We start from the raw sequence: 72,089 nt of genomic DNA on the forward strand, positions 1-72,089 counted from the left end.
TATTCTATATCATCTTTTTCTCTTATCCTGTTCATCACTGCTGCCAATTCAGCGTATTCAAGCATTTTAAACTGCCACTCTTCCTTGGTGAGTACCATACTCATTCTCCACTTTTGTGCCAATAAGATTCATATAATTCGAACAGACTTTCCTCTAGATAGATAGATGATAGATAGTTGATTGATTTCTTTTCATTTGGAGCATATATTCCCACAATTATCCAACTATCCCTTTCCACTTTAACCTCCACCACTATTATTCTACCTTCTTCATCTTTGTACCACTGTTTAGGCCCTAACTTTGGATCAACATGTAATACCACTCCCCCTCCCCTTTTTGTCTTATCTGAAGTAATAAATTCTTGTCCTAGTTCTTCCTTAATCAGCTATCTTTCTGTTCTCTCTTTATTTGCGTCTCCTGTAGGCATATTCTGTTGTAATAATATGGGGTTACTTTATTCCTTTTTGTTCTTTTATTTAACCCAGGGGTTAGCATACTTTTTTGGGAGGGGGTAGGTACACCGCCCCCCAGACCTTGTGGTGGGCCGGAGCATGCGTGCGCACAGACGTGTGGCAGAGGGGGCTTCTCTCTCTTCCCCAGCCCCTCCAGTCCCCCTGCCTACCTATACTGCTGCCATCCATGCTGCGCTCTCCCAACTGTGGCTCCTGTGCCTGCCCTTGCAAGGGCTGCTTTCAGGCCACTGGTCCCACCGCCGCCACTGCCACCAGCCTGCCGCTCGCAAGGGCAGGCACGGAGCTGTGGTTGGAAGAGGTGCTGCGCTGTGCTCTGCCAACCATGGCTCCTGCACCTGCCCTTGCGAGTGGCAGAGGCTGTTGGCAACAGTGGAGGGACGAGCGGCCCGAAAGGGCTGGCTGGCTCTGGAGATCCACTGCCCAAAATGGTGCTCAGGCAGCTCAGCCCAGCCCCCTTCCTCCTCTACACATGGTGGGGAGAAGGGCGGGGAGAAGCCAGGAGGAGGGAGGAAGGAGGCGCCGCAGTCTGAGAGAGGGGGGAAATGGCGCTGGAAAAAATGGCGGCGCTGGAAAAAATATTAACAAAAAAATAACAATCAGAATCGCCGATCCACAGAACATTCATGGGCCAGATCCTGAGGGCAATTGGATCTGGATCCGGCCCACGAGTCATAGTTTGCCGACCCCTGATTTAACCCATTCACATTCCATGAAGCCATTTTTAGCTCCATCTTTGGTAAAATGTTTTGTTTGCTTGTTTGTTTGTTCTTCCTTTTCTTCTCCTTCTCCGTTCTCCTCTTCACTGTTCTGTTCTACTTCTTCTGGTTCCCCAAAGTCTTTTTTTATATTTGCTCATAAAGGATTTGGCCTTCATCGGTTCAGTGCAACGTTGTTTTTCCCCCTTGTATGCAAATGAAATCCCTTCTGGAAATTCCCACCAAAATTCAATGCCTTTCAGTTTTCTTTCTCTCTCAATCTGCTTGACCCCAGTCTGGTTGGGGTTTTCTAGACCTTTCCCACAGTGGAATTATGCCTTCATTTGTTAGGGAAAGATGGTTGTTTGTATGAGGGCATTGGGCAAGGTCAACATAGTATAGGGCATGCCCCATAAGTGGCCTGAGGGAAGAATTAGCAACAGCCACCTGCAAGCTCAGTGTTAGGTATCAGCCTGGTAGGAATCTGCACCATAGTTGCCCAGTGAGGCCTTGTTTGTTTGGCTTTCATCCCAGCAAAGTTAAACACATGGAACAGGTTTGGGTGGTCCAAACCCAGCAGACCCATTCCATCAATATGGGGCTCGTGGAATGATGAACTGATACTGGGACCCAAGGCCTTTCCAACTCTTACCCTGTTTGCTGCTGCCAATAAAAATTCAGCTTGATTTTATCCCATCATCATTGTATAGTCTTGCTATTTTACTGAACTCAAAACAACAAAAACCAGAGAAAACAACAAAAACCATATAGTTTATACATTCTGTAATATACCAGGGTCTCTTCCACAAAGATTCTTCTAATTTCCTCTCAATTCTAGCTGCAATATGTACAGACTTGGTCACTCAATTGCACATTTAAGGCGCCAATCCTATACATGCATAATTTAAAGCATGTACTATTGAACTCAATAGTCATGCTTTGGATTGCATGGTTAATTTATCTTTATCTATTAGAATAAAATATATTGCTGTTGGGTGGACTGGAGTATGGTGTTTTGTCAATATATTTAGCAAAATAAAGAGTCATCATACCACGTTTAAGTTATTTGGATTGCGTCCACTGGTCAGGAAAATAAGTTGAATACAAATCTCATCTATTACGGGATAACTGCACAGCTTGGCATTCAGTCTTTTCTGTTTGTTACTAATACCAACAAATTCTTTCTTCCCCCATATCAGCTGTAAAATAAACACAGAGATCTTGGTGAGTCTCTTTAGGATTAATTCCTAAAGCAATACCAGGTATTCAAGCATGACCCAAGGCAACTTAAAGGTTTTATTGAGGCTTCAGCAACAGACTGGGGAAAACATAGAAATGGGTCTGATTTATATACAATTCACACACACACCCCGCAATAGCCACCTAGTGCATGATTGGCTGCTTTGTGCCAGGCAGCGAATCACAATGCAGACCTCAAAAGTCTGGCCTGCATGGTGATGCAGACTCAAGGTCTGAGAAGGAGACACCAAGGAACATGCATAACATCTTCCATGACCCAAAGCTTGAGGAATGAAGTGCCCATATCACTGAACTGATTATACACACAATAAAAACCTATGAGAAATACCTACTCTGATAAATCCATCAGGAAGATTGAAAAATAGCGCCGCAGGTCCCTTGGTGTTCACAAATGTGTAGGTAGGAGCCAAAGCCACGAAGAGCTTGACTTTCTGAGCAACCTGTGGCCTGAGTGAAAAGGCAATTAAACCTGCCAAAGAGAAAGAATTCCAGAATTCAGCAGCTATTCCAGATATACCAGAGCCAATATGCAAACTGAATCTTTGGGTCTCTCATACTAGGGGATTGTCTTATCATAGCAAAAGAGTACATTCATATGATCAGGGCCTCAGTACAGGAGACTGAAGTTAGGGCTGAGAAAGACTACTGTCGTACTCAGGAAAGCTGTTGCCAGTCAGTGTTGACAATGCTGAACTACATGAACCAATGGTCTGACTTGGTACTACAGATCTCTGTAGTCCTATATACTTATCTGAAACCAGCTGGCAAAAAGTCTCAAAGCCAATTTTTTAAAAAATGCTCTTAAATCCCTTGCTTGTTGTTGCTTCAATCTGAATTATTAGATTTAAACTATACCTGTATTTTGAATTTTTGATAGGGCCTGTTGCGGGCGGGGGATGATTCCCGCGTCATGCAGAGGGCATTATGCCCCCTGCCCCATTCACTTAGCTGGCGCGCCATGCCCCCGGTTGAGCACCCAACCGGGCGGCTTGGTGGGGGCGTGGTTTGCTGCTCAAGAGGCAGCCGCACCAGCCATTCAGCCCCATTTGCTCACCTTTTCACCGCAAGTCACCCACCCACCACTCCCTTAGGTTTTAGGGCTTAGCTTTTCTCTTGACCTTGCTATGGACCTATGGTTGGTCACCCAGGTTGCCCAGGGGGCCTGGTAGGAATTTTTTCCAACTGGCAAATTGGCACCATCCTTTTGGTTTTTTTCGCCTACCTCGTAGCAATCGTCACAATTTACCTGGTATTTGGTGGTTAGGCATTGGAATGTGTTGTTGGTGTTTTGGAAGGGCAAGGTGTGGCCATCACCTACCCCTTCAAATTTGAGTATTACATTAAAGGAATCCGGCGGTCATGGATCCTGTCCGATGCCTGTGTGGTGGGGGCCATGGCATGACCCTCGGTGACATCAGGGGAGAGCTTATAGTTGTATTAGCATCAACAGGCTCCCCCGACTGGTGGTTAACCCCTCTTCAGACTCACCCCTCTCCTAGTGGGTGGAGTCAATTCTTCTGTTGGTCCAATGCCTAAGCCAATACCTTCTCATCTGCTGTAATCAATAAAGTTGTGGCCTTTTTTGCCCATTAACCTTACACACTGTGTCCACATGTCTTTATTCCTCCAAGCGGGGATCGGGTCCTCGAACCACAATAAGAAGGTTTTTAAAAAGGGACATGGGCAGTAAATAAATTCCATTCATTTCACATTACTTACCAAGCGTCCCACCCTGAGACTGACCGAAAAAATACAACCCTTCTTGCTTTGTTTTCTGCAGGATAAATGTTATTGTTGCTGGAATATCATATATCGCAATTTCATGGAAGCTGCAAGACATTACACGAACAAAATGCAGGTGATATTTTTTCCACTTACTCTCATGTTGCATTAATAGATCACACTATTAGAAATGTGCATGGACTCATGCCCCAAATAATGAGGTGAACTGGGGTGATTTGAGCTGTGATCTCCCATTCCTAAATGGGATTATGCCTTTGAAAACATGTTAACAGAGCTCGAACTGCACCACTTAGTGATTATTGTAATCAAAGTATAGGTAAATTGTAAAAATAAGTAAGTGATTCCCAGTGTCTCTGTTTCCTATTGCTCAATATCCCAAAAACCAAAGCACTGCACCAGCAAGCACAAAACAACCCCTCTGCAGTGCCACAAATCCAACTTAATGGTGTAAAATTGGAAAATGTCAATCACTTTTCCTACCTGGGCAGTTGTCTTTCACAAGTGCTGACACTGATGCTGAAATCTAACATCGCGTAAGCTCTGTGAGTGCAGCTATCTCTCGACTGAAGCACAGAGTGTTTGATGACAAGGGCATTCACAGGGAAACCAAAATGCTTTTTATAAAGCTATCATACTACCAATTTTACTGTACATTTGTGAAACATGGACTGCTTATAAACGCCATGTCCAACTTTTTGAAAGATTCCATCAACAATGTCTCCAAAAAATATTCCACATCAGTTGGGAAAACAGGCAAACTAATGTCAGTGTACTGGAAGGAGCAAAGATCACCAGTGTTAAAGCAATGATTCTTCAACATCAGCTTCATTGGACTGGTCATCTTGTTCAGATGCCCGATTATGATCTTCCAAAGCAACTACTCTCTTCCAAACTTGAGAATGGAAAGTGAAACACCGGTGGACAACAAAAGAGGTTTAAAAATGATCGCAAGGCAAATCTAAAAAAAAGGAGTATAACCACCGATAACTGGGAAACTCTGGCCTGTGAGTGCTCCAATTGCAGAAAAGCTTTTACGAAAGGTATCATGGACTTCAAAGAAGCATGAACTCATGGCAAAAAGGAGAAACCAGCTAAGAGGGAGGCACATTCGGCAAACCCTCACTGTGATCAACTCCCATCCGAAAACCTATGTCTCCAATGTGGAAGGTCATGTGGATCCAGTCACTTCCGAACTTACTGTTAAGACTATCTTCATGGAACACAATCTTACTTGGCTACGAGTAATCGCCAAAGAGGAAGAAGAAAGGTTATGTTCAAACCATCTTGTCCTAGTGAGCAACCTGGCTGCCAAATTCTGCAGCAGGTAAAGCTTCCAAGCTATATTCAGAGGCAGCACTACGTATTATACACTAAAAGAAGATCAAACCTATCCATTCTGAAGAAAATCAGCCCTGAGTGCTCACTGGAAGGACAGATCCTGAAGCTGAGGCTCCAATTATTTGGCCACCTCATGAGAAGAGAAGACTCCCTGGAAAAGACCCTGATGTAGGGAAAGATGGAGGGCACAAGGAGAAGGGGACGACAGAGGACGAGATGGTTGGACAGTGTTCTCAAAGCTACCAACATGAGTTTGACCAAACTGCGGGAGACAGCGGAAGACAAGAGTGCCTGGTGTGCTCTGGCCCATGGGGTCACAAAGAGTCGGACATAACTAAATGACTAAACAACAAGAAATCCAAACTAGAGGTTCGCAGAGAATAGACAACAGAAACTAGGCTTTGCCTGTCCAGATAGAGGCACAGCTGGGCCACCTGGTGAAAGGCACTTGTAGCACCATGGCCACCTGACCCTCAAGCAACTGCAAAGGATTCAGAAGTACCCCCATGCTATGTGCCCACTTCTTCAGAATGGGTATAACCCCATTAAGAGCTGTCTCGGAAACCACCCACTCCCAGTGCCTCCTTGGTTTAATTAAACACATTGTTGTCCACCCACCCAGCTCCCCTTTGACATCTTTGTATTGTTTCAGGTGGGCCCAGCCCCAGGTAATCAAGGGCTTTATCTACATATTCCCAGAAAATTCCAGATTGGCTTGATTCAGTTCAGGACCTAAGATTTGTCCAGAGCGAATGCACAGTCCTAGTTATGATCTCAGAGCCCCACAAATTCAGTCTGCATGAATATAGAGAAAGTCATGCATTTTGACATGTTGATGTTGGCTCTAAAAATAATAAGAAAAGGGATCACAATCCACCATGTCCCATCTTTGGGAAGTCTTTCCAGAAATGAAGCACTTCTGACACAACACTGGAAAAAAAGATATATTGGTAGCAGTTGTACTTCAGAGACAGTAATCATTGCAATTGTCTCAACTACCCAAGCTTCAATTTGTCCCTTTATACCTGAAATTCCAAAATTCTTCTTGGTCAATTGACAGAGTCTTGTGTCTTCTAGACCAGCTGGTCCCTCTAGTACTTATTATCCAAACATCATAGCCAGCATCTGCTAGAGCAAATCCCAGGCTATTGTTGGGAGGATTTACAATCCAGGTCCTACCTTCACTCAAAATACCATGTACCAGTAAAACAACTGGCCTAGGACCTGGGGGGAAACAAGAAAAAGGGCATTAGAAAATATTGTAGTCAATCTAACTTTGAGGTAATTTCTGTTCACTTCATCAACATAGTGCAATTAAATCACCATTTATTCACACACAATAGTTCAGTTCATGTTTGGTTAAGAGTTCAATTCACATTATCCTTGGCATTTTTTCTTAGCTTTCAGAAGGTTACAAGCTGGTGTGCTGATATAAAAAAAAATATAGTTAAGAGGACTAAGATCACATCAAAACACACACAGCGGGATGTGATTTATTGTCTTCAACCATTCTGCACTCAGAAACTATGTTAATTCTGGGCATTTATATGCATACATTTGTTTTCTCTGGGCTGTATGGAATCCTGCCAGTACTTTTCCTTAAAAAAAACAAAACCCTATAAAGACCAGTTACATTCCAAAATTACTTGTCTTCCCAGAACTGCGCATTCCATAAGGAATTCTGTTTGCTTGCAAGTAGTAGCCATCCTCTGTCAGGATTTGATGCTCTTCACTGGGGTATCCCCAATATTGGATTATTTCATTCTGCAAGAACAAAGAAATTCTCAGCAAATTGAGACCTTTATTCTAAATCTAGATGTGCTACATGGGATTTTAGTAACAATGGTGCTGAGGAGAAGAGAAAAAAGTTCTGGATCCTGCTTTCCTCCCCTGCTGGCTGTAATGAACAAAAGCAACCAGGAGGAGCTAGCCATACACCATGTATTAAGCATTAAACAGAACATGTCATTTGGCCTTGGGGTCAGCTAAATCTATCCATTATAATCCATCAAACCCTCTTTGGGGTATCTCAGGCAGGCCTGGAAATCCTTCTGTGAAAAGCAAATGCTTTGGAATATCACTTAAAAGAAATATGTACAAATCATAATAAACTGTCATTTTCAAATGCATCTGAACAAGCAACTCACAATAGTCATAAATTCTTGGGGATTCAAGTGCCGTTTCCTGAGGAATTCTTCTGACTCTGTTGTCTGTTGTTGGTTTAAGCACACCACTGCCCAAAATAGCCACATCGCTGACCTGTGTAAAACAATATCTGTTGTTTCAAACTCCTTAGCAAAGATGGGAAGTCTGTTTTAGAATGATTCTAGATGTGCTGAGGGCAGGGAGTGCAAGTTTAGTTCTAATGGTGGTGTGCAGGGAAGAAATAATGTATCTCTCTTCTGAAAATATTAGTCACTGAGATGGATGTTTTGTGGGGAAGAAAGATCTGCCTCATGAGGAAAAGTCATGGCTATCTCTGAAATTGTAGCACCCTGCTTGTGGTTAACGCTTAGCTGGAATGAAATATTCAACGCAGCAATAGAGAAATTAAAATAATAATTTATTTGTCAGACAAATAAAGAGACACAGTGGTATATGGTTACCAAAGCTCTGCCCACTCCAGCCCTGATGGCCAGCACTTATATTCCCTCAGCCCAGCCCCCTTGCTCCTCCTTTGGCTGCCTCTGTCCAATCAGCCTGGTTGAAATTCCTATTGGCTGTTTGCTAGAACCAATCATAAAAGATACACCCATTTCCTATTGCCTTTTATGGGAGACAAAGAGCTATATTTCCTTCTATCCATAAATGGCAAATAAGTAGTCATATATTTTACATTTGCCTCGACCAGGCACCTTAATTACCAGATAACCTTTGGCCCCTGTTGCCCTATTCACTGCAAAACAGATGGCTAAAGCAGATGGTGCATGGTTTCTCTAATTTCATTTTAAAGAGATCTTGGGTTCACCTTCTCACACACCATCTATGAAAGATCTCCTTCTTTGGAGGTCTTTAAGCAGAGGCTTGACAACCATATGTCAGGAGTGCTCTGATTGTGTTTCCTGCTTGACAGGGGCTTGGACTTGATGGCCCTTGTGGTCTCTTCCAACTCTATGATTCTATGAAATAAGAATCTAACATAAGAATATAACATTTCTTACTTTCTAAATCCTTTGCATAATTACACTTAAGCCAATATATTTCATACAACACATACATAGATTTTTATAAGCAAAGACGTTTTTCAAAGTAAGAAAAAACTTAAAAACACTTTCTTCAGAGAGAAGCCCCCCTTTCCCTATTTCCATTAGCTCTTGCCCTTTTAACCTTAGGGAAATGTGGCTCAAGTCTCTAATGGGAGGCACAATAATTCTTACTATTTACCATCTCTTAATTGCAGCTTGATTGTATTCTGTAATTTGTATGGTCAGTGTGACCTTTTGTTCCCAGCCTGTAATTTTCCTTTTACAACCCTGAGGCACTCGTCTCCTGCTAATGCTAATACAAATTAGAGGGGCCCTATTTAGGAAAACATCTGCCAAAGCACCCAATTGGTTTCTGCCTGGCATGAGAGATACAAACATTTGCATTTTTTTTTTTTTAAAGCTCATTTTAAAATGCAGATCTTGATCAGATGCCTCAAAATAAGGGTAAGCATGCTGGATTCTGAGGGAGGCAGCTTCCTGGTCACTGAAAAAATAATATCCATTTTTGCTAGACATGGCATTCTTGAGGTGATTTGGACAGATAATGGCCTAAGTTTGCACCTCATGCATAAGAACTTTCCCATAGTATGTGAGTTTCTTCACATCACTTCAAGGCCCAAATAGCTTCAATTAAGTGGCTTCATGTAAGATGCAGCACAAAAAAAGTGCAAGATTAAGGTAGTGGCTGTGGTAAATTATAGGGCATCTCCCATTGAACATGAAGAATCTCTTGCTGAGCTATTGTTTGGTGCAAGGATTACTTGAACAAGGTTGCCCAACTTACTGGACGCTGAAGGAACAATCACACTTCCAGAAAGACTCCATGAAGTATAAATAAAATTTGAAAGAATCCTGTGTAAAATTTTAATAATTGCAAGAATATTGTTTTTGTGTATGAACTTGTAAAATAGAGAGAGAGAGAGAGAGAGAGAGAGAGAGCTGGGCTGCAAGGAACAAGGACTGAAAAGTTGTGGCCAGAGCAGAATGAGAAACTGTAGAAGCTTGATCATGTTGATGGTATTTTTAAAAGCAAAATTAAACATTTGTTATTAGCTTGCAACTGTTTCCAGCTTTCTTCAATAATACGAGGAACAGCACTTATGCAACCCACCGCACAGCGAACCCCCCTCCACAAACCTGAGCTCACTCAGAGCCCCCATCATGAACAAACTGTCCAACATTGAAACATACACACATACCTCTCAACAACGAGCTCCTTTCCCACACCCGCTGCCCCACAATGAAACCAAGCTAGAATTTCAAAACATAAGACATTCTTGTTGGTTATACCTGTTTTTAAATTAGTTAAAAAGAATTCTTTAGATGTTTTTAACAGTTTTAAATTTTTTAAACATTTTTTAAAATCATATTTTCCTTATGGAGGAAGGGCAGGCTACAAATGCCATTCAGAAAGTAATGTATAAATAGTTCTGTACACATTTATGCAGTTTGTGATTCCCCCACAGCTGAATCAGTTCTGTGCCAGCAGCCTTAATTTCTACTGGGCTGTAGGCTGTACTTTATGATAGCAATGTCTAACTTTGTTAGATGCAAGCTATTAAAATGTAAGACCAAGGTATGTCACCAGAAAATAAATGAAAAAGATATGGGGAAGAAAAGATTTTTGCTTACCTGCTCCTGTTCATCAATAGCAACCACATCTCTAATGCACACTGAAGAAGACTTAGGTTGTAATAAACTGAAGAGAATAAGATCACTTTCATCAGCTACTGTATAATGATGCAAAACGTGTCTTTCTGGGTGCATTGTTAATTATGGAACAGATGCAGAGCAAGCAAAATGGTTATGATAAAATTATCATGACATACCCATCATATGCCTAGTGGCAAGGCAAGTCTGTAAAAAACATTTAAATGTAGATTACACTTCCTTGCATTTTTTTTTTTAAAAATATAACCTTCCTGGAGATTTAAATCCACCTGGTATATAAATTGTATTTCTACATTTTTATTTTATTTTTTCGTCCTGTGTGCATCATCATCATTATTTTGTATCCATGTAAGTTGTACACAGATTAACCCTTGGAATGAACAGGGCTAAGTTATTCATGTCTACTCTGAGTAGAACTAACATGGATTCAGTCTATAAATAATAACTTCTTGTTGTTATTGTTGTTGTTGCTATTTTTTGTGCTCCAAGAGCGATTGAGTGACATGCCGGCACCAAATGAGCTACTTTTCATTCCAGCTCAGACCTCCAATGTGTGTGTTTGTGTGTGTGCAACTGCAGTTCAATTATTATTTTATTGACTGGATTTACTTGGGAAGTGGGGGGTGGGGGTCGGGGAGGACGGTCAGAGCAGAGAGGAGGACAGCGGCAAGCTGGAACACCTGCTATCTCACTCCTAATCTTCATCAGCCATTATTTCCCAACTCCTTTTTTCTTCTGGTGTGTGTTCAGTTTCAAATCACCATGGTCCTGGTTCCTTACTCTCTTCCTATTCTCCCTCTCTGTAAACCACTTGGAGTGGCTCATCTAGTTCAGACGGATGTAAAAATTGTGATATTTGATTGAATATTAGACATAGATTTTGATTTTTTTCTAACTGTCCCAATGTGCTGGTCCTTTTGGGAAGTAAGATTAGATTGTCAATAGCCCCTACTGAATGTTGGTTCCCAAGGTAACCAGAGTTACAGTGTGATAGTTCGAATGTCTTTACATACTATGACCTGTAACCTTTCTTGTATGTAGAAGGATGTATTCAAGTTTTATGACTTTTGTGTGCTGTGTTTGAAACTGCTATATAAGTTTTGTTCTAATGTGCCTTGTGGCAGTCTTTCCTAACCAGCACTTCTGCTGAACAACTATTTAGCAAAGGTGTCCTATTGCAATAGCTTTAATAAACTGGGTTCCTGCTGGATCTGTTGGGTTTGCTGTTATTCTTTTGTTCCATGTTTTTATTTAAAAACATAACAAACCTGGGTAACAAACAAATGGTGTAGAAGTCAATCTTTAACACAGGATGAATAATGACCTTGCTTACACAGTCATTCACAATATGATTTTGCCCTTTTAACCAAGCAGTATTTACTGGTGTTTTATTGATATTGCTAATTCTCCTTTAGGCATGATTATACTGATTTAATTATGTTTTGTATATTGTATGCCACCTTGATGTACTTTTATGAATACTTTTATAACTATTTCAACAATTAAATGATATTGCCCAGCAATGAACCAGCTAGTTACATGAAGTCACCTTCTTATTTAGTTTGTTAATTCCTTGCATCATTTTGATTATGGTATATGAAAACATTGTGGGCGATTTTAAACAACAAGACTGGGTGATAATAATCATTTCCAGTTGTTCAAGAGGTTTGGGTTTGATTTTTTTAGATAAATGCAGCATGGAGGAAGTAAGAGTTCTGCAGCTGCTGCTGCTCCTGAAATATCCTAAGGACTATATTCTTTATACTTTTTAATGTTATAATATAGACAGTCTTATTCCTTGGTTTCTGAATCTCGGTCAGAGAAGGTCTGCAACTTGTGCTAATTGTTGCTGGACTACATTTCCTGTGATCCCTGACCATTGGCCATGCTGATTGGGGCTGATGTCCAACAGTCAGAGTTGGGCCACAGGCTGCTCACCCCTGGAATATAACCTGTGGCCCACTTGGAAGTATCCTGGGCTCTGAATGATAACACCAAAGTTGCAGGTTCGATGACACAGCTGCATATTCCAGCACTGTAGAAAGTTGGACTAGATGATCCTCAGGGTCCCTTCCTTCCAACTGTACAATTCTATAAATCCCACCTTTCTTCAAGGAAATCTAAGGCAGCATGGATTGGCAGCAGGGTAGGGCGGTCAAATCAGTCTCAAATGCAGTGATTAATCAAGCTTGCTTGGCAGCCTTTTATTTTAAGTGAATTTTTAGTGGGGGTTAACTGAAGTTCTTGTGATAGAGAGATGATATAGCACAATGACAAAGAGACTGATCTGGTTCCTGGTTAAAATATTGCCTCTGCCGCTGGGGCCTTAGGCAAACTACTCTCTCAAAGCCTCAGTCCCTGTATTTGCAATATGCCAAAAATAATCCTGACTTACCTTACAAGGGTGTTGTAAAAATAAAAATGCATGATGCATGTTTCATATCTGTTCGCGATAGTGTAAAATAAAATAAAATAATGTAGAGTGCTTTGCACACATATAAATGCTAAATATAAGTTCACCATCAGTAGGAGATCTTTTATATTTACACTACATTTTCGTATCTATCAATATCTTTCAGAAGTGAGGAACACGAAATCTTCCCATCTTTTCCACAAATGGACTAAACAGTTTGTAGTAAAGAATTCTATGGTCTGGATAACTACTAAAAAGCATTTGACACACATATAGAATCATTCCTCAAGTCTATTCAATGCATAATAAGGTAGGCAAGGGTGAGCACGCTTTGAACTACAAAATAACATAAAATGTCAAATTCCAGTCACTGAACTGCAAAATATTGAGTGTTCACGGAAGGAGGCATGCTACACATTCTAGCCATCTGGCTCTCTTCCTGCTCACAACCGCAGATAGAGCATTTGGGCTGGATTCAACTAGCCCAGCGTGCTTGTGTAAGCCAGCTCAAGGCATCCAATTAGCATAATGGGGTTTTCCCCACACAAACACTCTGTGCCTCCTGAAAATCAGCTGTGGAAAACCTCAAGAACAGCATGCGGGGGAACAGCACATGGGGAGGGAGGCAGGAAAAATTGCTCTGCCTAGCAATCAGAAATGCTTGTGCTGTTGGAAAGATCAGAAGAGTACATTCCTCCTCACATTTTCTTTCCCAGGCCAGACTTCATGTTAGTGGTTATTAATGTACGCACAATGAAAGAAGCCACAACAAAGTCCACCATTCCTGGCTGGGTGTCAGAGGAAAAGCAACTGGTAGTGACAACCATGTGAATTATGAACATCTAACAAAGTTATAGCTGATAGAACACACATCTCTTAAAATATTTAATAAACTTATCCACTGTTCATGTCATTTGAAAGAGCTGCAAGGCATTATACAATTGCAGTCTTTATGAAAGACTAATGAAACAGTAATTAGTAATCCTACCCAGAATCAGTCATCCAATTATCTGACAGTTGTGTATTACTGTTCTTAGCTTAGATGCATTTTCGACATTTTATTAGAGAACCTCCCTGTTTTGTGGAGTTTGCAAATGTGTTTTTCTTTGTATATTATGAACCTCTTGGTGGCTGCAGGAGGGCAAGGAGTCACCACTAGCTTTGCTTTTGTTCTTTTCCTGTGAATTGGAGCAAACGGCACTCCACAGAAAACCTGACTTGCCATTTGTTCCAGTTCAGCATTAAAGAGTGTTTTTTTTTTTCAAGAGGAAAGCAGGACACAGACCTGGAAGTGCAGGCTTGTGGCTAGAATGCTCAGGACAAAAGTAAGTGTGAATGAGCCATCAGATGAAACCACTGATTTTCTGGGGGTACCCATGGGCGTACGCAGCACTGGCACCCTTTTTACTAGAAGAGAAGCACTGGTTAAAAGTGTGGCACTTACTGTAACAACTTCATGGTGAGAAGAAGAAAAGCACTGGATGAAACACACTTATAAGTCCTCTCATCAGAGATTCCCACAGTGCATAGGAGCCAACTCCTAGGGGTCACGGGGGCTTTGATTCCCACAATAAAATGATGTGTGTGCCCTGCATCATGTGATCAGTTGTGTGAGGCGGGGCTTCCTTGGGCCCCCACAATATTTTATTCAAGTTGGCACCTATGCCACAGCGAGTGGAACAATGTCACAATGCTGCATAGCTAATCAGATGAAGTTAGTTCATGTCATTCAGAGCAAGGGTGTTCCTTTGTAATTACAGCGTAAGATTGCAAAATATATTACTCCTACAGTTAGAACTGGATATGGAACAACTGATTGGTTCAAAATTGGGAAAGGAGTACAACAAGGTTGTATATTGTCTCCCTGCTTATTCAACCTATATGCAGAATTCATCATGCGAAAGGCTGGGCTGGATGAATCCCAAGACGGAATTCAAATTGCCGGAAGAAATCTCAACAACCTCAGATATACAGATGACACAACCTTGATGGCAGAAAGTGAGGAGGAATTAAAGAACCTTTTAATGAGGGTGAAAGAGGAGAGCGAAAAATATGGTCTGAAGCTCAACATCAAAAAAAAATGAAGATCATGGCCACTGGGCCCATCACCTCCTGGCAAATAGAAGGGGAAGAAATGGAGGCAGTGAGAGATTTTACTTTCTTGGGCTCCATGATCACTGCAGATGGTGACAGCAGCCACGAAATTAAAAGACACCTGCTTCTTGGGAGAAAAGCAATGACAAACCTAGACAGCATCTTAAAAAGCAGAGACATCACCTTGCCAGCAAAGGTCCATATAGTTAAAGCTATGGTTTTCCCAGTAGTGATGTATGGAAGTGATAGCTGGACCATAAAGAAGGCTGATCGCTGAAGAATTGATGCTTTTGAATTATGGTGCTGGCGGAGACTCTTGAGTGTCCCATGGACTGCAAGAAGATCAAACCTATACATTCTTGAGGAAATCAGCCCTGAGTGCTCACTGGAAGGACAGATCATGAAGCTGAGGTTCCAATACTTTGGCCACCTCATGAGAAGAGAAGACTCCCTGGAAAAGACCCTGATGTTGGGAAAGATGGAGCGCACAAGGAGAAGGGGACGACAGAGGACGAGATGGTTGGACAGTGTTCTCGAAGCTACCAGCATGAGTTTGACCAAACTGCGGGAGGCAGTTTGCCAGGAGTGCCTGGCGTGCTCTGGTCCATGGGGTCACAAAGAGTCGGACATGACTAAACAACTAAACAACAACAAATGAGTAATGCATAACAAATAATGTCACCATTTCAGTAGATCTGTTTGATTCCATTTGTGGGATGTTATTGTTTTTATTTGTTCCAAATCATTTTAGTGATCTGTGGGCTACATGTAGTAACTGAATTTAAAAATCACACAAGTAGGAGTACAATAACATAAAATGAAAGCAGATAAACACATAGGTAAAGCAGACTGCTAAAACTGCAGAACCATTACTTCCTACTACCTGCTGACAGCTAGCAACCTACTGAGCAAATAAACATGTTTTCAGTAGCTGTGAAGACACAAAAGAGAAGGTGCCATCTGTGACAGAAAAGTTTCTTTTTGTTGGGCAGGTTGGGTCCCCAAGTGTCTTATTTTTCCTTTTTCCCTGCCAGCAAACAGTTAATGAATGGCAGCTTCTGATTGCCCGGGTTCCAGGAGAGGGAGTTGAAAAGGATAGGATTTGGAAAGACAGTGAGTTAGGTTTTAGGGGTAGGTTGGGATTGAGGTTGGGAGAACAGGTTTGGAGATAGGTAGGGAGATAGGCAGTGAGATGACAGAGAGTTGGTTCTGGGTAGAAACATCACTTTGAGGAATATACCACAAGCTAGAGAAAGAAGTCTCTGAGCTTATAGTGTGAAGGACAGTGTGTGGTGTCCTGTAAGAGTAATTAGGCCAGGAATTAACTGGGAGGCTGAGGGTGAGCGAGGAGAAGTAGAAGCTGTGAGAGTACAGTCTCGTTCTAAAGGGAGATGGGAAAGGTTTCTCTCAATTAAAGGGAGATGGGAAAGGTTTCTCTCAATATTTTCTGTGCCTTGTACTTTGTACCTAAGAAGAGTTGTTCACCATATTATCTGCACCTAAGTAAATTCCTAAGTAAATCTCTGAGTTAATCTTACTTCTGCAAATTTCGGCCAGACAGTTAGCAAAGACAGCAGTTGCTTGCTATTTCTAATCAGACAGGTCAGGAGGTCGTTTCCTGCCTAGTCAGCTAGCAAGAAACCGCTGCTGTTAGCAGTAACTAACCAGACCTACTAAATTTGGCTGGCAGGTCAAAAGTCCATTTCCTACCCTGTTAGCTTGCAAAAACATTATAGCTGATGTCTGCAAATTTAACCAGGCCTGCTAAAGAGGCCCTTTTCCTGCCTTATGCTTACTAATGCAAAGATGAGAAAAGACACGTGTACGAAGGAGAGGGGAGGGAATGTTTAGCAAGCAATAAAATGTGTTTAGCAAGCAATATAGATGTGCTATGTAAGGGAATAATTTGAGAAGGTATGGGAGGGGGGAGAGTGTTCAGAAGAGTATAAGAAAGTCTGTAGATGCGTATTTCTTTACAGCCAGTGTATTTTCAGGAGCTATCCAACTGGTTGTCTCTGTGTACAGAATGTTTCTGTGGACAGATTTCAATAAACTCTTTTTCTCCAAAGAAGATTTTGCTTTCCTGGTACTTTTGTTCCCTCCAAGGTCCGGGGATGGCGTGGCTGATGGATCCCTAGGTAAATAAGGCTTCATTTCTTTGGGGGCTCGTGCCGGGATAAGCCCCCTCCCCAATACGGACCGGAGGGCCAGGCTCAACCAAGGTGAACAGCTCAGCAGCGTTTGCAGGCTCCCGTGCGCACCCCGCCTGTTTCGTGGGGGGAGCCAGCCACACTGTCCTGCAGTGGAGACATCTTGTTGAGGGAGAAAAACAAAGAGGACGGCGCCGAGGGGACAGGTCCGCAGCGGAAAACGGTAAGCCCAAGGGAAAGGGCGTGGGCGTGGGCCCAAGGGAAAAAAAAAAGGCGAGGCCTGAACAGCCTCACCTGGTCATGCAGTAGAGTGCAGCCAGGAAGGGAAAAAAGGGCGTGGCAGTGTTATGCCACCAGTAAGGTTTGGTAAAAAGGGGATTGGCTGCGCAGTAGTGTGCCAGCCACCAGGAATAAAGGGGACTGGTTGTGCAGGAGAGTGCCACCAGCAAAAATTTGGAACAGAAGAGGGAGGGATATATATATATTGTGATTTTTTTGGTGTGTTTTGAGTATTGCATGCTGAAGTTATTTTGGTGTGTTTTGTGTATTGCATGCTGAAGTTATTTTGGTGTGTTTAGTGTGTTACATGTTGAAATTATATTGATGTGATTTGTATGTTGTATGTTGCATGTCAAGATACTCCAGTGGCTGAATTGTTAAGTGTGGGCCAGGGCTTAGCGTTCCCCTTGGGTGATTGCAGGGTTGTGCATTTTCTGGCAGGTCTGTTGTGTGAGAGAATTTTTACTGTGAATAGTAGCGAAGGATCTGGAAGAAATGGGTTCTGGCCAAAGTAAAAGTACCCCTTTGAAATGCTTTTGGAGATTCAAGCTGATGAGAGGGGAGGATGAGGACATTGTGTAAATTAGATTGGCCCACCCCAAAATAACAAATTGGCCGTCCATTAGGACCCTTGATTTGCAACTCATTAATCCATTATATCAGAACATTTTGAATGTCCGTTCTGATTAAATCCCCTACATTTCCACATGGAAGACCAATGTGGAAAAGAACCCCCCCCCCCCTCCTGGCTGAAGTCATGCTGCCAAAAAATCTCAAGCAGCAGTATCTGCTCAGTCAGGAAAACAGGAGGACAACCCCCCAGTCCTCCAGGATTCAGAGATGGAAGAAGATAAAGTTTTGATGCCCCACCGCCTTATGCCCCGGCAACAGCCCTGGCACCACCCCCGCCACAGGGAGCAGATGGCCCAGCCCCAATCCCGTGGACAATGCATTGTTAAGACCTGGGCGAAGATGGAGAAAGGGAGGAACGAGAAGAGGATGATGAGGATGAGGCATTTGTAGGAAGATTGATTAAGTTGACAAGTGATGGAAAGATATGAACAGAGGAACAGGCAGAATGTTTGAAAAAGTATGTGGAACTTTATGAGAAGTGGACGTCAGTCCCCATATGTTAAAAACAGCGGGATGTATAGGGGAACAGAGAAGAAAGTGGCAGAAGGAGTGGGGAAGGCAGTGAAAAGAGTGACCCTCCATAGGGCACATAAAGCACAGGAGAAGGGCGCGGCCAGAGTGATGCCTCTCCATAGAGTGTATGACCCTCCGACCCCCGCGGGACCTAATGGGGTGGTGCCCAATAGAACTCATACAGTTCAACATGTCCCCTTCTCTAGTGCAGATGTTTGTAATTGGAAGAACCAAAACCCTTCATTTGAAGAAAACCCTGCCAAAATAATTAAGCTGTTTGAGGGAATTTTTTTAAAACATACAACCCCACTTTTTATGATGTGCAATATTTGATGGATGCCCTGCTAACTACAGAAGAGGCTAGGCGAATTCATGCTGAAGCCCGAGCACACATGAGAGCGCAGGGGGCAGGAGATCAAGCTGTTGCAACAGGATATCCTGAAACTACACTGAAATGGGATTATCAGATCACTGAAGGGCAAAATACCCTCACCACTTATCGCCAAAATGTCTTAAATGGCATGAGGAGGGCAGCCAGAAAACCCACCAACTTTGTGAAGGCCAGAGAAATAGTACAAGGGACAGAGGAGGCCCCTGGAGCCTACTTAAAGAGGCTGAAGGAAGCCTACCGCCAGTATATCCCTGTGGACCCAGATGAGGCTGCCAATGCCCCTATCATAAAAACTGCCTTTGTAGCCCAAGCGGCGCCCGATATCCACCAAGAAAAATGAAGGTTTTTATGGGCCACACCCTTGAATGGATGTTGGAATTAGCCCAGACCATTTATAATCAGAGGGAAAAAGAGACCCAGAAGAAAAAAGGAGAAGTACCAGGCAGAGAAGTTGATGGCCCTGAAGACGGGAAGTCCACCGTTAGGAGAAGAAGAGGAGGGCGAGGCCGCTTAGGAAAGAGCAACAGCATGCCTTCAAGGATTTGAAAAAGGCATTGCAGCAAGCACCAGCGCTGGGCATCCCAAATCCTGAGAAGCCTTTCTCCCTGTTTGTGGATGAAGACCAGGGAACAGCAAAGGGAGTGCTATGCCAAAAAAATTGGGAAGCTGGCAGCAGCCCGTGGCATACCTATCTGAGCGCCTGACGCCTACAGAACAAGGTTTACCGCCATGCATGAGAGCAGTTGTGGCAGTAGCCACCCTACTGAACAAAGCAGACAAATTTACTTTTGGCCAAGACACTGTTTGTGTGACCCCGCATGCAGTCCCAGCTCTGCTTGACATGAAGGGTACCTATTTCCTCTCCCAAGCAACGATGAGAAAGTGCCAGATGCTATTGTTGCACCCGCGTTTGAAGTTCCAGGTTACCACAGCCCTCAACCCAGCTGCCCTATTACCAGTAGGAGAAGGTGAGGAGCAGACGCATGACTGCATTGAAGTAATGGATGAGGTGTACTCTAGCAGACCTGACCTTAAAGATGAAGCAGACCCCTAGTGGCCATCATGGTTTATGGATGGAAGCAGCTTCATTGAGGTAGGACACCGGAAAGCAGGCTATGCAGTGGTAGCCCTGGAAGACCAGGTGGTCGAAGCAAAGTCACTCCCGCCTGGAACATCGGCCCAGCTGGCAGAGCTAACTGCGCTTACCAGAGCCCTGAGCCTGGCAAAGGGACAGAAGATAAACATTTATACAGACTCTAAGTATGCATTCCTGACTTTACATGCCCATGGAGCCTTATGGAAAGAAAGAGGTTTGCTTACCTCCAGAGGAAGCCAGGTGGCCCACCCACAAGCCTTGTTGAACCTTCTGGATGCTGTATGGGAGCCCGAGGCAGTGGCAGTTATCCATTGTTATGGACACAAGACTGGACCAGGAGAAGTGGCCAGAGGAAACCGATTGGCAGACAGAGTGGCCAAGGAAGCAGCCCAAGAACCGGCCCCCGCCTCGGTTATTGGAGCACTGGTCCCAGAAGAGATTTTAAGCACCGCTGACAAGCCAGCTTACACGAAGCAGGAAAGGGACACTGCAGATGCTCAGGAGCTGACATCGTCCAAAGAAGGATGGTACCTTACCCCTGATGACAGGATATGGATTCCAGAGTCCCTTTCTCGGCAGGTTACTCAGAGATACCATGATTCAACCCACATAGGACCAGATGCTACAACCAAGCAGCTGGAGAAGTGCTTCTACATGGCCCACCTCTACCAACTGGCAGCCCAGATTTCCAGGAAATGCCTGCTGTGTCAAAAGAATAATCCCAGAGCCGGACCACTGGCTCCCCCAGGGATTCAGCATAGTGGAACTGCACCTATGGAAGATCTTGTCGTGGACTTTACTGAATTACCCCGTTGTGGACTGCACCGCTACCTGCTGGTGGCAGTGTGCACCTACACCGGAGGGCCGAAGCATGGCCAACAAAGACTGAAAAGGCATTTGAAGTAACCAGGTGCCTGCTTAGGGAAATCATCCCTCGCTATGGATTGCCAAGGTCCATAGGATCTGACAATGGACCAGCATTTGTTCATGCGGTCCTACAGGGACTGGCAAAAGCGCTCCAGATCAACTGGAAGCTGCATACTGCTTATAGACCCCAGAGTTCTGGAAAAGTAGAGAGAATGAACAGAACTCTAAAGAATCAGTGATCCAAGCTGACACAGGAGACCAGGTCTAACTGGGTGACCATGTTGCCCTTGGCATTACTCAGGGTCCGCAGTCTCCCGTCAAAAAGGACCCATTTGTCACCCTTTGAAGTTATGTTTGGGAGACCAGTTCCATATGTTAGAATGTTAACTCCATATGCTAGCCAGGATATGCAATTGAATAATTAAATCCAGATATTCTTCCAAGTTTTCTTTTGTCTCGACAGGTGGACCCAGGCTCGCAACCCCTGTGTGTTGGCTGCATCAGTTCGAGCCAGGTGATGAAGTGTGGGTAAACGATTGGGCACGGACGCAGCTACAACCGTGCTGGAACCTTATATCGTCCTGCTCTCCACACCCACCGCCGTGAAATTCGCCGGCATCACCCCTTGGGTCCACCACACCAGAGTGACCACTACAGATTGGACTGTGCAGTTAAATCCTGATTAACCCCTTCGGCTGACCATCTCCAGACCCTCCGCTGACGACCGCTCTGCTGATATCACACCGGAAGCTGATATCTCTACGCACAGCTGGAGAATTGGATGGGAGGGGCACCCGCGGGCAGCGCTCCCAACGTACCTGTTCTACGAACTCACCCACCTGAGAATATCCTACCACAATATAGGGACAGAGCGAGACTTACAATAATTTGGGAAGGGGACCACCCCATTGGGCATTTGACTCCTCACCAGGCTAGAGTTTTAGCAGCAGTCTATTCTTGTGGGTGTGTTGCTTTTTATTTCTCACCAAACCCCCCTCCAGGAGGTGCTTCTCTTTCTCCCACTCATCGAAGTACCATACACCCAGTGGGCCTTAGAGGTAGTTACACACATACCCTTGAGTGACTGACACGATACCCACCATGACTGAATATTGGTGGGAGGAACCATGGAGATATTGGGGATGGTGGGTAGGAGTGATATGTACCGGCCTGCTTGTTTGGATGCTCCTGTATTTTTGTTGGCATGAACGGTACCGTATTTGTGGGAGGAAACGTAATCCATCTATACCTTTGATGATTCTCCTTTTCTTTTTAGTTGGAGAACCCACATGCGTATTGGCACAGCCAGGAAAAAGTCCCCCGACCTCCCTTGCCGACATTTCCCGTTTGATGACTGAGTGGGGTGCCCATAACCCCTACAATAGGTGGTTACAAATGGCTGAAATGGAGCATGTTGCTTCAACATTTCAGACCATGGCAAGGCTATCCGTGATCTGGCAGCAAGCATTGAAAAGGTAGCATATGTCCCTGTACAAACCTGGGAGGGCTGGGATATGTCTTGGTTGGACGGCATCTTCCCAGGTGGATGGATGGGGAGGATATTTACTATGGTGATAGGCCCAATAATGCTTCTATTGCTTTTCTGCTTTTGTATTCCCTGCTTGATGCAATGTATGCAAAATATGATGGAGAAGATGATGTCCCGCATGATGGGACCTCGCGTGATTGCTATGATGAGAGAATATAGACCCCTACCCCAGAACGAATCTAAGTAATAGATTGTTCAAAAGAAGAGGAGGGAGTAAAGGGAGATGGGAAAGGTTTCTCTCCATTAAAGGGAGATGGGAAAGGTTTCTCTCAATATTTTCTGTGCCTTGTACTTTGTACCTAAGAAGAGTTGTTCACCATATTATCTGCACCTAAGTAAATTCCTAAGTAAATCTCTGAGTTAATCTTACTTCTGCAAATTTCGGCCAGACAGTTAGCAAAGACAGCAGTTGCTTGCTATTTCTAATCAGACAGGTCAGGAGGTCGTTTCCTGCCTAGTCAGCTAGCAAGAAACCGCTGCTGTTAGCAGTAACTAACCAGACCTACTAAATTTGGCTGGCAGGTCAAAAGTCCATTTCCTACCCTGTTAGCTTGCAAAAACATTATAGCTGATGTCTGCAAATTTAATCAAGCCTGCTAAAGAGGCCCTTTTCCTGCCTTATGCTTACTAATGCAAAGATGAGAAAAGACACGTGTACGAAGGAGAGGGGAGGGAATGTTTAGCAAGCAATAAAATGTGTTTAGCAAGCAATATAGATGTGCTATGTAAGGGAATAATTTGAGAAGGTATGGGAGGGGGGAGAGTGTTCAGAAGAGTATAAGAAAGTCTGTAGATGCGTATTTCTTTACAGCCAGTGTATTTTCAGGAGCTATCCAACTGGTTGTCTCTGTGTACAGAATGTTTCTGTGGACAGATTTCAATAAACTCTTTTTCTCCAAAGAAGATTTTGCTTTCCTGGTACTTTTGTTCCCTCCAAGGTCCGGGGATGGCGTGGCTGATGGATCCCTAGGTAAATAAGGCTTCAGTTCCAGTCAGGAGGGGAGAGATTCTTCTATGAAAAGAGAAGAGTCCCAAACCAGTTAAGAGAGGTGAGGTATTCCTTGGGTCTGTTACCTGCAGTACCTCAGGAGTAGGGTTGTCTAAGGGGTGTGGAACTGACAGGAAGTACCACCTTGTTTAAGAACCAAAGTATTAAGCGGCAACAGCTGTGCAACAATTGAGAAAGCACTGAAGTGAAATAACATTACAGTGGTACCTTGGGTTACAGACGCTTCAGGTTACAGACTCTGCTAACCCAGAAATAGTACCTCAGGTTAAGAACTTTGCTTCAGGATGAGAGCAGAAATCGTGTGGTGGCAGCAGCAGGGGGCTCCATTAGCTAAAGTGGTACCTCAGGTTAAGAACAGTTTCAGGTTAAGAACGGACCTCCAGAACAAATTAAGTTCTTAACCCGAGGTACCACTGTATAATCTAAAGTATCCTATGTTTTACCCACTTCTGTCATAAACTTCATTTGTTAAATAAAATCTCTATTGTTTATTTGATCAAATCATGTCTGAGACTCCAAATTATTAAGTTTTCCCTCACACAAGTCCCCCACAAGATAATCTGGGGGTAGTTTGTGGGAATTCATGGAATTGGGGTTCTGTGAGGTGGGTGCACTGTATTTAAGTGAGGGCGGGCCCAATGGCGCCAGGGGGAAAAGGGCCGTCGCACCGTCACATATTAATTGGTGGCAGCACCATGATACGAAGTTAAAACCCACACAGAAACATGCCCACAGATACAGAACATCCAGTTTAATACAGTATTGAGGTTATTTTATTAAAAGAGGGAAAAATTTCTGCCAGAAAATGGCCAGCAAGAGCCAAGCAAAAGAGACTCGGGAGGACCCAGTGCAGGGAGCTGCTGCATCTGAGGAGAATCCTAATACTGAATTAGAAATGATGAGGCTAAGATTTGAATTGGCCAAAATTGAAGCAGGGAAAGAAAAACAAAGTTGAAGCCGAAAGAGAAAAGGCAAAATTAGCAGCTGAACAAGTCAGAATCAAGTTGACATTCAGTTAGCACAGAGACAGGCTGAGAGAGCTATGGCAGAGAGAGAGAGAGCAAAGTAGCTCATGGGGGGGGAGAGAAAGGGAGGCCAAGATGGCCCATGAAAAAGACATGTTTCTTTTAAAAATGGAGGAAATTAAACTGAGAGCAGAACTGCCGCAACTATTGTTGGGGGGGGGGAGATTTTACCTCAGCTAATATAAAGAGATTTTCAAAGTATGTCAAAGGTGATGATGTACAGGCATTCCTGTTTAGTTTTGAATGGGCCTGTAAAGACTTAAACATTCCCGAGGAAAACTGGATGCTGTAGTTATGCCCACAGATATGTGGAATTTTGAGTGAGATATACTAGATTTAAGAGAAGATGAAACCTCTGATTACCTCATATTTAAAGAGTGGAAGTGCACTTTGGTCTGACTGCAGAGCAAAGCCGAAAAGCCTTTCATGACATTAAAAGAAAACCAGGAGAGTCCCTGTCAGGGAAAAAGGTGGGATATAAATAAACATATAACAAATGCCTAGTCACAGTATAGCTGATTCAAAGGCAAGGGTTTTGAATGTTATCCATTTTGTTACTGAAGCTAACAGGATGGTGATGATGATGATTAATTCAATGTTTATACCACCCTTAATCCAAGAATCACAGGGTGGTTTATAATATGAAAATACATATTGTGGTAACATACAAAAGGAATACCCCACCACACACAAAGAATTTAGAAGTCCATAGATTGTTTAATTAGCCAAAGGCCTGAGAGAAGAGCATTGTTTTTGTCTGGTACCTAAAGAGATTTAATGAAGGCACCAGGCAAGCCTCCCTGGAGAGAGCATTCCACAAAGAGGAGCCACCACAGGAAAGGCCTGTTTTCGTGCTGCTGCCCTCTGGATCTCTCACAGCGGAAGCACACAAAGAAAGGTGCCAAGTGATGTGATTCAGGTCAGTTCATATGGGAAGAGGCGGCCCTTGAGGTAAATGAAGGTGTTTGACCACCAAGAAAGGGTTAACCCAGAGCCGTCTTTCCCATAGGGCTTAAGGGTATGTTGCGCCAGGGCCCCGGCCTCTTAGGGGCACCCCCAGCAAGTGGGGGAGCTGTGCGGCTTTGCCAGTGGCATTCCCTTTCCCTGCACACCCACCAGCTGCACCCCGCCAACCATAAGGATGGCAGGCGTGCAGCTTCCCTCCCAAGCCTCTGTGGGGATTGCTCTCCTCCCACAGAGGCTTGAAAGGGGCGCAACTTCCCTCCCATACCTCTGCAGAGATCGCTCTCCTGCAGCAGCATGAGGGAGAGTTGCGCCCCCCCTTCCCATGGCTGGCAGTGCACCAGCCAACACTATCCATGGTAATTTGGGGGTGCTGGGCGGATATTTGCACCCCGGCGCCGCATCTGCTAAACACGGCCCAGGGTTAACCACACAACTATTTGAGGCCCAAGGTTGGGACAAATTGTTTATACATTAATTGGCTGTGGAGACACAGGTTTCAGGGTGGCATAGGCTTCCCAAACCTTTTACCGTATTTTTTGCACCATAACACTCACTTTTTTCCTCCTAGAAAGTAAGGGGAAATGTCTGTGCGTGTTATGGAGCGAATGCCTACGGATGGCAGGGCGATCTGCTGCAGTCGTGAGCAGAGGATCCATGGTTCCCCTTCCTTCCCTCCTCCGTGGCTCGCTTTGAAACAGCAAAGCAGGAGAAGAGCCGCTGAGTGGGGAGGAGAGAGGGACAGAGAGCCTGCTTGCTTTAAAGGAGCAAAGCGGGAGAGGAGAGGAGCCGCTTACACGAGTCCGGAGCTGTTTTATTCAGCGAGCCGGGGAGGAGGAATAGAAGCAGAGCCTTTAAAGGAGCAAAGCGGGAGAGGAGAGGAGCCTTCTCCTCTTATACCCCTCTTCTGCATTATTAACAGCATCCTTCTCCACCCACCCCACGAGTGTTCCTTGTCCCTTGAGTGCTTTTCCTCCCCTCCCCACTTAAAACATGGTTACAAAGCACGGATCCACATGGATCCTCAGGATTTTTGCATTGGGCTACCCCAAACTCACCGTCAGATCACATGTCTGTGGCCACAGCATGAACCACAAAAATCATACATCCACTGTTTCGTTTAAAATATTTTTTTTCTTGTTTTCCTCCTCTAAAAACTATGTGCGTGTTATGGTCGGGTGCGTGTTATAGAGCGAAAAATACGGTAAATACTTTGAAGCATCTTAGCTCAATCAATTAGCAAAAGTGATTTCTAGAAATGAAATTGTTGCTCATTGTTTTTATCAACTGTACTCCAAGTTTTGTTTTGTTTGTATTTGTGTTTACTATTCTACTGTGAAAAACCAATAAAAACATTTTAAAAATACTGGTATGATTTATGTCTAATTTCTGGACTCAAACCTCATCTAGACGTTTGCTGCACAATCAATTTAGATACAGTGGTACCTTCGGTTACATACGCTTCAGGTTACATATGCTTCTGGTTACAGACTCCGCTAACCCAGAAATAGTATCTTGGGTTAAGAACTTTGCTTCAGGATGAGAACAGAAATCGTGCAGCAGCAGCGCAGCGGCAGCAGGAGGCCCCATTAGCTAAAGTGGTGCTTCAGGTTAAGAACAGTTTCAGGTTAAGAACAGACCTCCAGAACTAATTAAGTACTTAACCCGAGGTACCACTGTAATTAGGATTCTGTTCAATATGACAACACTGAACAATATAAATGCAGAGTACATTTTACTTTGCAACTAATTGTTCTATTACATTTTAAAGGGGGTGGAGAAATCTCGGGTAAGGAATTTCATGATTCATTGCAGAACAGAAGCAAGTTTATTCTATAATGCATGGTTACACAATATAATATAAATATGCATATTGTTATAATAAGTACGTAGTACTAGAGGCTGTGCACCAGCTTGTTGTTACTTTTTTACCATCAATTTTGTTATGTGTTTTTCTTCCTTAGATCCTTTTGTTATTTCTAGCCACCTTTAATATTATTTGCGACAGAAAGGAAGAACATAAGTACAGAAAACAATCAATCTAAGACTTTATTAAAAGGCATTAATATCATATATATGTTCTGCCCCTCATATTAAGACTTTATTTGAACTTTTGCATCAGACAAAGTACATCCTTAAACAACTGGTCTGGTGCATCAAGACCCCAGGTAAAATCAAAATGTTGCCATTCAGGAATATTCTTATAGAAAACTAAATGAGGGATTCGAGGGAGCAGCCGTTCAATAGCCTTTTTGGTTACAACAATGTCATTCCCACCACTCCACACAGCTGTTGGTACAATAACATCTTCTATCTTATAAAATGGGGGCGTACTCTGTTGATAAAAAGAACAGAAATATGAAAATTAGGTTCACTTTTACATTTTTTCTCTTTTTAAAGACATCTTTTGGATCTTCAAATGCATTGAATGTCTAACATCTGTCCCTTGAAAATCATTCTTTAACTATCTATTCAGTATCCAACTCCTTACTCTGGACCAATAAGAATAGCAAAAGGAATGAGAGCCCTTATGGCTCATGAGGAGGATGTGCTCTTCAGGACAGAGGAAGCATCTGGTTTGTGTGTAGAAGGTCATAGGTCCCTCAGGTTCTCTAGTAGGGCTTGGAATCAGAGCTGCTGCAAATCAGTATAGAGAGATAGATGGGGGGCAATAGTCTGACTTGGCATAAGGCAGTTTTCTGTGTTCTTACTCATTAAATGCATGCACTTTCATAGACAAACACATAATTACAACCAGTTCTGCATCTTTCCCAAAGGAATGATATAAGAACTCAGAAATCACAACACGGTTCTCATTTAATGTTTAACCTGCCGCCAAAATCTCTCATTAGAATCCAAAACACTTACCATGTTGTAGACAGCTTTGTTCTTTGATCCATAATCGAAACACTTAAATTGGTTGGTTTTAGCAACCTAAAAAGATGGAAAACACTTATACACAATTTGAAATTTGGTGCATGTTCAAAATACAAAAGCCTCTTGAAAGATGGAAAACACAATAAAACAATCAAACTCTTGGGATCTTGGTTATCAGAATTCCCACCCATCCACCCTAGCCAATGATAGGACCAAAAGCTCTGCTTAAAACAGTGGAAAGTAGAAAGTCAGGTAGAAGGTTATTAACATATCTATCATCCTCATTTGTGAGAAAATATTAAAAAACTGAGCCCGGCCCCTCAAGATTGAGGGAGTTCAGCCCCATCCCCGCATATGTTGGGAGAGAGGAGCTATCCTCACCCCATAGAATTGGTGCCTATGCCCACAATAATGACCTCTTCTTTTGCCCAGCCTTCACTAATCTTCAGCTGCCAAGACCACTGCAATATGTTTCACCTTCTGTGTAATGTGAGGATTCCCAGCAACAGTGGATGTTAGTGCACTCAGGTGCATGGGGCAGTACCCCACCAACCTCCATCTTCCCTCCTCCACCCACCCCCTGCCTGTCTGTCAGCTTCCTACTTAGTCTCAGTGTTGCCCTTGTAGAACACAGCAGCAAGGAGAATGGGCTCTGCCTTTAACTGCCTGCAGTTCCTCTAACTGTTTTCCTGTCTTCACCCCCATCAGTAGATAATACTGAACTCAAAGGAGCAGTGGGCAGATTCAGTAAAGGGCAGCTTCCTGTGTTCTTCCCATGAAATCCAAAGAGTTGTTACAGTTCATGTTTCAATATTGAAGTACAGTGGTACCTCGGGTTACAGATGCTTCAGGTTACAGACGCTTCAGGTTACAGGCTCTGCTAACCCAGAAATAGTACCTTGGGTTAAGGATGAGAACAGAAATCACACGGCGATGGCGCAGCAGCAGCAGGAGGCCCCATTAGCTAAAGTGGTACCGCAGGTTAAGAACAGTTTCAAGTTAAGAACGGATCTCTGGAACGAATTAAGTTCTTAACCCGAGGTACCACTGTAGCTAGAATACAACTTTTGAGTGGTCCAGTAATCTTGAAAACTACACTTTTATAAAATGAAATGGAAACCTTAGTACCAAAACACAAACATAAGAAACTAAACAGGCAAGTCGAAACATCAGACTTTTGACTCCCATGTTTTCAAATGCTGAGAAGGTATTTGTTAGAACATACCTGACTCCAGTGTATGATAGTTTTTACAGAAGTAAAATCAGGGTAAATTCCAAGATACACATCTGCTTGACTCTGGAAGAATGATAGGAAAGAAAATGCTTTTTTATATTCCCATTCTTGAAGAGGTTTCAAGGAACACCCACATTCACAAGGTCGTGGCATTCAAGGCAGTACAGCATACAGACACTTTCATGCTGCACAAGGAAGCAGGTTTCTGATGAAGAGGTGTCTGGGTACCTAGACGTGTATCCCCCACCCATAGTGAATCCAGCTGATAAAGAGCCATAAGAAGGAAGAACAGGGGCCTTGAAGTTGCCTCTCAGCAGTGAGCACCTGGACAGCACCTGGAGCAGGTACAGAGGTCACCTGGTCACAGTCCGCCCCACTATAGGAATTCTTTCTGTCTTTGCATCTAGAGTTTAGCATAAGAAATTAAAATAAGCCACTTTGAGACTTCTTTGATATTTGGAGTGTGGTGCAGTTCCTCCTCTATGGTGACGAGTAAGTGACCAACTACCTACTAGACGTGAAGTTAATTTTGAAATTAAAATTTAAAACAAAGATTATCATTTATTGGAATAGGCTGCTATTTCACCATGGAAGAGAAGTGTAAAGGAACTCAAAATTACGCCAAATACTATATTTTGTTTGATTGATTTTCTTTTGTTGTTTTGTATATGTACACAGCAAGTTCTTTCAAAAAGAAATAAATGACAGGGAATAAAACTACCTACCACATTTAGGTTTTCCCCATTGCGTCCATAAAGTAAGAAAATGCCTTCAAGACAAAGTCTGTCAATCCCTGGATAACTGCAGATCTTGGCAATGATGGCTTTTAGTTCGTTATTGAAAAGGCAGTATTCTTTATTGCCCCATATAAGCTGTATAAAATAAAATAAAAAATCTGATGCATTACTAAATAACCATCCTTTCTTGGAAGTAAACATTAAGGTTCCTGTTGGGAATATATCTCCTTTATGTTACAGTTATATACCACTTTTCTTCAAGCACGCTCAAGAAGAAATGCCTGGGCTTTCTAGGCAATTTTGCCTCCAGGTCCTGATGTAGGCCTGGCTCTGGATAGCTGAGGAGAGATTTCTAAGGGGGTGCCACTCCAACCACCTCCTTCCCACACAACCTCTCAGGTGTTAAGATTGGCAGATGGGGCCTTCTTGATAATTCATAAAAAAGTTTGGGAGTGGGGTCCTGGAAAAGGGCATTCTCAATAGTGGACAGTAAGATGAATAACAGAGTATTTGGCAGAAGCTGAACAGCAGCAGAATTCAAATGGTACTGGTTGTGTCGCATGCAGGTTGGAATGTCAATCATTCCTTTCTAGCATCCCTGACTGTGACAGAGTCTTTATCCTGTCTAGGAGCAGCCACCAAGAAGGAGGAGGAGGAGGAGGAGGAGAGGAGGAGAAGGAGGAGTTTGGATTTGATATCCTGCTTTATCACTACCCTAAGGAGTCTCAAAGCGGCTAACAATCTCCTTTCCCTTCCTCCCCCACAACAAACACTCTGTGAGGTGAGTGGGGCTGAGAGACTTCAAAGAAGTGTGACTAGCCCAAGGTCACCCAGCAGCTGCATGTGGAGGAGTGGGGACGCGAACCCAGTTCACCAGATTACGAGTCTACCGCTGTTAACCACTACCCCACACTGGCACTTTTTTCTTTCCCTTTTAAAAAATAGATTTTATTGGAATTTATAAAGTGTATGCAAAAAAAAATATCAAAAAAAGAAAAAGGGGAATAGAGAAAAGAGGAGAAAGATACAGAAAAGGAGAAAGAAGAAGAAAATATATAGAAATAAAGGGAGAAGAAAGAAAAAAAAGATAGGACAATAAAGAACATCTGATACCTTCTTTATCAGGTATTTGTGAAGCTTATTCAACTCATCCACTGAGAACGCAATGTGTATTTTAACCCTTAATCCAAATACGTCCCCATTGTTTCATCATACATTCCTTAACTTGTTATTCTTGCATTTCAAATTTCAACAGCAATTTGTACATTGAAGACCCACTCACAGTGACCATGACATGTTAATCATCCATACACAACTGAATTTCAAAGTATGTCACTTTTTTTCTATACTGAAAGTCTTTTTAATATAAGTTAAATCCCTCTGTAAGTTTACAGTCTTCCTGATTCCACTATAAAAATTCTTGGTGGCAATAAGACTGTGGACAACAAAAGGGGTTTAAAGACATTCTCAAGGCAAATCTTTAAAAATGTAGTATAAAAGATAAAGGTACCCCTGCCTGTACGGGCCAGTCGTGACCGACTCTAGGGTTGCACACTCATCTCGCTTAAAAGGCCAGGAGCCAGCGCTGTCCGAAGACACTTCCGGGTCACGTGACCAGCGTAGTATAGGTACTGATAGCTGTGAAACACTGGCCTGCAAACACTCCAATTAGAGAACAGCCTTTACTGAAGGTGTCATGGACTTTGAAGAAGCCCGAACTCATGGCTGCAAGGAGAAACGAACTAAGAGGAAGGTATGTCTGGCAAACTCTAGCCATCAGCAGCTCCACCCTGAAAACCTATTTCCCACTGTGGAAGGACGCAATCACTTAGGGACTCCCTCTTAAGACTGTGCTCTTGGAAGACAATCTTACTGGGCTATGAGCGATCTCCAAAGAAGAATTATTCTTGGTATATTAACCATTTCTCTTTGCCTATAGACACTTTTCTATGAAGTGCTTCTAGTGTTGAGATCCATAATGGTATCTTCACATATGTTTTTATATATTCTATATCCTCAATATAGTATGTCTGATAAAATAAAAAAGTCCATGGTGACTCTGACCTTGTCATACCACAAATGTCCATGTGATCCAAACCTTAAGTCACTACCTTCTAATTCTTCAAGCTCACACTCCTTTTAAAAATAATTTTTATTACTTTTTCATTAATAACACTCCAATTAATAACATATCAAATCTTGCCACATCATAATCCTAATAACAAAGCCAATCATACATTCCCGATTACAGTGGTACCTCAGGCTACATACGCTTCAGGTTGCATATGTTTCAGGTTACATATGCTTCAGACTCCGCTAACCCAGAAATAGTACTTCGGGTTAAGAACTTCGCTTCAGGATGAGAACAGAAATCGTGCTCCGGCGGCATGGCGGCAGCAGGAGGCCCCATTAGCTAAAGTGGTGCTTCAGGTTAAGAACAGTTTCAGGTTAAGAACGGATCTCTGGAACGAATTAAGTACTTAACCCGAGGTCCCACTGTATATAATTTACAGAGACTTCCCATGTCTGGCTGGTCAGGAGAAAATATTTTGTTTCTTGTTCCTGCCTTTTTCTCTCATGATTGTTCCCATCATAATTCTAATAATAATACCTTTATTGTCAATGTACAACCTGTGTTACAATGAAATAAACCGAGCCCCCCCCCAAACACTCAATCTCATTGCACTCTGTGTGCTTGTCGCACAACACACCAACCCCGAAAGTCAGTTGCACTATATTATTTTCCGTTCAGCAGCCTAACAGCCCACGGATAGAAACTGTTTTTTAGCCTGTTGGTATGACTGATTATACTTCTATATCTCCTGCCTGAGGGTAGAAGATTAAAGAGGTGCTGGCCGGGGTGTGAATTGTCCCTGAGAATTTTTCTTGCTCTCCTAAGGCAACAATCCCTTGAGATGTCATCTAGCAGGCTCAGGGGACAGCCCATGATATCATGTGCTGTGTTCACCACCCTCTGTAAAGACTTTCTGTCCGTGGCTGTCAAGCCAACGTACCACACTGTGATACAATATGAGAGGACACTTTTTATTGTGGACTGGTAGAAGGAGGTCATCAATTGTTGTTTCACATTGTTCTTTCACAAGACCCTGAGATAATTCTGATCTTTATCCTTTATCCTTTATCCTTTATCCTTTATCCTTTATCTTATCATAACAGTCACTGGTATGCAACTTTCAGTCATATTTAACAAATCCATATGTGTGCATGCAAAAGGAATTTTGTTCTTCCTGTTGTTTGCTCATCAATTGTTTCTCGATGCAGTCCCCCTCAGAGGTCCCCTTTTCATTCCATGATCTTGTCTTCGAGGACTCTGGGCTGTCTTCCAGCTTTCCTTTGTTTGATAACATTTAAAAGATAGCAATCCGAGTCTTTTAACGAACTGATGTTTTGGAAATCCAGATAAGGGTCTGCAGTAGAAAGCAATGCCATAAGGGATATTTCACTGTTAGTAGTTGTTTGGTTCCTCTAAAATCCAAGCTTTGCTCCCCCCAGGCCCTAGGGGAAGCTTGCAAAGATCAAAGATTCACCTTCACATTAATATTAATTCATATACAACAGAAGTCCATGCAAGCAAATGTACGGTAATTTCTTCTGTGAAATATTCCCTGGTTGTAATCCATCGGTTGTTTTCAACCCCCCTACAGAGGCCCTTTTTCCCCCTATTGCACCATAATTTGTGCCATTTTATTGTCCCAAGCCGAGAGTATATCTAGTCATGTTTTTGCACAAAGTCCCTTCATATCTTGCCAGTTCCAATTAGAGACCTCTGCAAAGGTCCACGCCATAAATCTTCAAATTCTCAAGTTTTTGTACAGTTCCTCTTGCATTCCATTTAGTTAATTAAATCTTTCTTGCATTCCATTTAGTTAATTAAATCTTTCTTCGTGAGGCTTATCAAGTCATGAAGTAGCAAGTAGCAAGTAGCAAGTATAGAAAAGAAACAGATGCTCACCTCATGTATACCGGAGCAAAACAATGAAAGCCCTTTCTAGATCAAACCTTAGCACTCAGTGACTGGCTTATTTAGCAGGTCCTTTTTGTCTCCTTCTTTCCAGAACACACCTGTTTCAAAGTCCGAATTGAAATATTTTTTAAGGAACAGGAATACTCCCGCTCATGGCTCTGGCAATGGAGAGTTTCCAATTCGAGCAATGTTAAGCACCCAACGTCCCTGCCCCCGCATTCCATTGTAGCAAGTGGCAGATATCAGACGACCCGTGGGTGAGAAATCCCCCCTGCCCTGGGGGGGGTCACCAGGGATAATTACCCCCATATTATCCTTGATAAATTGCACAAGTGGAGTCCAGTGCCATGGGAAAGCTGCCAAAGGACATGGCGATCGCACCGGAAGTCCGAAGCTCACACTCAACTTTGAGATAAAGAAATGAAATGGATGGCAGGAAGACTAACTCTCTATAAAGATGCATAAGAAAAATATATATTAAAATTCTGGGTCTGCACAATGGCGATGACTTGAGTAATACTTACTTTTGTCAATTCTTGAGGAAGGTTTAGAAGTAAAGAAAAGGGTCCCTTCAAGCCTGCCAATGTGTCAGGAGGAGCCAAGCCCATGAAGAGTTTAACCTTTTGAGCAAGTTGTGGCATGCTTGAAAAGGCAATAAAACCTGGAAAAAAGAAAGAATTCTAAACATAGCACTTGCAACAAACAAACAAATAAGAGATATAAAAAAAAAACCTGTGGCTCTCCAGGTGTTGCTGGACCTTGAGCCCAGCAGCCATGCTTGATGGGGATGATGGGAGCTGCAGTCCAAATATCTGCAAGGTCAAAAGTTTCCCATCTCTCTTCTTTTGAAATGCCTGTCATTCAACAAATTCAGGGCAATTTTCCTTTGGGATGCTGGGTGTCCATCTCCCTAAATTAGGCACTGGAGTTTTTAAGAGAATGTGTCAGATATCAGGTCTAAGCAGAATCCACTTATTTCATGCCTCCTGGTCTTTGCTCCCTCGCACCACAAATGGACATTCTTCATGACTGTGGAACTGATGAGAGCTGTATATGCTGCCCCAGCTTGACTACTGAAGTCCTGATCCTGAAAAGACTTTCTCATGGAACATATGTGAGCTCTGCTCTCCCCCCCTTTTTTTAAAAGCTGTGCTTTAACCTTTTCTTTTCTTTTCAACTAGTCTTCCCAATAGTCATGAGACTTAACCACATCCCCAGTAGGTCCCTGATAATGCAGGAAGGCGAGAAAATAAAAGCCATTTCATTCTCTTTCTTCTTAACTTACCCAACGTACCTCCCTGGGAATGGCCAATATAATACAAGCTTTTTTGCTTAGTTTTCTGCAGAATAAAGTTTATGGTTGCTGGAATATCATAAATTGCCATTTCATGAAAGCTGAAAGACAAACACAGAATATAGGTGAATTGCCTGCCTGCAATTGCATACAATTATGGACACTAATGTATAAATTCAAAATCACAATACATCAGGTGTCAGGTATGATAACCTGTCATCTGGAGGATGACATTGTAAGTTTATTGTCCCATGGAAAGAGTAAGGAAACAGAAAGTAGATACATATTTATGATTTATTTAGATATTTATATCACCCTTAAACTAGCCCAATAGGTTGTCGGATATGCACATTGTCCACATGTTAAAGGATAATTTTAAAGAATTGTATTAAATTATATGAAATCGCACAACTGTGTTAAATTTAAATGGTAATTCAGAAGTCCTTTTCTACAGTCTAAGAGGTGGACATCCTGGAATGTCTGGGCAAAAAGGTGTGTCTTCACAATATGTCTGGAGGAACTAACAAGTCTGTACAAGAGTGGGCCATCTATCAGATAATCTAAATACCAAATTGTTCAGGGCCTTATATATTAGTAGTATTAGGACCGGCCTAAGATATTCTGGCACTGGAGGTGAACCACAAAATTGGACCACTTCCCTCCAGGGAGAAAGCAGTGAGTGAAGATCTACACCAGGGACAAGGTGGCAAGAAATGTCTTCATTATGACCAAGTGGAGAATGAAGATCTACATCAAGAACGATGCACGGAATCACACTGATGATGCTTTACATGTGGAAGAGGGAAGGGCATTCCACAGTGCAGGGCAAGAGCAGGAAATGCCTGTTTTCGAATCAGTACTCTGTGATATTCTGTAGAGTGTGCTGCCATGATCAAAATTTCCCCAGATGGTCTACTCTGAGTGGCTTCCAGCAAAATATAAAAACATAATAAAACATCAATCATTAAAAACTTCCCAATACAGTGCTTCCTTCAGAGGTCTTCTAAATTTTATTAAAGCTTTTTCATGATAAAATAGATGAAACTGATCTAGATAAAAACAAAACCAGTCCTCTCTCAAAGGTAGCTCTTGACCCTTGTCTCACGCAGAAAGTAGCGGACCCTCAGGTCTTACCTGGAAGCCTTTCTTTCTTCTCCCAGGTAAATTTGCAGGGAAACCAAAATGCTTGTTTATAAATTATTGTATTACCAATTATTGTATTACCAATTATTGTATTACCAACATTACTCTACATTTGTTAAATATGGACTATTTATAAACACCAGCTCTTCAAAAGATTCCATCAACGGTGTCTCTGAAAAATTGTACACATCACTTAGGAAGACAGGTGAACTAATGTCAGTATACTGGAAGAAGCAAAGATCACCAGTGTGGAAGCAATGATTCTTGAACATCAACTTCGTTGGACTGGTCATCTTGTTCAGATGCCTGATTATCATCTTCCAAAGCAACTACTCTCGTCCAAACTTAAGAATGGAAAGTGAAATACCAGTGGACAACAAAAGAGGTTTAAAAATGATCTCAAGGCAAATCTAAAAAAAATGTAGTATAACCACTGATAGCTGGGAAACACTGGCCTGTGAGTGCTCCAATTGCAGAAAAGCCTTTATCAAAGGTGTCATGGATTTTGAAGAAGCACGAACTCATGGCAAAAAGGAGAAACGAACTAAGAGGAAGCCACTGTGATCAACTCTCACCCAGAAACCTATGTCCCCACTGTGGAAGGACATGTGGATCCAGAATTATGTTCAAACCATCTTGTCCCAGTGAGCAACCTGGCTGCCAAATTCTGCAGCAGCTGAAACTTCCAAACCATCTTCAGAGGCAGCCGTACGTATTATGCGTTGAAGTAATCCAACCTATAGGTTCCCAGAGCATAAACAGAAGCTAGACTATGCCTGTCCAGATGGGGGCACAGCTGGGACACCTGGTGAAAAGCACTCTGTAGCACCATGGCCACCTGACTCTTAAGCAAGGGGTCAAAGCTATGTACCCACTCCTTCAGAATGGTATAACCACATCAAGGGCAGTCTAGGAAACCACTTTATCGACATCTCAGAGCCCAAGAAATTCAGTCTGCATGTAAAATTCAGTCATGAAATTTGTCATGTTGATGTTGGATAAGAAAAAGAACCACAATCCACCATTGGCCATCTTTGGGAAGTCTTTCCAGGACTCTAGGACCCTAACACAACGCAAGGAAAAAAGATATGTTGGTAGCAGTTGTACTTCAGAGACAGCAGTCATTATAATTGTCTCAACTATCCAAGCTACAAGTTGTCTCTTTATACTGTACCTGAAATTCCAAAATTCTTCTTGGTCAATTGACAGAGTCTTGTGTCTTCTAGACCAGCTGGTACCTCTATTATTTATTAGCCAAACATCATAGCCAGCATCTGCTAGAGCAAATCCTAGGCTATTGTTGGGAGGATTTACAATCCAGGCCCTACCTTCACTCAAAACACCATGTACCAGTAAAACAACTGGCCTAGGACCTGGGGGAAAACAAGATAAAGGGCATTAGATAATATTGTAGACAATATACCTTTTAGATAATTTCTGTTCCCTTCATCAATATTGTGCATTGTGATGATCTCCTCTAGTCCAGAATAGATACAATTATGTATATGAAAGAGATAATTACTTCTAACTAGGTGATGTGCCATGGCTGTCCCACCTTTGGACACTATTTAATAATAGTTTGGCTGGCCCTATTGATATGCAGAATGAGGCAGTTGCTTCAGGTAGCAGAGGATTTGGAGTGGGAAGTCGGAAGACAGAGCTTCATAATTACCATGTTACTTACCCTGCTGTTTCCAACCCTTATAAGGTAAAGGGTAAAGGAACCCCTGACCATTAGATCCAGTCGTGGCCGACTCTGGGGTTGTGGCGCTCATCTCACTTTATTGGCCAAGGGAGCTGGCATACAGCTTCCAGGTCATGTGGCCAGCATGACTAAGCCGCTTCTGGCGAACCAGAGCAGCGCATGGAAACACTGTTTACCTTCCCGCCGGAGCGGTACCTATTTATCTACTTGCACTTTGAGGTGCTTTCGAACTGCTAGGTTGGCAGGAGCAGGAACCGACCAACGGGAACTCACCCCGTCATGGAGATTCAAACCGCCGACCTTCTGATCGGCAAGTCCTAGGCTCTGTGGTTTCGTGTGCATGCACACGAAAGCTCATACCAAGAACTAACTTAGTTGGTCTTTAAGGTGCTACTGGAAAGAATTTTTTTTGTTTTGGAAATAAGGCTAAGCAAGCTCAATTCTAACCCACAATGAAACCATACACTGGTGGGAAAGAATAAGCAAGTACGGTATTCCAAAACATATGACATTTGTGTTTGTTATACCTGTTTTTAAATTTGCTTTAAAAAATATTTTTTGGTTTTTTGCTTTTTAGATGTTTTTTACTGTTTTTTAATGTTTTAAGCATTTTTAAATATTGTATTTTCCTAATGGAGGAAGGGCAGACTACAAATGCAATTCAGAAAGTAAGGTATAAATAATTCTGTACACATTTATGCAATTTGTGATTCCCCCACAGCTGAATCAGTTCTGTACCAGCAGACTTTGTGCAAGTAGCCTTTATTTCTACTGGATGATTGGGTTGTACTTTATGATAGTAATGTCTAACTTTGTTAAATGCAAGCTATTAAAATGTAAGACCAAGGCATGTCGCCAGGAAATAAATGAAAAAGATACGGGGAAGAAAAGATTTTTGCTTACCTGCTCCTGTTCAGTAATAGCAACCACATCTCTAATGCACACTGAAGAAGACTTAGGTTGTAATCAACTGAAGAGAATAAGATCACTTTCATCAGCTACTATATAATTATGCAAAATGTGTCTTTCTGGGTGCATTGTTAATTATGGGACAGATGCAGAGTAAGCAAAACAGTTATGAGAAAAGAATTATCACATACTATCATATACCTTGTGGCAAGGCAAGGCAGTACTACTAATAATAATAATAATTTTTTAAAAAAATATTTATATCCCGCCCTCCCCAGCCGAAGCCGGGCTCAGAGCGGCTAACAACAGTAAAATGATACAACATTCTAAAATCATTTCATTATAAAATCAGTTCAAAGCATTGAAATGTACATTACACTTCCTTGCATATTTTAAAAAATATAACTCACCTGGAGATTTATGCTTATATTAAGTGGTATATAAATTTTATGTCTACATTTTTTTTTGTCCTGTGTGTGTTGTCGTCATTATTTTGTATCCACTTAAGTTATACCTGAGCCTCGAGTGACAGCAAAGGATCTAGGAGTACCCCCAAGCTACAAACCTGCTCCTTCAGAGGAAGTGTAACCCCATCAAGAGCAGGTGATCTCCCACCCATCTTCTCCCACCCACTAACAGTGCCTCAGTCTTATCTGGATTGAGTTTCAGTTTGTTGGCTCTCATTCAGTCCATTACTGAGGCAAGACACTGGCCCAGCACTTCCACTGCCTCACTTGCAGATGCAAAGGGGAAATAGAGCTGAGTGTCATCAGCATACTGCTGACAACATACCTCAAACCTCCGGATAACCGCACCCAACGGTTTCATGTAGATGTTACACAATGTGGGGGGGGGGGGTAGGATTGAGCCCTGCGGGACCCCACATTGAAGCTTTCACAGGGCTGAAAAGCATTCCCCAGGCAACACTCTCTGGGAATGACCATCCAATTAGGACTGGAACCCCACAAAGCAGTACCATACACCCTTAGTTTGGTGGTTGATGTTGGTTGATGGTATCAAAAGCTGCTGAGAGGTCGGAAAAAATTAACAGGGACATGTTTGCCTTTTCTCTCTCTCAACAGAGGTCATAATACAGGGCGACCAAAGGAATTTCTGTGCCAAAACTGGGCCTAAACCCTGATTGAAATGGACTGTGGTTATGTTGAAAGCCTTGGTAGAAATGTAAGAGTTAGCTGCACCCACTCCAGTCTTGAGGAAAGAACCCACAGTACATGTTTATGCTCACAATTCCCCATGGAGCCATAGGTACACAGCCAAAATCCTGCCTCCTAGTGTTACCTCTAAATGGGACAGAGATGCCTGTATTTAATAAGAACATAATAAAAGCCTGCTGGATTAGGCCAGTGGCTGACAGGAGCTTGCCTTCAACAGCTCACTGGCTAGCGACCTAGCGAAATCAGAGACTCGGAGATCTTCTTTCAGTGCTTTATTTCAACCAATGAACACACATGGAGACATGGAATGTAAACCTCACCACTTGAACCAAAGTTGCTCAGAATGATGCTCCTGCCTTCCCCCTGGCTGTTACTTCGTAGTCCTCAGACTCCTCCTGCCATCTACTGTGGCTTCTAAGGAAATCCCTTTGTGCCTGTTCACCTTTCTGCTCTGAGACCTGGGGGAAGGAGGGCGCTCTAGCATACTCTCCAGAGACACCATGTCACTTGGCTGCTGTACTGAGTTAGCGGCAGCATCTTAATCCAGCATCTCTCCTTGAAGCTCCTTGACACGTTTTGGGAGCAGGGAAGTAAGATTAGAATGTCAGGAGAGAGATGCAAGGTCAATGAATTCTACTATCAGTTGTGTCAGTGCCAGCAGGTAGAATTAATTTGATGATGAGCAATAGGTAATGGGGGGGGGGGACACACCTCCATTTACAAATTGATCATGAATACACATTATGTAGGCCCACTGCAGCATCTACAGTCACATGGAATATATGCAGTATATATGACTTTTATAACATTTTATTTGTACTTCTGCATCAGATACAATACATCAGGGAATTCTTGCTTTGGAATATCAAGACCAAATAAAGAATCTGAATGCTGCCATTCAGGAACATACTTATGGAAAACTAAATTAGAGATCCGAGGAAGCAACAGCTTAATGTCCTTTATGTTTTCTACAATATCATGTCCACCATACCACACAGCAGTTGGCACAACCATGTCTTCAATTTGATAGAATGGAGGAGTGGTCTGTGGATGAAAAGATTAGAGTGATTAAAATGGGTTTCACCTACCAATCATAGATTTTTACCTGTTTTCTTAACCTTCTGACTGTTCATATGCAGGACTATCAAAACTCTGGGATGTGTGACCTATGGTCCTGGAAAATGGTACCTTGAGCATTAGTTTCAACTTTTCTTCTCCAATATCTTAATGGATTTGTGATGCATTAATGATTTACTGTGCATTGTTGATATATGTGTCCAGGATAATTATTGGATGACTGATTGAGCATACCATATGCTAATATTGTGGGATGTATGATGACATTGAGGATCTGTGTCAGGAGTAATGTGTATGTCTGACAAAGTGACAAATGGTTCAGTTTGGTACTTTTAGGATCTGGGCTTCACGGTCTTGCAGGCATGAGGTTTAGAAAGTTTTAGAAGGCTATGCAAGATATTTCTTTCCCACTACCATTTCATTGCTTCACAACTGCTTCTACATTCCAGCTTCTGCAAACAAAATAACAGTTTTGAAACTATCGTCTATCTATCTATCATCTATCATCTATCATCTATCAATCATCTATCATCTATCATCTATCTATCTGTCATCTATCTATCTCCATCTATCTATCTATCCACATCCACAAACACACATGCTGAACATGTGCGGCTTTATATTTTAAAAAGCACTTAAAACATAGTACCATCAAGACCACAGGAATAAAATTGAGTTTGTTTCTGCTTTTCTGAGGCTAAACACATCTCCTTGGGAATAAGCAGCATCCCAATGTAAGAAAAGGATAATATGATAAATGAAATGAAATGAAATGAAATGAAATGAAATAAGCATCTGTAACCCTACACAGGCCAGGGTGGTCACCCCTGACTATAAAAACCTTTACAAAAGAATGAGGAAGGAAAGATGCTGTGGCGACCAGCATCAGCTTTTTGGAGCGCGGCATGTCGATGCTGGCCGAGGTACTGTCACCGTACTTGTTTGCCTTTGCCTGTGTTATCTGGTGCTCTTTTGGGCTGTGGAACCCAGGACCTCAGCCATGAGGCCCAGGCATGGCTGTACAAGGAAGCATTAAGGGTTTACCAGGAGAGAGATGGGATCTAGGTTTACAATGTTGGCATCCAGCTGTCTTCGGAGACAATGGAGTGTGATTCCAGCGATGAAGTCAAACCGCTGCATTAGCAGTGCCCAGGTGACCTTGCCAGTGACGCAAGCCTGGGCAGTGTGCATGGCATCCCTGGGGTGTCCGGACAACAAGACCCCACTCTCGGTTCATGGATGTTCTCCAAAGGAAATATGAACAATACATTTGGCACCAGCTTGGCTGCAGAGGTTCTTAGAAGGAGACATACAAGGTCCCATCCAACCATCTCAGGGATTCCACTCCACATTTGTGCAGGGTTTACTCCTTAACCTTTTCTTTTCTTTTTGGGGTGACCCACTAAGTTCAATGAGAGTTAGTCCCAAATAAATATGCAGCTTTAACACATTGAAATCTATGACAAATCCCCATCACCACAACCCTTGTAATTACCGTGTTGTATATAGCCTTGTTCTTACTGCCATAGTCAAAACGTTTCAGTGTTTTTGATTTAAAAATCTAAAAAAGTTGAGGAAAAGGAATGAATATTTGAATTTTTAATTGTGACATATTTATAACTTGCACATAAAGAATAAAAAAATTGCTTGATGATTTCTTAGGTTGGATCTACACTGACCTGTTTAACGTTATTTCCAGAATAATATTAGAGATGTCGTTCTAAAACAACACAGGGCATACTTGTGAATTAAAACTTTTTTTTACCCTGGGATGGTGTGTGTTTTTTCCCCTCCCCCAAATGTAAGTAATACCTGGCTACACCATTTTCCAAAATGCTTTTTCTTTCCCTGCTGCTGGGTGCTGGTTGCTCTGATCCACCCTCTGGTGTCACAGTTTAATCCTTCCTCCCTACATCCCTCTGAGTCCTTTGTTATTTGTGCATGTAAGCCTTTCAAATTTAAATGAAACTGAACACCACCTCTCAAATTCCATTGGAGGGCAGCAGAGTATGAATGTGTTTTTTTAAAAGGTAAAACACTATATAGAGACATATGAGCAGTTTTTCACCAATAAAACAGCATAAAACAGTTACAAATTAAGCAATAAAAAAGACAAGGCAATAATGCATTATGAATGTAAAAAGTAGGATGTATTATGTTATCAAAACCAATTCCTTAACCCTTCCTTAACATTAAAAACTATGAGTATAGATCCACCCTAAATATTTGAGTCCATTACATATTTTTCTGTTTCTAGTCATATAATTGGTTTAATCATCATAATAATAAATAATTTTATTATTTATAACCCACCCATCTGGCTGGGTTTCCCCAGCCACTCTGGGCAGCTTACAGCATATATAAAAACATAATAAAACATGAAACATTAAAAACTTCCCAATACATGGCTGCCTTCAGATATCTTCTAAAAGTTGTGTAGTTCTTTTTCTCCTTGATATCTGAAGGGAGGGCATTCCACAGGGAAGAATAATTGCCAAATTGTAAAAGGTAATGAGCAGGGCTATTTTCTAGAAAAAGAGGTGCCAGAGCTCTCCTATTTTTAGGCGGAGCACCCCTGCAGGGAAAAAATAAAAACTTTCACCGGCGACCTCTACCACACCGCCCAAATCATCCTGCCAACCACCGCCTCTGCCAAGCAGCCCAAAGTGCAGTGCCACCCAACACTGCTGTTGCACAGCCCTCTGCAAGGGGACGGTACCAGAAAATTACAGATCAGCCGGAACCCACCAATGAGGTGGAGGAACGCAACAAAGGGGTGCCGGAACTCAGTTCCAGTGAGTTCTGGCTGAAAAAAAACCCCTGGTAATGAGAAACTGCAGTGTGAAAATTCAAACTTAACTCTTACCTCAAACAGAATGAATAAAAAATTGCTTGATGTTTGAATTTAAGAATTACTCTTTAGACAATGCAATAGAAAACTTGCTCTTTCATTCTTCTTTCATGCAACCTATTTAAGGATATTTATATTTGCTTTCATTTGCATGTTATTATGGCCAGTTTTGACCCCTGTAGATGCATATATATCATATATAGCATGTACCATTTATTGCTATATTGTTTTTCATTTACTGTAACTTTCCTGTCACCTTCTGAAAATTAAAAAAGAAAACCCTTATTCACACACATTAAACATGCATTTGGATATCAAATGACCTCTGAATTTTGAAAAAAAGGAAAAACATGCATTAAACCCTACCTGGGCCAAGTGGATCAAGTTTTTTACAGAACCAAAATCAGGGAAAATTCCAACAATCACGTCTACTTGACTCTAGGGGAGAAATAATAGGCATGGAAACATTTTTTTAGAATCGTCTCTGAATATTCAGTGAGTGGGGGGAAGGGATGAATTACACTAGCAAAAAGTCACAAGCATTTGGGACTCAACTACATTGGCAAAGAAAAAGCACTTTATATGTTTCCAAGTTTCCAAGTTTCAAGTTTTATTGCGGCCAAAGCTAGTGACACTAAACACCACAAGATCAGACAAAAAGAAATCAACAACGGCATCAGAAAAGAGAGAAAAAAGAAAAAAGAAAAAAAGGATTACACAAGGGAACTTCGCAGTGTGCCATTCAACAGAAGAGATTTACGCTTCCTGATTACTAAAGTCCAAAATTTGGCCAGCACATATGATATTGAGCTTGAGGAATCTTCCAGAAGGTATTTTCGGAGAATTTCGGGGGAGGATTCCAAATAATGTTGTAGGGGTATAAATTTTGATAAAAGTGGCAAAATTAGTTGAACTCATTCTTCACTATAAAATTCGCAAAATAGAAGGATGTGTGTAACAGATTCTACCTTATTAGACATACAGGGGCAGAGACGCGCATGCATTGGTACCCGCGTGAATTTGCCGTACAGCACTGCTGAGGGCATTGTCTCAAAGCGGGCTCTAGAGATATGTGTTTGTAGTGGTTTGGAGTTACTCGTGCGTAAACCGACCCCGTTTGGGTGCTTGATTGCCTGGTTAAACCCTTCGGACTGCACAGCCCATCTCCGCTTGACTGCCTCAGTCACTGGCAGAATCTGTCTGTGGGCGTTTCTTAAACCTCTGCCAGCATAAAAGCTGTTTGACACCTAATCGTCTCCGCCTCTCATTGCGCGGGAGTCTCCTGCGCAGGGTAGGCGTGGGTAGCGGAGTGCCTGGGCTCTCTTCACTGATTTCCAGGGAAGAATCCCGGAGCCCTTCCACCTCCTCTCCCCCTGGCTCTCCTGGACTCTTGGTGTAACGCGCATTTCCTTCCCCTTCCACCAAGCTGGGTCTCCCCCTTGTGCTGGGACCTTCACCTGCAGAATCTGAGACCCTCTCCTTCTCCCGTGTCTCTGATGTCAGTTCCCTGACAGTGTTTTATATGCATTATAAGACTGTGACACCAGGTGGTGCTGTGGAGTCCCGTTTTTGCCAACCCGATTTTTCATACAAAGTTTACAAGGTGTTTAACTGAAATCCTTCTTTGATGTGTCTAGATCCAGCCCAGGGCAATACAATATATATAAACCTTAATGAAAGGCAAAGGCAAATTATATAGGAAAGCATACAGCTCAGGAAAGATGTGGCAGCAGAGGTTAGGAGCTTTGTGCTGATTTGCTTTTTTATTTTTATACTATTTTAATAGTGCATTTGTTTTTTCTATTGTTTGCTTGAAAGCCTTCTTGTGAATTTCTTGGATTTTTTTTTTAAAGTTATAAACATTCAAAAAAATTAAAAAGGTAAGTTAAAATATTTTAATTTTCATCTGTTATCAACTTCGTCAATAAAAGTTATAACAAAAACCATACAGCTTATTCTTTCTGTAATGTACCAGGGTCTCTTCCACAAAGATTATTCTCAATTCTAGTTGCAACATTTACAGACTTGGTTAGTCAATTGTACCTTTAGGGCTACAATCCCATAAATGCATATCTTGGAGCATGTACCATTGGACTCCATCATATTAATTTCTGAATACACGTGCTTTGGATTCCATCACTAATTTATAATTTATCTATTAAAATGAATTCGGTTTTCTGCAAAATATATTGCTGGCTGGAGAGAAAAACGGAGTACTGTTTTTTGTCAATATATGTAGAAAAATAAAGAGTCAACTTACCACATTTAAGTTATTTTGATTGCATCCAACAGAAAGGAAAATAAGTTGGAGGCAAAAATTGTCTATCAATGGATAACTACACAGCTTGGCATTCAGTCTTTTCAGTTTGTTACTGAAAAGGACAAATTCTTTCTTTCCCCATATGAGCTGTAAAATAAACAGAGATCTTTGTGATTCTTTGGTAGGTTTCTGGAGGAAACATCGGCTTTAGATCCATTTCAGTCCAGGTTCCGTCCTGGTTTCGGGACTGAGATGGCTCTGGTCGCCCTAACAGATGATCTCCGTAGACAACTGGATTGAGGCGGGTCAGTACTGCTGATACTCTTAGATTTGTCAGAAGCCTTTGACATGGTCAATCATGATCTTTGGACCACCGTCTCACCGACGTGAGGATACAGGGCATAGCCCGAAAATGGCTGTGCTCCTTTATTTCTGGTTGGGGACAGAGGGTGGCGCTAGGGAGGGAGATGTCGTCATGCCACTCCTGGGTGTATGGAGTGCTGCAGGACGCAATCCTCTCCCCGATGCTTTTTAACATCTTTATGAACCCCTTGTCCAGATTGTCTGGAGCTTTGGGCTGGGTTGTCACCAATATGCTGATGACACTTAGCTCTATCTGCTGATGGATGGCCACACCAACTCGGCCCTGGACACACTGACCAGATGCTTGAAAGCTGTGGCTGGATGGTTTCGTGGGAGCCAATTGAAACTAAATCCTTCAAAGACAGAGGTCCTCTGGCTGGGTCGGGATGGCATGGGGATGAGGGACCAACTCCCTTCTCTTGCAGGGGCCCAATTAGTGCCATTGCCTTCTGTTAAGAGTTTGGGTATAATCCTTGACACCTCCGTTTCCATGGAGGCGCAGGTTACAGCAACAGCCAAGGCGACCTTTTTCCACCTTTGCCGCATCAAGCAGTTGGTCCCTTACCTTTCCCGACCTGACCTGGCCACAGTGATCCATGCGACGGTCATCTCCAGGCTTTACTACTGTAATTCGCTCTATGTGGGGCTGTCCTTGAAGCTGTCCCAGAAACTCCAGCGGGTGCAGAATGCTGCAGTGAGGCTCCTCACGGGGTCGCTGTCATGGGAGCATATTCACCCAGTGCTTTTCCAGCTGCACTGGCTCCCGGTGGAGTACAGGGTCAGATTTAAGGTGCTGGTTTTGACCTTTAAAGCCCTTCACGGCCTAGGACCCTCATACCTATGGGACCGCCTCTCCCAATATACCCCACAGAGGACCTTAAGGTCCATAAATAGCAACACCCTAGAGGTCCTGGGCCCTAAGGAAGTCAGATTAGCTTCAATCAGAGCCAGGGCCTTTTCAACACTGGCTCCAGCCTGGTGGAACGCTCTGTCTCAGGGCCCTGCAGGATCTGATTTCTTTCTGCAGGGCCTGTAAGACAGAGTTGTTCCGCCTGGCCTTTGGCTTGGAATCAATTTGATTGCCCTCCCCCCTTTCTTTTTTCCTTTCTCCTTCTGTGTTGGAACTCCTATTTGGGGACTTCCCTGGCTTTTTTCTTGACCATGTAGGACCAGTCTGGATAGTTAGCCTTGGTGAAGACTTGAGGTTTTCATCCCCCAAAAAGTTTTTGAGTTTCCACTGAAATCAGGCTGCATTTTAATGTTTTAATGTTGTATTTTAATCTTGTTTTTAAAGCTGTATTTCAATCAATTGTTTTTATATTTGGTGTTAGCCACCCTGAACCCAGTCTTGACTGGGGAGGGCAGGGTATAAATAAAAATTATTATTATTATTATTATTATTATTATTATTATTATTATTATTATTATTCTCTTTAGGATTAATATGTGAGGATTAATTAAACCAGATATTGCATGACCTCCCCCAAAATAATGACAAATGGATAAACTTAAAGGTTGAACTGTCCATATCACTAAACTGATTATGTTAGAAGGCCACATTAACACACTATAAAAACCTATGAGAAATACCTACGCTTATTAATGCATCTGGAAGACTGAGAAATAGCACAGAAGGTCCACTGGTGCCGACAAGTGTGTAGGTAGGACCAAAAGTTATAAAGAGCTTGACTTTCTGAGCAAGCTGTGGTAAGAGTGAAAAGGCAATTAAACCTGCCAAAGAGAAAGAATTCCAGAATTCAGCAGCTGTGCCAAACATATGGGAGCCAAAGTCCTTGCTTATTGTTCCTTCAATCAAAATTTTTAGGTTTCAACTATACCAGTGATGGGAATTTTTTATTGTAAGAAGGCCTTTTGAAAAAGGGCTCGGGCAGTAAACACATTCCATTCATTTCTTATTACTTACCAAGTGCCCCACCCTGAGACTGACTGATAACATACAATCCTTCTTGCTTAGTTTTCTGCAGGATAAAATTTATTGTTGCTGGAATATCATATATCGCAATTTCATGGATGCTGTAAGACATTAAGGTAAAGGTAAAGGATCCGTGGAGGGTTAAGTTACTGTATTTTATGCTGTTTTTTGTTGCATCAATTACCGTAAGTGTTTTAAATTTGTTGTTAAATTTGTCTGAGCCTGGTTTTCTGAACAGGGAAGGGTGGGGTAGAAATAAAAGTTTATTATTATTATTATTATTATTATTATTATTATTATTATTATTATGTCCAGTCAAAGGTGACTATGCGGTTGCGGCATTCATCTCGCTTTCAGACCAAGGGAGCTGGCGTTTGTCCCCAGACAGCTTTCCAGGTCATGTGCCCAGCATGACTAAACCGCTTCTGGCACAACGGAACACCATGCCGAAAACCAGAGTACATGGAAACGCCGTTTCCCTTCCCACCGCAGTCGTACCTATTTATCTCCTTGCACTGGTGTGCTTTTGAACAGCTAGGTTGGCAGGAGCTGGGACAGAGCAACGGGAGCTCACTCCGTTGTGGGACTTCGAACCACTGACCTTCTGATCAGCAGGCCCAAGAGGCTCAGTGGTTTAGACCACAGCACCACCCGCTTTGTAGTCATACATACAAAATGCAGGTGAAGTTTTCTCCACTTATCCTTCTGTTTCATTACTAAAGCACACTATTAGAAGTATGCATGGACTCTGCCTCAAATGATGAGGTAATTTGGGCTGTGATTCCCCATTCCTATACAGGATTGTGCCATTAAAAATGAATGTTAACTACTTAGAATGCCACCACTTTGTGAGAATTGTAATCAAGTGATATATAAATTGTAAGGGGGAAATGTAAGAAATTCCAACAAGCTCTGTTTCCTCACCCCCACCCACGCCAAAGGAATAGTACAGTCTTCAGGGTTCAATGGGGAGTTCACCATTTCTTTCTCTCCCCCTCCCCAACCTCATGTTCAGTCAGGTTTTAAACCCTAAATAAGCATGTAGTCAGCTTCCATGGACTTCTTTGATGCAGAGGAATGGTGCAAGGAACCAGCTGGAGGGTCACCAGGGAAGAAGGCTCAGAGCCCGGGGAGTGGTGGTGGAACGACAACAAGAGGTCAGCAGGAGAAGATGGAGACAACAGGAAAGAGGAGGTGTCAGACTCTGAAGCAGTAAGAAGGCTTAGTGAGCTATGAGAGTGTGTGGCAGAAAGTCGTCCAGCATCAGATGCAACAGCTGAAGCAGCAGGGTGTGATGAGGAAGGCCAAGAGGCAGAGATGAGTTTTTGAACTGTGAACTGACAAGCATGCTCCTATGACATCAGCAGAGGCAGGGAGAAGTATGACAGGTGAGAGCCTTCACCTGCATCTCCTTCTTCACCCACCCTCTTCTTGCACAATCCACCATTTCCACAATCCACAATTCCAGATTGGCTTGATTCAGTTCAGGTCCTAAGATTTGTCCAGAGCGAATGCACAGTCCTAATTATGATCTCAGAGCCCCACAAATTCAGTCTGCATGAATATAGAGAAAGTCATGCATTTTGTCATGTTGATGTTGGCTCTAAAAAAAAAAAGGAACCGCAATCCACCATGTCCCATCTTTGGGAACTCTTTCCAGGACTGAAGCACTTTTGACACAACAGAAGGAAAAAAGATATGTTGTTAGCAGTTGTACTTCAGAGACAGCAGTTACTACCATTGTCTCAATTATCCAAGTTACAAGTTGTCTCTTTATACCTGAAATCCCAAAATTCTGCTTGGTCAATTGACAGAGTCTTGTGTCTTCTAGACCAGCTGGTCCCTCTAGCATTTATCATCCAAACATCATAACCAGCATCTGCTAGGAAGAATCCCAGGCTATTGTTGGGAAGATTTGCAATCCAGCACCTACTTTCAAGCAAAATACCATGTACCAGTAAAACAACTGGCCTAGGACCTGGGGGGGAAATAGAAACAAAATGGGCAATCTACCTTATAGTTTATTTGTGTTCACTTCAGCAACATTGATCTTTGCGATGCTTTCATCTAGTCCAGGAAAAAAACAATTATATATAGGACAGAGATAATTACTTGTAATTAGGTGATGACCCATGGCTGCCTCACCTTTAGGCACTATTAAAAAATATGAACAAATGCTTCTTCGAAATCATAGCCAATACAAAAGCAACACAATACAAATCATAGCCAATACAAAGGCAGTGAAGATCAGATGAGAAAGCAGCAAATTCTTCAGCTCCATTGCTGAAAATCAGTAGCTGCTTTCCTATGGCAGGATTCCATACAGGGCTGGCCCTACTGATAGGCAGAGTGAGGACAGAGTGGCATAATTGCCATCTGACTTGCCCTGCTGCTCCCAACCCTGTTATCCTAAGATGAATGGAGAATGCTATCCCTCGGCTTGTCTGGATGGCTTCTTTACGTGGAATTCCAAACACTTCATTCTTACACAACATCACATAGAGAAATAGATACCAGAGCTTTGAAAGTCTTTTTAGAAAAGAAACTAATTCTAGTTCAGATTGAACATGACCAGAAAGGAACTAGTTCCAATTCGCATTTGTCCACTTATAAAATGAACTTGTTTGGTTCATATTCAGTTCAGAGTTCAATTCACATTACCTTGAAATTTTCCTCAGCTTTCAGAATGTTATAAGCTGCTGTGCTGACATATAATAATAATAATTTATTATTTATACCCCGCCCATCTGGCTGGGCCTCCCCAGCCACTCTGGGCGGCTTCCATAGAAACCAAAAATACAGTAAAATATCACAGGTTAAAAACTTCCCTGAACAGGGCTGCCTTAAGTTGTCTTCTGAATGTCAGGTAGTTGTTTATCGCTTTGACATCTGCTGGAAGGGCGTTCCACAGGGCGGGCGCCACTACCGAGAAGACCCTCTGCCTGGTTCCCTGTAGCTTTGCTTCTCGCAATGAGGGAACCACCAGAAGGCCCTCGGCACTGGACCTCAGCGCCCGGGCAGAACGATGGGGGTGGAGACGCTACCTAACATATAGGTAAAGAAGACTAAGAAAACATCAAAACACACACAGTGGGGTGTGACTTATTTTCTTCAACCATTAGGAACTTTAAACTTAAGAGCCTAAAGAGTCTTATATAAAAACACAGAATGAACTTGAACCCCCTATGAAGTTAATTTGCATTCAGCTCACCCAGCAATTTTGGCAACAACTGTCAGGTGTACTTCAAAGATTTTTGAACTAATTCAGTGAACTTCATTAAACTGGATTAGCTCATTCTGAGCATTTATACACACACATTTGTTTCCTCTGGGCTATGTGGAATCCTGCCAATACTCTTCCTCAGTGGTGTAGCACGGGGGGGGCAGGGGGCCATTGCCTGGCCCCCAATCTGAGGTAACGCAAACCAGGCACCCTACACAGAGATCCCTGTCATGTGCCCTCTGCAACCTGCCCCTGCCTGGCATGTGAGTGCCTGCCCGTTGGTGGTGTGGACTGGGGAGCAGAGGATGAAAAGTTCTAAGCCCCTTCTCTTCCTTCAAAAAAAAATGCTATAAAAACATCAGTTATATTCCAAAATTACCTGTCTTCCCAGAACTGTGCATTCCGTAAGGAATTCTGTTTATTTGTAAGTAATAGCCATCCTCTGTCAGGATTTCATACTCTTCACTGGGGTATCCCCAATATTGGATTATTTCATTCTGCAACAACAAAGAAATCCTCAGCAAATTGAGACCTTTTTTTCTAAGTCTAGATGTGCTGCAAGGAATTTTAGGAACAATGGTGCTGAGGAGAAGAGAAAAAAGTTCTGGATCCTGCCTTCCTCCCCTGCTGGCTGTAATGAACAAAAGCAAATTCATCCATTATAATCCATCTAGCCCTCTTTGGGGTAACTCAGGGAGGCCTGGAAATCCTTCTATGAAAAGCAAATGCTTTGGAATATCTGTTAAAAGAAATATGTACAAATTATTTTGTCCTAGCAATAGCCTGTTGTTTCCAAATGCATCTGAACAAGCAACTCACAGTGGTCATAAATTCTTGAGGATTCAAGTGCCGTTTCCTGAGGAATTCTTCTGACTCTGTTGTCTGTTGCATTAAGCACACCACTGCCACAAACAGCCACATCGCTGACCTGTGTAAAACAATTTTGTTTCAAACTCCTTAGCAAAGATGGGAAGTCTTTTTAAAAATGTTTTTATAAAGGTTGAGGGCAGGGAGCACAATTTTAGTTCGGGTGGTGCTGTGCACGGAAGAAATGATGTTTCAGTCTTCTAAAAGTATGAATAACTGAGATGGATGGTTTGTGAGGAAAAAATGAAAACAGATCTGCCCCATGAGGAAAAGGAATGGTTATCTCTGAAGTAAGGGAAAGCATGCTGTATTCTGTGGGAAGCAGCTTCCTGATAACTGGGGGGAAAATATCTGTTTTTGCTGGAGGTGGCATTCTTGAGGTGCTTCGGACAGATAAGGCAAAATAAATTTGTTAGTTACTGGCTCTGGCTCTGAGCTTCTGGAGGCAGCTCCCCAATTGGAACCAGATTTGTCTATGCCTGTCTGCTAGGTTTTAAAATTTTCTTCTTATAAAAGCTTTCAAAAATAAGGAGCCAGTTTGGTTAGCAAACTGAAGCAAACTTTTTTTGTTAGGCTCCAGGCTTTGTGCAACTTAACATAGTAGCCCTGTAAATTGCATTTCAGTAAATCGCATAACACTGAGGGATACAGTATCTAACCATCTCTGTGCTTCCTTCCCTCTGAAAGCTGAGGCCCCTCTAAGTGCGGTGAGGACTAGGATCCTTCTACTTCCCTCACCCAGACCAGAGAGGCTGCCCATGGGAGCGATATGTGGCAGGCTCTTACATCAGTGCCTGGTTGAATAAGGTTTGCTTCCACTGAAGCTCCAAGGGTGATAGCGCGATCTTACTTCATTTTAAACAGCTGGAGGCCGGATGGTGAGGTGTTATGAGGATATAAAGATGTAGGTTTCCTGCATGAATGAAAGCCTATGCAGTGAATCACGCAATAGGAGGAAACTAGTAGATGCTCTCGGGGAAAGAACCTAGATTGGCAGAAGGCTGGCACTCCCTGGATGTTGGACTAATCTCTGCCTTACAAGAGAAGGCTGTGCAACTAGATGTTCTCATGCATCACCAGGATTAATTGGCATCATGCACCACAGTGGTTTTTAAGATTATTGTAATTTACATATTGTTTATATGCCAGAATAAATAGCTTTCAGTTATAGCTTTTTTTAAATATACAGCTGCATCTCCCTAATTTGCCAGATAACTCCAGGGATAATTGCCTGGCTGTAGATTTTAGTAAAACACACTAGAGTGTTCTTCTTGTGTATGCCGTTTGTGCTGATCTTATGTATGCCAATAACACAAAGGTTGCAGGTGTGGTCCTCATATGCGACAGCTGCTTGGTCCTGCATCGCAGGGGGTTTGACCAAATTAGGGCTTCTTATACTTGGGTCACTGGCAGTTTTTGGACTACAGTTCCCATCATCCCTGACCACTGGTCCTGCTAGCTAGAAATGATGGGAGTTGCAGTCCAAAAAGAGCTGGAGACCCAAGGACTAGGTGATCCTCTGGGTCCCTTCCAACTCTACAACTCTACAGTTCTATGATTCCTGTAATTTAGGAACATAGAAGACTGCTTTATGTTCCTATCAGTCCACCTAGCTCAGTGTTGTCTTCACTTCACCAGTCTGTTAAGGTCATTTTGAATTCCGATTCTGTCTTCTGCGGCATTAGCTACCCCTCCCAGTTTGGTGTCATCTGCAAATTTGATAAGCATCCCCTCAATTCCTTCATTCAGGTCATTTATAAAGACATTGAACAACAAAGGGCCGAGGACAAAACCCTGCAGCACCCCACTTGTCACTTTTTTCCAGGATAACAAGGAACCATTAACGAGTACTTGTTGGGTTCAGTCAGTCAACCAGCTACAAATCCACCTAACAGTTACCTCATTCAACCCACATTTTATCAGCTTCCTCACAGGAATATCATGCGGACTTCATCAATAGCCTTACTGAAATCAAGATACACTATGTCCACAGCATTTCCCTGATCTGCCAATTTTGTAATTCCATCCGAAAAAGAAATCAGATTGGCCTGACATGATTTATTTTTGAGAAACCCATGCTGGGTCTTAGTAATCACAACAGCCTTTTCTAAATGCTCACAGATCAACCATTGAATTATCTGTTCTAGGACTTTCCCTGATATTGATGTCAAGCTCACTGGTGGGTAGTTACCTAGGTCTTCCTTGTTCCCCTTTTTGAAGATGGGGACAACATTTGCCCACCTCCAGTCTGTAGGGACCTCACCTGTTCTCCAAGAATTCTCAAAGATAATTTCAGAGACAGAGGCTCTGAAATTACATCTGCAATCTCCTTTAGTACCCTTGGATGCAGCTCATCAGGCCCTGGGGATTTGAATTCATTTAAAGTAGCTAGGTGTTCCCTTACTGCCACTTTTCCTATCTTGGGCTGCAGCTCCCTCTTTAGATCATTTATTCTGTTATCATCAGGTTGGGCATCTCTTTCCTTTTGGGTGAAGACAGAAGCAAAGTAGGTGTTGAGTAGTTCCACCTTTTCTCTGTCACCCAATAGCATTTCTCTATGTTCCCCATGAGGGACACGGGTGGCGCTGTGGGTAAAAGCCTCAGCGCCTAGGGCTTGCCGATCGAAAGGTCGGCGGTTCGAATCCCCGCGGCGGGGTGCGCTCCCGTTGTTCGGTCCCAGCGCCTGCCAACCTAGCAGTTCGAAAGCACTCCCAGGTGCAAGTAGATAAATAGGGACCGCTTACCAGCGGGAAGGTAAACGGCGTTCCGTGTGCGGCTCTGGCTCGCCAGAGCAGCGATGTCACGCTGGCCACGTGACCCGGAAGTGTCTCCGGACAGCGCTGGCCCCCGGCCTCTTGAGTGAGATGGGCGCACAACCCTAGAGTCTGTAAAGACTGGCCCGTACGGGCAGGGGTACCTTTACCTTTACCTTTTATGTTCCCCATGCAGAAGACCTACTACTTGCTTGTTCTTCCTCTTACATTGGACATGGCTGAAGAAACCTTTTTATTGCTATTTTTAACCTCTTTTGCAAGCCTGAGCTCATTCTGAGCTTTATCCAGCCTTACTTTCCCTCTGCAACTGTTGGCTACTTATGTATACTCCTCCTTTTTGATTTCCCCTTTCTTCCATTTCTTATACATGCCCTTCTTAACTCTCAGCTCATCTGTAAGCTCCTTATGCAGCCACACCCATTTCCTTAGATGCCTCCCACTTTTCTTTCTTGTTGATATTGTCTGTATTTGGGCCTTCAATATTTCTCCTTTTAGAAACCCCATCCTTCTTGGACTCCCTTCTCATTGAGTATTTCTGACCATGGGATCACACCCAGTAGCTCCTTCAGCTTTTCGAAATAGGCCTTCTTAAAGTCCAGTGTGTGTGTCTTGACTACACTCAGTTTTCCCTTGCCTCTGTATCATGAAACCCAGGAGAACATAATCACTTCCTCCCAAGTTTCCAAGCACTCCACTTCATCAATCAGTTCCTCCCTATTGGTGAGGATCAGGTCCAAGGTAGATGATCCCCTTGTTTGTTCTTCCACCTTCTGAGAAATAAAATTGTCAGTGAGGCAATGGAGGAATTTGTCAGACCTTACACTCTTGGCAGAGTTTGAGTCCCAACAGATATCAGGGAAGTCCCCCGTGATTACCATTTCTCTCCTTTTTGAATGTTTGGTAATCTGCTCTAATAAGGCATCATCCAAGTCTTCAGTCTGACTTGGTGGTCTCTAGCACACACCCACAGTAAGGTCACTGTTGTTTCTCTCTCCTACAATTTCTACCCATCTCAATCTGCTTTTCATGCTCCAGGCCATGGATTTCTTCACACATCCTTTATATACAATGCTGCTCCTCCCCCCTTCCTATTTGGTCTATTCCTTTTGAACAGGTTGTACCCCTTAATCCTACATTCCATGAGTCTCCATGAGTCTCATCCCACCAGGTTTCAGTTATGCCCACCAAGTCGTATTTGCCATCCTGTATTAAAAGCTCCAATTCATCTTATTTGTTTCCCATGTGCATTTGTGTAGAGACAACTGAAACCATGAGTTGTTCCATGAAGCTGCTTTCTTCTTGTAGTTTCTTGCCCTTTAGCAGGTTTCTGGAGCACCACCTCAGTTTCTTGTGCATCAATGAAGCTATTACCTCCAGTGCCAGGTGCTCTTTTGTTGTTTGTATTGTTTTCTCCCTCCCCCTCAAGATCTATTTAGAGCTCTCCTGATCAGATTCTCAAGACTCTTGGCAAACACATTCTTGTCAACTGCTGTGAGGTCCAGCCCATCTCTCACCAGAAGTCCTACCTAAAGGAAGCTGAGACCATGATCCAAGAAGCCAAATCCTTGCTGACGACACCACCTGCGCAGCCAGTGACTTGCCTCTGTATTTTCCTCTCTCTTCTTGGGCCATGACTTTTAACAGGAAGGAGTGATGAAAAGACTACCTGTGCCCCATGTCTCTTCAGCTCCCTGCCCCATGTCTCATAGTCCCTTGCTATGTGTTACAGTATTATTTGTACCCACATGAATCAAAAAGAAGGGGTAATGAGAATATAATCCTTCTTTAGGATAGGATATAATCCCCTCCTGAAGAAGGGGTAACTAGGATATAATCCTCATCCAATTTAAGACCATAGATCTAATCCTGCTCCCTGGATTCATTCCCTCTTCGCTGTGACAACCTTTCATTCCCCTGCCCTCCCCAGTCTTCAGTTGTGTTATTTCAATGAATAACCTGTGAAGTATCTTAGTATTATTACAGCATTATTATTATTATTATTATTATTATTATTATTATTATTATTATTATTAAAGCCTGATGCTGAGAGATTACCTAAAGACACCTAAAGCCATCTATGATGGAGGTGACATTTGAACTATGTTCTTTCTAGTTCAATGCAGATTCCACAGCTCTCAAAAAGTAAGTTCTTGAATCAAATTAGAGAGTCCTTCAAAAGCCTGTTCATGTTTAGCTTATTATCTTATGAGTACTAACGTCAGGGATGGGATACCTGTGCAACCCTCCAGATGTTGTTAGACTCCAACTCCCATCAGCCTCAACCTGGCTGGCTAGGGACTAGGAGAGCCAGAGACCAGCAACATGTGGAGGGTCATAGATTCCCCACCTCTGGTCCTTTGGCCTGATCCAGCTGAGAATATATTATATTCTTAATGTTCAATTTATAGGATAGTGCAGGTATAACTATTATTCAGTTCTACAGTACATTCATAGAGAGCTCTGCTAAAAATGCAGGCTATACTTAAACACAGGCTTTAAAAAAGTCGTTGCAACAGGGGGGGGAATTACACCACCAAAATCAAATTGAAGGGTATTACTTACCGTCTCCTCTCCCAACAGCGTCTGAATCGCAACTGAATGCTGCAGAAGCTTTGAAGGGAATTTATCGGCCTGTGTTCTGTGAATAATTATGGTGATGCTATATGCTGAGAACACAGTGTCTTGGATATTATTACACACCCAACCTCAGACCTATGTTAGTTAATGAGACATACCATGGATTTGGTAAATGTTTGTGGGTGTAAGTCCACAATCCTTTAGGGTGGTGATATGTCACCCTAATCGGCTTGTTCTTACTTTTAAGGTGGCCTTCATATGATTGCTTTGTGTGCGTGCTTTAATTCACTCCTGTTCCTTTCTAGTTTCAAATTAAATGAGACCTAGAGGTACATAGTCCTTGAAGTTAGAAAGTTCTGAAGAATTGTAGATTACATACAGCATGAGTATCCACTTGGCTGAACCAAGCAGAGCATATTTTAAATAATACAAAGTGTGGAGGAAATTGTTTTTATTTTATGTATTTTGTTTTTTTATATTGTGATTTTTATCACAATATACCTGCGGGCATAGGGTATCATACAAATTTAATAAACAAACAAACAAACAAACAATATTCTTCCCAACATCTCCCAGCCCCCATGAAGCAGGCTTTAAATCCTACTTGACCCCAGTTTACATTTTGGGGAAACAAAACGCAATTATAGATACAGTGGTACCTCGGGTTAAGAACTTAATTCGTTCTGGAGGTCTGTTCTTAACCTGAAACTGTTCTTAACCTGTTCTTACCACTTTAGCTAATGGGGTCTCCTGCTGCCTCTGCGCTGCCAGAGCACAATTTCTGTTCTCAACCTGAGGAACAGGAAATCTTCCCATCTTTTCCACAAATTGACTAAACAGTTTCTAGTACAGAATTTTATGGTCTGGATAACTACTAAAAACCATTTGACACACATATAGAATCAAGTCTATTCAATGCATAATAAGATAGGCAAGGGTGAGCATGCTTTCAACAACAAAATAACATTAAATGTCAACTTCCAGTCACTGAACTGCAAAATATTGAGTGTTCACGGAAGGAGGCAAGCTACACATTCTGGCCATCAGGCTCTCTTCCTGCTCACAACTGCAGATAGAGCATTTGGGCTGGATTCAACTAACCCAGTGTGCTTGTGTAAGCCAGCTCAAGGCATCCAATTAGCATTATGGGGTTTCCCCCACACAAACACTCTGTGCATCCTGAAAATTAACTGTGGAGAACCACAAGAACAGCATGCGGGGGAGCAGCACATGGGGAGGGAGGCAGGAAAAATTGCTCTGTCTGGCAGTCAGAAATGCTTGTGCTGTTGGAAAGATCAGAAGAGTACATTCCTCCTCACATTTTCTTTCCCAGGCCAGACTTCATGTTAGTGGTTATTACTGTACGCACAATGAAAAGAGCCACAACAGAGTCCACCATTCCTGCCTGGGTGTCAGAGAGACATTAAAGGAAAGCAACTGGTAGTGACAGCCATGTAAATTATGAACATCTAACAAAGTTATAGCTGCTGGAACACACATCTCTTAAAATATTTAATAAACCTATCCGCTGTTCATGTCATTTGAAAGAGCTGCAAGACATTACACAATTGCAGTCTTTGTGAAAGACTAACAAAACATATTAGTAATCCTACCCAGAATCAGTCATCCAATTATCTGACAGTTGTGTATTACCGTTCTTAGCTTAGATGCACTTTCTTTTTTTTCCTTTCTTTTTTATAATCTTTTTATTGAATTCTTCACTACACAAAAAAAAAGACATAAAAACATTAGAAATAAGACATAACAACACACAAACGAGAAGGAGAAAACTGAAAAAGAGAAAACCAAAAACTAACACACATAGCAATTAAACAAACAAATCTACTTTAAAACATTAATTGACTTCCCTCCATCACAGACTGGGCTGTGCAAACCCCATATCTCTCTGCAGTTTATTTCACTTAATCTTTACGTCGCAGGTTTTATATTTCACCTACTGTGATTTTAACATTTCCTAAATTTGCTTCTATATATGTTGTAAATCTGTTCCAATCATTAATAAACTTTATGTTTTTCTGATGCCTGATTTTCTGTGTCATCTTAGCTAATTCTATATACTCGAATAATTTGGTTTGCCATTCTCTGACGGTTGGGATGTTAGGATGATGTTGGGATTTTTCCAATTTTGCGCCAACAGTATCCTGGCGGCTACCGTTGCGTACTGGAATAATGTTTGATCTTCTTTTCTGATCTCCTCTCCAACCATACCCAGAAGAAAAGCCTCAGGCTTTTTGGGAAAGGTGTATTTCAGTATTTTTTTTAATTCATCATAAATAGATCCCCAAAACCTTTTCACTTCTTCACAAGTCCACCACATGTGGTGGAAACTCCCCTCTTTGGTTTTGCATTTCCAGCATGTTTTGTCCCCTGTCTTGTACATTTTATCCAGTTTCACTGGAGTGATGTACCAACGGTACATCATTTTTTCCATATTTTCTCGGAGTCCAACACATGCAGAATCAGTCATCCAATTATCTGACAGTTGTGTATTACCGTTCTTAGCTTAGATGCATTTTTGACATTTTATTAGAGAACCTCCCTGTTTTGTGGAGTTTGCAAATGTGTTTTTCTTTGTACATTACAAACCTCTTGGTGGCTGCAGGAGGGCAAGGAGTCACCACCAGCTTTGCTTTTGTTCTTTTCCTCTGAATTGGAAAGAAAGCCTGACTTGCCATTTGTTCCAGTTCAGCATTAAAGAGTGGTTTTTCAAGAGGAAAGCAGGACACAGATCTGGAAGTGCAGGCCTGTGGCTAGAACGCTCAGGACAAAAGTAAGTGTGAATGAGCCATCAGATGAAACCACTGATTTTCTGGGGGTACTCATGGGAGTACGCAGCACTGGCAACCTTTTTACTAGAAGAGAAGAACTGGTTAAAAGTGTGGCACTTACTGTAACAACTTCATGGTGAGAAGAAGAAAACCACTGGATGAAACACACTTATAATTCCTCTCATCAGAGATTCCCACAGTGCATAGGAATCAACTCCTAGGGGCCACAGGGGCTTCGATTCCCACAATAAAATGTTTGAGGGTGCCGGGCCCCCACAAAGTTGATGGGCATTCCCATTAAAATGGTGTGTGTGCACTGCATCATGTGATCAGTTGTGTGAGGCTGGTCTGCTGCCATGCGATTTCTGTTCTCATCCTGAAGTAAAGTTCTTAACCTGAAGTACTATTTCTGGGTTAGCGGAGTCTGTAACCTGAAGCCTCTGTAACCCGAGGTACCACTGTACTGTGTTGTCCCCTGGACTATGTGATTTAGAATTTGCTGTCCTGCTTTAAGCAAAACCTGTGCCTATGTAACCTGTATGTCTTAATTAGGCCTGTTACTTTATGGCTTGCAAGCTCTTGTGTGCAGACTTGTATGGGGATAGGGAGGCAGCTTTCACACTGGCTAAGAGCTTCAGGAGTGGAATTCATAAATTTCTTGTGAAATTTATGCAGTTGGCTTCATTCCCCCCCCCCCCATTAACCAAGTTCACAATTAATAGTGCAACTTAAATTATAATAATGTGAATTATTGAATGCTATATTCACAGGTGGCGTTGTGGCATCAAGGTTCTTGGTGAAACAAAGAGTTTTTTTCACCTTCTCTAACCATTTCCATAAGCAATCACACCTCCCTGCAATTTGTTTTCTCCTGATTGCTTGCACACTCTTAAATGATAACTGTGGTGGGAAAGTTTATGCTATAATATAGAGGCTCTGCAGACAACCACAAATAAACATAATTAAAAAGGTAAAGGTACCCCTGCCCGTACTGGCCAGTCTTGACAGACTCCAGGGTTGTGCGCCGATCTCATTCAAGAGGCCGGGGGCCAGCGCTGTCCGAAGACACTTCCGGGTCACATGGCCAGCGTGACATCGCTGCTCTGGCGAGCCAGAGCCGCACACGGAAACCCTGTTTACCTTCCCGCTAGTAAGCGGTCCCTATTTATCTACTTGCAACCGGGGGTGCTTTCGAACTGCTAGGTTGGCAGGCGCTGGGACCGAACAACGGGAGCGCACCCCGCCGTGGGGATTCGAACCGCCAACCTTTCGATCGGCAAGCCCTAGGCACTGAGGCTTTTACCCACAGCGCCACCCGCGTCCCTAAAACATAATTAGCCATATCAAAATATAGCCCCAAAGTTCCCTAAGGCAGGATGGCTAGAATCCCTTCCCACTCCTGGGCATGTTTACAGGCTCCACCTGTGCAGGGTTCCATATTTCAAAAAGTGAAAAACCAGACACAAAAGTTCTTGAGCTTCTTTTGGCCAAAATCTCAAAAAATAAAATAAAAATGTAGCCATATGTCCGGAGTTTTTCACCCAGACGACAAATCCCAGGATAAAAACAAGAAAATAAGTAAAACAGAAAAGCAAAACAATGCCTCCCAGAGACACATTTAAAATGCTATAGAATATTGATCAGCTAAAGGCCTGGTTAAAGAGGAATGTTTTTGCCTGGTCCCTAAAATATATGCAATGAAGGCACCAGGCAAACCTCACTGGAGAGAACATTCCACAAATGGGGAGCCACTACAGAGAAGGCCTGTTCTCATGTTGCCACCCTCGAGACCTTATATGGAGGAGGCACATGAAGAAGGGCCTCAGAGGATGAATGCAGAGTCTGGGATGATTTATATGGGGAGATGTGAACCTGGCAAATGCACCATGGCCCTGCCAGTTTGGCATGCATTCTAGTACATTTTTCAAGACTAAAGGGTGACAGAGTGTGTGTTTTTATAATAATATTTATTTACACATTAAAAATTACACATAATCAGATACATTGTTCTGCTATGAAAGAAAAAAATTACACAAAAAGAAAATAGGGGGAAGAAAAAAAAAGAAAAAGTAGAAGAGAGAAAAATAGATGGAAAAAATAAAAAGAAAGTTTAACAACACATCTTATCAACAACATACAGTCTTTTAGGAAATACAAACCGTCATTGACATTATTTTAAACATATAATTCCAGTAAGGCATGCTTTTATCTTCACCTTGTTGATTTCTCCTCACTACTCTTACTTCCTTATCAGTGCCTATTCTCTGGTTTTATTCCTTGATTTGTTTAATGACTTCCTTGTACCACTATGCGGTTCCTAATTTCTCATATCTTAAAATTTCTGCGTCCATTCTTGTTCTGCAGGAACCCATTCTCTTACCTCTGTGGAATTTAGTCTATGCTCAACCAAGAGTAATCATTGGAAACATACTCCATCGTGTAATTTTTAAAAACATCCCATTCTTTTAAAATTTTATTTCCCGAATGATTTCTTATTGAGTCTGTTAGTGTCACTAGTTCAAGATATTCACATAGCTTTAGATGCCATTCTTCTTTTATTGGTATTACATTACTCTTCCAATATTTTGCTACAAGAATCCTGGTGGCTGTAGTGGAATAAAGAAAAACTCTTTTATTAACCTTTGAAGAAGAAGAGGAGAAGAAGAGTTTGGACTTGATATCCCGCCTTTCACTCCCATTAAGGAGTCTCAAAGCGGCTAACAATCTCCTATCCCTTCCTCCCCCACAACAAACACTCTGTGAGGTGAGTAAGGCTGAGAGACTTCAGAGAAGTGTGACTAGCCCAAGGTCACCCAGCAGCTGCATGTGGAGGAGCGGGGAAGCGAACGCTGTTCACCAGATTACGAGTTCACCGCTCGTAACTACTACACCATGCTGGCTCTCCTTTGGGATGTTTGTTGTGAAAATACCCAATATAAATAATTCTGGTGTTTTGTTTTGTTTTGGAAATGTGGATTTTAACATTTCCTTCAATTCATCATATATCATGTCCCAAAATTATTTAGTGCTTTTCAGCCAATAATGCCTCCTGAGCATTATTTACCCCACCAAATCATAACTTGTCTACTCAGACTAGAAGCCAATTAAACCAATCAAAACTCCCACTCCAAGAACAGGACTCCAAGTGGTATGGAGTAAGTGAAAATGAAGAGTTCCAAGGTCAATCAAGGAGTCCCCCAAAAAAATTCCCAAATAGGCAACTAGCAAAGCTTCTACTGCTTAGGGCAAGAAGGAGAGTGCTGATAAGAAGTAATAAAAGTGCTGTGTTTGCAGAAGAAGAAGCTTATAGAGTCTGGAATCTTTCCCAACTTGTTTGGCCTGATGCCCTACTTGGGCCTTCCCTAATTTCTCCCCAGGGCAAAACCATTTTGTTTTTTTTTATAAATATTTTTTATTGCTTTGTTTTCCAAGGTCAAAATACATCATGAATAATCCAACAAAAGCTGTTTTACAGAAAGAAAGAAAGAGAACAGACAAAAACAGAAGAAAAATTCATTTTTCCAAATCTTTTTTCATTATCCTCTGGACTTCCCCACCTCCTCCGTCCCTGTGTTTTTTAGAATAAAGTTAAATAGCAAATTATTACCTTGTTTCGTGTGTTTTTGTATTTACATCTAATTAATTGCTTTAAAATTTAAACTTTTCTCAATCATAACTCAGTCACAATCATGTCCAAATTTCAATATTGAAGCATGTTTTTCTCAGAACTTAGCAAATTCTCAACATTCAAATATCTTATAATGTTTTTGTAAATAGTCTTTAAATTTTCTCCAATCCTCTTCCACTGCCTCTTCTCCCAGATCTCGAATTCTGCCGGTCATTTCAGCCAGTTCCATATAATCCATCAGTTGCGTGTGCCACTCTTCCAGTGTGGGTAACTCCTGTGCCTTCCAGTATTTAGCTAAGAGGATTCTTGCTGCTGTAGTTGCATATAAAAAAAAAGTTCTATCTTTCTTTAACACTCTCTGGCCCACAATGCCCAGGAGGAAGGCCTCTGGTTTCTTCTGAAAGGTATACCTAAATACCTTTTTCAATTCGTTATAAATCATTTCCCAAAAGGCCCTCACCCTCGGGCATGTCCACCAGAGGTGAAAGAACGTTCCTTCAGCCTCTTTGCATTTCCAACATTTATTATCGGACAAATGGTATATCTTTGCAAGTTTGACTGGGGTCATGTACCACCTGTACATCATTTTCATAATGTTTTCTTTTAAGGCACTACATGCCGTGAATTTCATACCAGTGGTCCATAACCTTTCCCAGTCTTCAAACATAATGTTGTATCCAATATCTTGTGCCCATTTTATCATGGCTGATTTAACTAACTCATCTTGAGTATTCCATTTAAGCAACAAGTTGTACATTCTTGAAAGCACTTTCGTCTTAGGTTCAAGTAGTTCTGACTCTAGTTTTGATTTTTCCACCTGGAAGCCAATTTTTTTATCTTTTTTAAAGATCTCTAGAATTTGGGCATAATGAAACCAGTCTCGCACCTTTCCTTTCAATTTTTCAAAACTCTGCAGCCTCCAAGTGTCACCTACTTTTTCTATTATTTCGCAATATTTTGCCCAGCCACCCCCCATATTGAGTATTTTTATGGCCTTAGCCTCCATCGGTGATAACCACCTCGGGGTCTTGTTTTCGAATAAGTCCTTGTATTTAATCCAGACATTAAACAGAGATTTCCTTACAATATGGTTTTTAAATAGCTTGTGAAGCTTTACCTTGTCGTACCACAAATATGCATGCCACCCAAAAGCATTGTTAAACCCTTCCAGATCTAGGACATCAGTGTTTTCTAACAGAAACCAGTCTTTCATCCAGCAGAAGGATGCAGCTTCATAATACAGCCTTAGGTCCGGCAGGGCAAATCCCCCTCTTTCCTTTGCATCAGTTAATATTTTAAATTTTATTCGGGGCTTTTTGCCCTGCCAGACAAACTTCATAATGTCCCTCTGCCACTTTCCAAAACATTCCACTCTGTCCACGATCTGGAGGGCCTGAAACAAAAACAACATTCTTGGCAATACATTCATCTTAACTGCTGCAATTCTTCCCAACAAGGAAAGTTTCAATCTTGACCAAGTATCTAAATCTTTTTTAATTTCAGACCAACACTTTTCATAATTGTCTTTGAACAAGTTCAAATTTTTCCCAGTCAGATTAACCCCCAGGTATTTCACTTTTTTAACCACATTTAATTCAGTTTCCTTCTGAAACCCATCTATTTCTGAAGGTGTCAAGTTTTTTGCCAAAACCTTGGTTTTTTGTTTATTTAACTTGAATCCCGCCACCCGACCAAACTCAGATATTAATTCCAAGGCTCTTTTTGTGCTAGACACTGGCTCCTGTAATGTCAATACCAAATCGTCCGCGAAGGCCTTCAATTTATATTGTTTTCCTCCGACCTGTATTCCTTCTACCTGCTGGTCCCTTCTAATCAAATTCAGCAAAACCTCCAGGACCGAGATAAATAGCAAAAAAATTCCCAAATAGGCAACTAGCAAAGCTTCTACTGCTTAGGGCAAGAAGGAGAGTGCTGATAAGAAGTAATAAAAGTGCTGTGTTTGCAGAAGAAGAAGCTTATAGAGTCTGGAATCTTTCCCAACTTGTTTGGCCTGATGCCCTACTTGGGCCTTCCCTAATTTCTCCCCAGGGCAAAACCATTTTGAGTCTTCTTCCTATGGGAGCTGAGGGTGGAAGCAGTACTGTCTCGCTCATTCCTGGGGGTTTTTTGTATAGTTTAGATTTTCCATTCCCTTTCTTATTGTTGTTGCTGTTCCTTTTAAAATAATTCTTTACAAATTTTTGATTGTGGAGGTATGGATTTGTAGGTAAAGGATTTTTAAACCTGGGTCACGTCTATCATCTTCATTTGTAGCTTTTGTTCTGGCAAGCCCATTTTTTTTACTGTACTCTCATTTTACACATCATTAGCTCCCAACTCTCTCTCCAGCCCCTCTCCACCAGTCCCTATCCGCTGGCTCCAAATTTTCTCCTGTGGTCACTGACTATATTGATTCATTTATTATTACTCATACAAGTGATCCTGTATGTTCTTATTTAGTCGTTTAGTAGTGTCTAACTCTTTGTGACCCCATGGACCAGAGCACGCCAGGCACTCCTGTCTTCCACTGCCTCCCGCAGTTTGGTCAAACTCATGCTGGTAGCTTCGAGAACACTGTCCAACCATTTCACCCTCTGTCGTCCCCTTCTCCTTGTGCCCTCACAATCTTTCCCAACATCAGGGTCTTTTCCAGGAAGTCTTCTCTTCTCATGAGGTGGCAAAAGTATTGGAGCCTCAGCTTCAGGATCTGTCCTTCCAGTGAGCGCTCAGGGCTGATTTCCTTAAAAATGGATAGGTTTGATCTTCTTGCAGTCCATGGGACTCTCGAGTCTCCTCCAGCACCATAATTCAAAAGCATCAATTCTTCGGCGATCAGACTTCTTTATGGTCCAGCTCTCACTTCCATACATCACCGATCCAGCGCCGAGGGCCTTCTGGCAGTTCCCTCATTGCAAGAAGTAAGGTTACAGGGAACCAGACAGAGGGCCTTCTCAGTAGTGGCGCCCACCCTGTGGAACACCCTCCCTTCAGATGTGAAGGAAATAAGTAGCTATCCTATCTTTAAAAGACATCTGAAGGCAGCCCTATTCCGCGAAGTTTTTAATATTTAATGCTGTATTGTTTTTAATACTTGATTGGGAGATGCCCAGAGTGGCTGGGGAAACTCAGCCAGATGGGCGGGGTATAATAAATTATTCTTATTCTTATTCTTATTATTATTATTATTATTATTATACCGGAGGACTGCGGAGAGAATTTGCTCTGGGCGGCTTCCAACTCTGGGCGGCTTCCAACAAATATGAAAGATACACTAAAATTTCACATATTAAAAACTTCCCTGAACAGGGCTGCCTTCAGATGTCTTCTGAATGTCAGGTAGATGTTTATCGCTTTGACATCTGATGGGAGGGCGTTCCACATGGCGGGCGCCACTACCGAGAAGGCCCTCTGCCTGGTTCCCTGTAATTTGGCCTCTCGCAGTGAGGGAACCGCCAGAAGGCCCTCGGAGGTGGACCTCAGTGTCCGGGCAGAACGATGGGGGAGGAGACGCTCCTTCAGATATACTGAACCGAGGCCGTTTAGGGCTTTAAAGGTCAGCACCAACACTTTGAATTGTGCTCGGAAACGTACTGGGAGCCAATGTAGGTCTTTCAAGACCGGTGTTATATGGTCTCGGCGGCCGCTCCCAGTCACCAGTCTAGCTGCCGCATTCTGGATTAGTTGTAGTTTCCAGGTCACCTTCAAAGGTAGCCCCATGTAGAGCGCATTGCAGTAGTCCAAGCGGGAGATAACCAGAGCATGCACCACTCTGGCGAGACAGTCTGCAGGCAGATAGGGTCTCAACCTATGTACCAGATGGAGCTGGTAAACAGCTGCCCTGGATACAGATTTGACCTGTGCCTCCATGGACAGCTGTGAGTCCAAAATGACTCCCAGGCTGCGCACCTGGTCCTTCAGGGGCACAGTTACCCCATTCAGGACCAGGGAATCCTCCACACCTGCCCGCCTCCTGTCCCCCAAAAACAGTACTTCTGTCTTGTCAGGATTCAACCTCAATCTGTTAGCCGTCATCCATCCTCCAACCGCTTCCAGACACTCACACAGGACCTTCACCGCCTTCACTGGTTCTGATTTAAAAGAGAGGTAGAGCTGTGTATCATCCGCATACTGATGAACACCCAGCCCAAACCTCCTGATGATCTCTCCCAGTGGCTGCATGTAAATGTTGAAAAGCATGGGGGAGAGGACAGAACCCTGAGGCACCCCACAAGTGAGAGCCCAGGGATCTGAACACTCATCCCCCACCACCACTTTCTGAACACGGCCCAGGAGGAAGGAGCGGAACCACTGTATGACAGTGCCCTCAGCTCCCAGCCCCTCAAAACGGTCCAGAAGGATGTTATGGTCGATGGTATCAAATGCCGCTGAGAGATCCAGCAGAACTAGGAAACAGCTCTCACCTTTGTCCCTAGCCCGCCGGAGATCATCAACCAGTGCGACCAAGGCAGTTTCAGTCCCATGATGAGGCCTGAATCCCGACTGGAAGGGATCCAAATGGTCCGCTTCTTCCAGGCGTGCCTGGAGTTGTTCAGCAACCACTCGCTCAATCACCTTGCCCAAGAATGGAAGATTTGAGACTGGGCCATAATTGGCCATCGTGGCCGCATCTAAAGATGGTTTTTTAAGAAGCGGTTTAATAACTGCCTCTTTCAGCGGGTCTGGGAAGGCTCCCTCATGGAGGGAAGCATTCACCATCCCACGAAGCCCATCGCCCAGTCCTTCCCGGCTAGCTTTTATAAGCTAGGATGGGCAAGGATCCAGGAGACAGGTGGTTGGCTTCACTCGTCCAAGCAGCCTGTCCACATCCTCAGAGGTAATAAAGCGAGATGAGCGCCGCAACCCCAGAGTCGGTCACGACTGGACCTAATGGTTAGGGGTCCTTTTACCCTTTACCTATCATTCCTTTTCCAGGCTAAACATACCCAGACTCTTCAACTGTTCCTCATCAGGCTTGGTTTCTTGACCCTTGTTCATCTTGGTTGCCCTCCTCTGAACACATTTCAGCTTCTCAATCTCCTTCTTATTGAACTTATTTGAGAGTGTAAACAAGCAGGTGGGTAGGGATAATCAGAGAGACAATGTACACTTCAAGTAAGTCTATCAGCAACTATTAGTTATGCTAGGAAACATATACTTTAAATACAGAATTTATTTGAATTTCTGCATCAGTTTAAGCACGTCAGGGTATAGCTGCTTTGGAGCATCGAGACCGAAGATATAATCCAGATGCTGCCAATCAGGGATATTCTTGTAAAAAACTAAATGAGGGATTCGAGGGATTAAGAGTTGAATATCCTTTACATCTTCCATAATGTCCTGTCCTCCACTCCACAAAGCTGTTGGCACTTCCATGCATTCTATTTTATAAAATGGGGGTGTGGTCTGGGGGTGAAAAATAAAACAGAAATAGGTTTCAGTGATGACACTGTCATATTTTCGTACCTTTCTGACATTTCCTCATTCTGAACCTTCAGTGTTCTGGGATGTATGGCATCGGAAAAACTATTATTCTTCCCTTTATGCATTTACCCCTCTTTAGTACTTGCATGTTTTTCCTGGGCCAGTAATACATAGCAAAACCTCCTGTGTTAAAATGTTAGTTACATGAAGCACATTTTTGCAGTTCCATTAATTTGGTAGTTGAAGATTAATTACTCTAATGTATAATATTATGCTCCGGATCATGTGAATCAAGATCAGAAAGGAATGTGTGGAGTGACGATCCCATAAACATGTAATAGCAAAAATGGATATCAATGCAGGAATTTAATTTACATATTTCATATTTGATCAACATTTACTTAGTGACAGTTAATAATATCCTACAATAGTTTGTTACAACCTGAGGAAGAACATTACGAAATTTTACTGACTCCTTTATTTAGGGAAATTCTAGCATTTTAATGTTGAGAAGAGAAAATGATTTCTCTAATGTGCAGAGGGCACCATGCTAAGGCTGCCAATCAGATTCACACAATAATTTATACATGCTAAATTCAACAAAAGTTCTCATGTTAAGCTGACCATCTCTCCTCCCCAGTGGGAAAAACAACTTCTTAACAAATGGCACAAGAATCTCTGTTGATTCCCACAGATAAGGACTATTTAGTGAACACATCACAGTTAAAATGATGATGCCGACAAGATAAAAAGAATTCTAAAGACATTAATGAGAATAACCATCATGGGGGGTATAGAATGAAAAAGTAGAGTGCAGTGGTACCTCGGGTTAAGTACTTAATTTGTTCTGGAGGTCCGTACTTAACCTGAAACTGTTCTTAACCTGAAGCACCACTTTAGCTAATGGGGCCTCCTGCTACCGCTGAACCTCCAGAGCCCGATTTCTGTTCTTATCCTGAAGCAAAGTTCTTAACCTGAAGCACTATTTCTGGCTTAGTGGAGTGTGTAACCTGAAGCGTACGTAACCCAAGGTACCATGTACTTATGCATGTGAAAACATGTTGCAATATTAAAAATGAAAGAACTGATTACTCAAGAAGAAATATGATGGGGTCCTGCTGATTTTTTTAAGAAAGTAGATGGACATCTAGTAAGGAAATTAAAAGAAGCAAAGGTCAGGATCCAGACTGGAATGCATATTTGTTATTTGTCTGTTTGTTTCCATAGAAATAAAACCATTGGATCGTATCCGGCCCTGCAGATCTGTTTGTGCTATAGACCTCTGCATGCACTACTGAACTTCTGCCAAGCAGCACACTCTCAAAATCTGTGCCAAGGATTGAGAGAGGCCCCAGAGCAGAGGTAGGGGATCCCTAATTATGCAAGTGGAACTCTGTGTGCACAGTGTTGGATACAACCCATAATTATGTGTACTTCTTTGATGTTCTCTCAGTCTTTAAGAGTCCCTGAAGGAAGTGTGCAAGAATTCAAACATTACAGCATTTTTTAAATGCGGAATTTTAAAACAGAACCCAAACTCGTCCTTTTCCTTACCATATTGTATACAACTTTGTTCCTGCATCCATAGTCAAAAAATCTAAATTTATGCGTCCTAGTGACCTAGAAGAAGGACAAGAATTATGTAGAGTTTGAAAATTTTAATTTTGAAACATAGTCATGTGCTAATACAAATTCAGGTGATGTGAATTGCTAGAATTCCTCCTCATGCAATATTTATGAAACCTCTTGCTTAAAATAGTGGAGCCCCTTAAAAATGTGTGTAAAAATATTTAATTTATTTAAGGAATTAATATATAATATTTTATATCACTAAATATACATGATCCCTAAGTGGTTTACATAGAAAGATAGATATAGATAGAGATAGATAGATAGATA

At 42.4% G+C, this 72,089-nt stretch overlaps 3 protein-coding genes and 1 long non-coding RNA gene across 4 annotated transcripts in view; 1 reads left to right on the forward strand and 3 right to left on the reverse strand.

Moving 5' to 3' along the window:
* Positions 1–7,773, reverse strand: part of LOC144324891 (lipase member M-like) — an 11,512-nt gene extending 3,739 nt beyond the window's left edge. Inside the window, exons 1-6 of the mRNA XM_077930480.1 lie at positions 7,657–7,773; positions 7,156–7,273; positions 6,535–6,733; positions 4,148–4,257; positions 2,761–2,897; positions 2,221–2,367 (exon numbers count right to left, since the gene is read on the reverse strand). Coding sequence (XP_077786606.1) covers positions 2,221–2,367; positions 2,761–2,897; positions 4,148–4,257; positions 6,535–6,733; positions 7,156–7,273; positions 7,657–7,761 — 816 coding nt within the window. The 5' untranslated portion in view covers positions 7,762–7,773. The remainder of the gene's footprint in view (positions 1–2,220; positions 2,368–2,760; positions 2,898–4,147; positions 4,258–6,534; positions 6,734–7,155; positions 7,274–7,656) is intronic.
* Positions 7,774–16,721: 8,948 nt separating this feature from the next.
* LOC144328031 (uncharacterized) lies at positions 16,722–22,926 on the forward strand. The gene is made up of 3 exons (XR_013393245.1): positions 16,722–17,266; positions 21,286–22,603; positions 22,634–22,926. It is a non-coding gene; the product is annotated as an uncharacterized LOC144328031 (long non-coding RNA).
* Positions 22,927–27,346: 4,420 nt separating this feature from the next.
* Positions 27,347–53,057, reverse strand: LOC114597281 (lipase member M-like). The gene is made up of 9 exons (XM_077930482.1): positions 52,954–53,057; positions 52,514–52,631; positions 37,813–38,011; positions 35,487–35,596; positions 34,726–34,862; positions 30,205–30,351; positions 29,471–29,542; positions 28,237–28,302; positions 27,347–27,703 (listed from the first exon to the last, which is right to left on the reverse strand). The coding sequence occupies exons 1-9, from the start codon at positions 53,053–53,055 to the stop codon at positions 27,470–27,472; spliced, it is 1,185 nt and encodes a 394-aa protein (XP_077786608.1). The 5' UTR covers positions 53,056–53,057; the 3' UTR covers positions 27,347–27,469.
* A 16,881-nt stretch (positions 53,058–69,938) lies between these two features.
* The window catches only part of LOC114597283 (lipase member M-like), a 10,400-nt gene continuing 8,249 nt past the window's right edge, over positions 69,939–72,089 (reverse strand). The window contains exons 8-9 of the mRNA XM_028729690.2: positions 71,745–71,810; positions 69,939–70,172 (exon numbers count right to left, since the gene is read on the reverse strand). Coding sequence (XP_028585523.2) covers positions 69,939–70,172; positions 71,745–71,810 — 300 coding nt within the window. The remainder of the gene's footprint in view (positions 70,173–71,744; positions 71,811–72,089) is intronic.

The sequence above is a fragment of the Podarcis muralis genome, chromosome 6, assembly GCF_964188315.1.
Source record: "Podarcis muralis chromosome 6, rPodMur119.hap1.1, whole genome shotgun sequence".
NCBI classification, from domain to species: domain Eukaryota; kingdom Metazoa; phylum Chordata; class Lepidosauria; order Squamata; family Lacertidae; genus Podarcis; species Podarcis muralis.

Excerpts from the sequence above, each read along its gene's own strand:
- LOC114597281 (XM_077930482.1), bottom strand. The coding sequence starts at position 53,055 with ATGTGGCTGTTTGTGGCAGTGGTGTGCTTAATGCAACAGACAACAGAG. Across the intron at positions 38,012-52,513 it reads GCACAGTTCTGGGAAGACAG|GTCCTAGGCCAGTTGTTTTA; the intron begins GTAATTTTGGAA and ends GTTTTCCCCCAG. Across the intron at positions 30,352-34,725 it reads TTCCTCAAGAATTGACAAAA|CTTATATGGGGCAATAAAGA; the intron begins GTAAGTATTACT and ends TATTTTATACAG.